The sequence below is a fragment of the Rhyacophila brunnea genome, unplaced genomic scaffold, assembly GCF_057557595.1.
Source record: "Rhyacophila brunnea isolate RB1 unplaced genomic scaffold, BYU_Rbru_1.0 scaffold_24, whole genome shotgun sequence".
Taxonomy (NCBI): Eukaryota; Metazoa; Arthropoda; class Insecta; order Trichoptera; family Rhyacophilidae; genus Rhyacophila; species Rhyacophila brunnea.
Genome location: NW_028232904.1, coordinates 3749011 through 3821099, shown reverse-complemented (window position 1 = coordinate 3821099; position 72089 = coordinate 3749011). Strand labels below are relative to the sequence as shown.

Genomic DNA, 72089 nt, shown 5'->3' with positions numbered 1-72089 from the left:
GCGCGTGTCGCAGAGATTATAAGGGTGCCGAATACTTTCTCACTCGTACTTATGCATCGTTTTTGTTCAGGCCTTGCTATGTACGGTAATCCTATATTGTTTCATACTTGAAATTTGGGCTACAAGTCACCTTTGAAGGATGGAAGACACCCAACCACCAAAGAGGATCCTCTTCAACTGACAAGAAGGGAAAAATAATGTCGGAAAGCCTGGCCTGCGGTGGTAAACTGTGTAGAAGGCAAAACTTGGATGAACTTGGTGAGATGTAATCAATTCATTAATGTTCGGCCCTATTTTTGTCAGCAGCAGTCTTAAATCACTAGCAGTTTCTTTTTAGCTAGCTAACAAGTTTTTTTTTGCTTCCTTCTTCTTCTTCGGCCATATCCGCCCCTTAGTTAGAGCATATAGACATGACGAGGCGCCTTCAAGAATCCATGTCGCTTGCCATTCTTCTTGCATCGTTCCAGGTCAAACCAGCATCCCGAAGCTCCGCCGTATACACATATAGATAGTATTTAGCGGCCTTCCAGGACGCCGGAATCCGGTTGGCTTGAAGCACAGGCAAGCCAGGTTGAAATTCTCTTCTGGTATCCGCAGCACGTGGCCAAGCCAGGTCCAACGTCGCCTCTTCACTCTCAGCGTGATGAGAGGCTGTTTGGTGCGCTCTCTTATCTCCCCGTACCGCACACCCAGTATCCGTCGCAAACATCTGTTTTCTAAGCTCAGTATACGGTTGCTCTGAGCCTTCGTAAGGTGCCATGATTCGCTACGTCAGAATGCAATCGTCGAATAGGCTTCCACCGCCCCCTTATTTTTATTCAACGCCATCATAATTGTCACAATCATAATTGAAAAATCATATATAAAATCATGATTTTTTTACCTTGGTGCTGTCGATGTTCAATTGCAAAGCGAGTTTCTTGATCAGCATGGTTCCGTCTCCTCGCGTACCCAGGTTGGCCACACCCCTGATGTTAATTCCGTTGGCTTCAACCCTGGAAGATAGAAAACAAATATTATTATATGGTTATATTTTATCCACAAGATATGTGTCACTGCACTAGTATTTGTCTGGTGATCTCGCATTTTTAGGAAATAATCAATCAGAATCAAGAAGCTGACGCCTAAAAAAGCCATTAATCTCTCAATCCTGCACATTTGTGTTGCAACGTACGTCCGCAGAAGTTAACTGTTTCGTCAATCTTTCGGATGTTCCCCAAACTTTCGACATCTGTGTATCCCTCTATAATTTTCATAACACTGAGTACCCCTCTGTTTCTTTTTTTTTTGACTTAATGTCTTCAAACGCTGAAAAAGCAAGTTCACATAGATATGAAGTTGGAAAAGGCAAGATGTATTTCAGGACTTTATCTGTTAAACTTTTCAAGAATCTGTCTGAAGCTAATTCCAACAATTGCTCTTCTTCAGCATGCGATAAACCTTCTATCTAGCATGGATGTTGTATTAATGCTTTCTGTACCAGGCGCAGCCAAAACCCGGTGCAGCGCGTACCCCACCAAACTCTTCCCGTACCCCAGGGGGTACGCGTATCACACTTTGGTAGACACTAATGGATGACTGGAACTCTCCAAGGAGTATTCTTTCATCAAGATGTGACCAACCAATCTCCATTTGAGCCTTTTTTCTTTAACTCTACAATCTGATGTGGAACGAGGGACAAAGAGAGGCTGGATCTGACCAACTGGAGAGAGAAAGAGAGCTTGGGATAGAGATCTTGGAAGAGGGTTGTTTAGTTGCAATGGAGCTGAATGGTCTATAGCAGTGCTCCGCAACCTTTTCTCACCCGCGGCACACCAAAGGTATTCCCAGAATTCCGCGGCACACCACAGATAAAACAATTTATACATCAAAATATGGACTCCACATGCTGAAGCGGGCCCCCTACCTATCGCTAAGGTTAAAGACAGTGTGATACTCTAAATTAGGTAGTGTTTTTCAAATGGTGTTCGAAGTAAAATGAATGGTATTCATTGTATGTTTAGCTATTTTTTGTATTTATTAATACAAACACTCCCCAATCGGATATTTAATAATATTAGTATCAGGGTAGTAATATAGCGCCGCAGGCGACTTTTTTTTAACCATTACAGAAAATTTGTAATTTCACTTATCTGGTTGATCTGCTACGCCCCGCCCCCCCTGAGCCTGGCCCCCCAGACTAGAGCTCTGACGAAAGAGAAACCCGAAGTTCTTATCACCCGTCAAGTATAACTGCTTATCATTTTTAATTATAGCTTGAGTTGAAAAAATTTGCTCACATAGGTATATGTCGTATAAAATGGGAGCTGAACTGCGATAGCTTTGTCGGAAATCCGAGGATATTCTTTATTAACCTAAATCTAGAAAATACCCGATGGAAAATTGGCGAATTTCATTTTTAGCGTCACATCGGTGGTGAAGCATATCAAAATATTTTCATTCTGACCTTGCATTTTTTTATTAATTTTAGTTAGGTGCTCAAATATATTACCAGCCATGCACGCAAATTTGGCCATTAAGTAAGTATTGTATAATATACAAAATTATTTGCATTTTTGACACAATGCGCCGCGGCACACCTAGCATCCTCTCGCGGCACACCGGTTGCGGAGCACTGGTCTATAGCACCAGCTTAATTAACTAACTAGCCTAAAAAAGAACTGGAATTATGTATGTGCTATATCTTGAAAATTAGTAATTGTTGTTGTATTCTATATAGCATTTATAATCTCTATATATATAAAAATCTCGTGTCACGGTGTTTGTGGTCGCACTCCTCCGAAATGGCTCAACCGATTTTTATGATTTTTTTTTATGTATATTTGTTAGATATGAGAATAGGTCAACAAGTATATTTCATATCGCTAGGTGATTAGGGTATCTCTATCCAGAAAATTTTTTTTTTTATTTTTTTGACAATTTTTTTTTTTATTATTTGGCATCAAAAAATACCTATAACACCAAATTTTCACCCTCCCACCCCAACCCTCCTATTTTTTAATCGCGATTTTATTATTTTTGTATGAAAAATTTAACCGTCGTTCGTATTTCAAACAGAACGAAATTATTTATGTTGTTGAATGACAGATGGCGCTACGTCCGAGAAGAATTCAAGAGAAGCGTCGCGTCATTTTGACATTTCATTCGGTATATCACAACGCAGTGCGTGCAAAATTTTCGATTTATTTTAATTTATCTATTTTTGTGTGCGTGTATTACAGTGCACAATGCCAGCAAAACGCAAGGGGGGCCATTTGGACCGTCAAACGAATAAAGCAACAAACATGCGAAATAGTAGAGCAGAAAGAACAGACGAAAAAATCCAACAAGATAACAAAAACGTGCGTGTGAGCATGTCGCAATTGCGTGCATCTCAATCACAAGAGGCACGAGCTGAAGGAAATCAACAACAACAATTAGAATGGAGCCAAGCGCGCCGGTTCGTAGTTAACACATGCAGAGCAAATAACTGACAACGCCAACAAGAACATTGAGCATTTACATCTGCTTCGTTTCTTCGTCTCGCATTCGAGTACGAGCCAGATATTGAATATTCCGCTCATCCGAAAGTGCTGATTGGTGCTATGGACAAAGAATGTCCCCATTGTCATGCGCTCAAATTCAAACATGAGTGAGCCGGGATGTGTTGCGCATCAGAAAAAGTGCAACTACCAGAAATTGAGATACCACCAGAACCATTGAACGGCTTGCTCATCGGCACGGTTCCAGATTCAAACCTGTTCCTGAAGTCCATTCGCACATTCAATTCATGCTTCCAAATGACTTCGTTCGGAGCAACAGAAATAGTTCACAATACTGCGGCAAATGGTCAACAATTCCATTCTACGTTCAAAATCAAAGGCCAAGTATACCACAAAGTAGGCTCATTGCTGCCAATGCCAAACGAACCACATAAATTTTTACAAATCTACTTCATGGGCGGTGAGGACATCAATCGTGTGGATGTACGTTGCGGCTACAATAACCTCAATTCGCCTAAGGCGCATCGTCGGCGAACTGGACGCCCTATTGAATGAGCACAATGAATTATTGAAATTCTTTAAAGCACACATGCACGAATTGCAAAGTGACAATCACGCTATTGTCATCAATCCTGATAAAACACCAGCTGGAGAGCATGTGCGTCGATCAACCTACTTATTAGGTCCAATACTCCAAACAGACATTGTAAAATAACATGATATGAATTAATCAGACCATTATAAGGAAAAACAGAATTAATGGGAACTGAAATACCTAATGGGTGTGGAAGAATATGGGATAAACTTAAGCACGTGTCAAGAATACGTATTTCTAAGATTGTCCTTCGTTCTGACCAGTTCTCTCAGTTTATGCAATGACGCTCATTTAATATTTGGTGTATTGAAGGTTGCAACACACACGATTTCACGTATATAATCCGTGCTTAATTTTCGTGGGACACTCACACATTCAAAACCCTGCATCGAAATATGCTGTATTGGGATATAGCCTATCGGAATTCGATTTATTAATCTGTTCTGTAGTATTAACTTAATTTTTAACAGAAATCTATATAATATTATCCCACTTTTATGAAATATTAAAACCTAACTTGAAATTTCTACTATACCAATTTTAGTTTTCATTAGCAAATAGCAAAACTAACACCACACCGCATTTGCTCCCGTAGGGAGTTGTTCCGGGCAGCTAGTAATATATTAATCGAAAGTCTTACTTGGCTTCACCGTGAGGATTGAAGGGAATAATGCTCGCCACCTTTCCTTTGATCTTGTACTGCGCTGTAATTTATAAAGAAAGAGTCAAATCCGAGTCAGTATACTTGGTTAAATCACAGAAGCAGATTAAACGATCTCGCCCATCATTGTGAACAATTGTCAAATCTTAAATATTAAAATTACATACAATTCAGGTACCAATTTGATTGTCTCGACACTAATTGTTTGTCACATACCCACGTAGGTTAGTGGCGAAGGGTAGAGGTAGGCTGTTAAGATCCGCCAAAAATATTGCACTCAGTCATACTTACTATTTGTTTTCATTGAACTAAGACTACAATTATTTAGAGATGGTGTTGGTTAATTTTTAAGATTCAATTAAAACTTGCGTAAACCAAGCCATAGTAGATAATAGAAGTCAAAAAATCCTCGTCTGTCTATCTATAAAATATCTAAAATTATGCAATTAAATCATAGATATTTTTGGATATCTTATAGATAGAATAATATTTTTTATCTATTATAGTTTGGTTTAGGCAGGGCTAAATGAATTTAAGAAATGAACCTATAATATGTGTAATACGTATTCTTAATCCAACGAAAATAAATAAGTATGAATGAAAAAGTGTGCACAATTTTGACGTATCGCCCAAAGTATACCAAAACTATTATGGTACGGTTAGCCAGGGTTTAATAGATTTTTAAAAACTAATCTAAAAAACTAACTATAAAACCATCTGTAAATAGTAGTCTTAGTTCAATAAAAGCAAATACGTATGACTAACAAAGTTTAATGTGCACTATTTATGGCGGATCTTAAAAACCTACCTCCACCCTTCGCTACTGACGTAGGTACATGTACATAATATATTATATGGGTCAACAATGATTTACTGGCTTATTCCTAGCAAATCCAACGGTACATCATCCAACGACCACAATTTGGATCTTCCAACACTGCTCCGCCCAGATGGTTTCATGTCAAAAACAACTGACATTTGTTAAACATAACAATACCTTAGTTCTATAGGAAAACAACTCAAAACATTCTTATTCTTGCGTTTGAAAATTTTCATTTAATATTCAGAAAACTCTCATTTCAATGTAAAGCCTTGATTTTTTAACTAAATGTGTTTTTTTTTATATTTAGTTCAAATTAACTTAACAATGCACAATGAAATTTTACAGTTTAACCAATAATCAACCCAAACATTCTCGTTTATAATTGAATTAATGATTAATCACAGAAAGGGTTATTCAATTTTATAGCCCGTTGAAGAAATTTTTGATTTTTATTTTTAATGAATTTTAATAAAAGACCTCTCTACATCGAATTGCATTATTAATTCAAAACTTTTAAATTTTGAGTTGTTTCCCTATAGAACTGTATCGATGACCAGCACATTTTAATCAGGAAATATTGATGTTTTAGAATATGAAGGGTATTCTAAATTCCTCGTAACATTAGCGGCTGTGACATATGCGCCATCTTCATTCTTGGCTCCAAATATCACTCTCAGAATCTCTCTTTTAAATATCAAAAGACCTTTTTCAAACGTGTCACTGATGATCCAACACCCTGAACCACTGGTTCTTGTATTCGACATATGATTTATGTTTTCATATAATTGTCAGCGGTGGTGATGGAACCCAGATAAGTGAAGTAATCGGTTTTCTCGATTGAGTTATTCTTATGTGTGGAAAAATAATCAATTTCGCACTTTACACAGCGATTTGCAATGGTGACATGTAAATTGTACGTAAAACATTTCACCGTGCCACAGTTCGCCGTGAGCTTTCTATCGGAAAGAGATGACCGTATACTATGCGGTCTACAATTTTATTAGATTCAATATGAACATTAATTCAATCTTCATGGGTGATTTTGGCTAAATTTATGAATTCAAGAATGAAAACCTAACCTAACTTAACAAATAATCCAATATATCGGCTATTTTCAAAATTTGTTTGCTGCTGGCTTCCTGTAAAGTGTAAACCGACAAGAACCGTGTTTTATTTAGACATGATTTTATGTCAGTACTATACGACCCAAATAGGTTGGGCTGTCTTTAATATACGGCCATATATTTCCGATACAACATTTCACGGTGAAGTGTAATATGTTGAACTGCATAAGTTACCGGACATGATTTGCAATGGTGAAAAGCCTAGATACAAAAGTTAACTTACAGTCCATTACCATGCGCGGCAGGGTAAAGTCGAAGTTCATACTGAGGCCGACAATCTTAAAGTTGATATTCTCGATGATGAAACTCTTCAAACCAGCGATCACCGTGTTCTCGAAAGTCATATCGGCCCTGGAAAAGTAATCATGAAAAATTATAAATACTTATATTAAGCTTTCATGTCCAACTCATCGATAGCACAATTTTTTTTTTACCATATCCTAATAAGATCATAAATATGGGCCTTTGGGAGATTTTGTATTAACAGATTTTGTTTTTACAATAAATGGATGTTAGCCTCTTGCTCAATCTATTCTCCATAGTCCATACTCTGACTCGTACATAAATTGAAAATCAATATGTGTACTTGCCAGACCCAGGATCCGAACCTGAGATTTACGACGTTATAGGCTGGCGCTTAACCCGCTCAGCCATCGAGGGCGATTAAGGGCGTTTAAATTCAGTTGAGGTCTCTTTCAAAAAGTCACTCTTCATCACTAGTGTAAACAATAGTAAATAAGCGCATGGCACTGGTCGCATCTACGAATTACTGTGGCTGCGTACAGCTTTAGCCAAAGGTGAGAATGAAGTCAAGATTAGATGTTTTTACAATCTGAGTGAAGTAAAAATGAAAACTTAAGATAATTATGTCATACTTAATGATAAACTTCTGATAGATGGCGAATCCAAGATGCGGCACGGTGAGGGGCTCCAGGACAGGGATGCCCATGGCGGGCATGCCTTCCTCGAAATGCTGACGAGCATTCTCGAGGAGGGCGATGATCTTGTCGTCGATGGCATTGCGGGCGGAGGACCTGGACGAGTCCTGGAAGCTAAGCGCCGCTCCGAAGCTCAGGTGCTTGAAGTTGAACTTTTCCACCAGGGACTCATCTGGAGAGCAACAAACCAAGTGTTTTAGTGATCGAACATTCAAATAAGTATAATATAAGATGACTTTATTTATATTTGTATATTTCTCCAATCTTCTGAGGTTATTTTATAACCCATCACAAAAAAATATTAAAAGTTTACATAGAAATATTGAATACATAACATTGAGAATCGTCTCATTTTTTACAATGTTTTTCTTAGCTCGTATTCTTATTTGTCCGGTGGTTCTTTGTCCGGTACAAATCTTGCAATCGATTTTTAACCAACTTCCTGACTAGCTAGACATTTGAAACTTTTAGAATATATCAGAACACGATGCCGATGCATTTTTTTAATACTTTTAGCCATATTTAAGTAGAATTGAATTCATTTTCAGTTAATTCTGTTTTGTATGAAAAGTTATTTCGACACCATTATTGGTTGCTAGGGGTCTGGGGTCCTAGCAACTAAATTATTAATATATACATGCATTACTATGGAAATCAGTATGACATTTCAGTATTATTTCTATCAAGTACAATTTTTTTTGATCGTTTAAGCTAGTCAAGTCAAGTTTATATGATTCAACAGAAAATTTACAAACATTGTAGATGTATAAAAAGTTCTTTTTATCTTGTAATTATTTATACCTAATATATCGTAATAATATTTAACTATATATATAGCAATTTTGTTTTTAAATTAGATAAATAATTTATAAATTATTGCAATATTCCGGGACTATTTCCTCTTAGCAATACTCCTCCCATTTTTAGTAGGCTTGTCGAAGAATATACAATCTATTTTAGTTAATCTGCATTAAATTGTTCCATACTTATGATTTCAATCTTAACGTTACTAAAGTATTGTATTATATCATTGTTTTATTTTCATAAATGTAGAGAATATTGTTATCTCTATAGTTAGATATTAATTCAACTATACGATAACGTTCTGTAACAACCATCTAGACAAGTGTGGTAATACAAAAAGTATATTATATTAGTACTAATATATCGTCACTGTTCTGGCAGAAGACACTAATTCGAAAAAATGACATATTGAGTTAGTTATACCAAAATGTTCCTTATTTCAAACTTTACCGTTTGGAAACCTTCTTAATAAATAAACAGTCTTTATTTTAAAGTCATCCTTTTTACGATTACTTAATAAACTCACATGATAGACCATTTCAAACATTTTAACAACTTCAAAGTCAAATTACTCAAAACTGGTATTCTCCAGTTAGTGTGTTCTGCCAGAACAGACGATATTAAGTCTTGTTATAATATGTATTATTTACAAATTATATTACAATCTTTAATGTTAAGTTGTATATTATGATTCTGCTTCTCATTTCTCTGCATATTGAAATGCGTTCACTGACTTCCGTCCACTAGTGAGCATTCTGAGAACAAAACGCAGACAGGAAAACTGAATATTTACAATATGGAACAGTGCCAAGTCATCCAATGTTAATTTGATAATTGTATTGTGGCAAAAAAAACCGAAAATAATCTTTAAACTACGTTCATTCACTACAACCAAATCTGAGTTTTGGACGTTTTCAGGAAATGTCTCCATTACCCTCTATCTGCCACAAATTCTCTCTACATCCTTAGCATCAGGGATGCCGTTCTTTACTACACAGCCAAACCACTAGTCTATGTCTCCCGACCCTGGTCTTTTGGTGAATAAAAAATAAATAATTTAATTAAAATGATATTTTTAAATCGAATTGGGCTGGCTCTACGAATAAAAAAAAGAAGGAACGCTAATGTACAAATCACGGCAATCAGAAAGGCCGGCAAATATGGCCGACATTGCGTGATACACAAACATAAAATACACAAAATTACACATACAAAGTTCATATGCACGCGTACAGACCACGTCATATTTGTTTACGGAAAATCGTCTCTTTCCAAGATGGCGAATTTCATTGTCCATTTTTATACTGCAATGAATCAGTATGTTCCTTACTTTTTTCCTTATTTGTTGGGCTGGCTACATCGTTAGAATGTTATGAAGGCTTCCGAAGGATGCCAAAATATTGATGACATACCTACGCAAGTTTAGAGGAAATTCGTGGACAAGAATGACTATGATGAATATCAGAAACGTGGGTAGTCAAGAATTTGGACTCTGGATAAAAGGAGTCTAATAAGCATTCCGTATTAGGATTTTTGAAGGTAGTTTGATTATCTATCGGCAGCCCTAAAGACGAAATGATGGCTGACGTTCCAGTATGAAGTCTGTTGTTTTATTTATAAAACCTACATAAATGCATTTATGTATTTAATGTTACTATTAATCTTAAAAATAATAGTCTTTTTGCCGCTTTATAAAATTGACGAAGAAGTATTATTCCAGATATTTTCAGTTAAATTTTTATATTTGAACGTCTGCTTTGATGAGATAATAATATGTCAGATACGTGAAATGTTAAATTGAATTTTTTTTAAACCATGTCCGATCCTAATAAGATTATAATATGGGCCTCCACAGGATGGAGGTTTGTATTAACAGATTTTTGTTTTTATGTAAATGAATATGTGTATTTGCCAGACACAGAATTCGAACCTGGGACCCATGACACTATAAGCTTGGCTGTGAATTTAATTATACACTATTCTATCATGTATGTAATCAACTTATTGGCTAAATCTGAAAGTATAGTGAAATTTCATGGTAGAAGTGTGAAGTTGACTTCAAATGATCCTGCAATGCAAAGTCAACTGCAGCTAACTTAATCAGTAGACCAGACATTCTTTTTTGCTTCAATTTCATACATTTAGCCTCCATCTCTATATAGAAGAAGTTTTTAACAACTTTGTGGGCAGGTATGACTTATTTAAAGGTAGGTTACCTGTACAAAATAATTGAAGATTTTGACACAATATTATGATTGGGGAACACGATAGGGTTCTGTTATTCTGTTTTCTTTTAAAAATCTACGTTGTCATGGAAACAATTTACTCATTCAACCAAATAAGTGGGTAAGTAGGTACTTAATAATACTATGTTTGGCATTTTGCCAGAAATCTGAAATTGGCAGTTTGCCATATCGGATGTTCCCAACGCACGCGATATCTTCAATCACGCAAAGAAGCGATTAGCACTTTATGAAAGAATGAAGTAGCTAGCTACAATCAGTAATCGAGTAAACAATGCCCAACTGCAAAATTACGACATATGAATTATGATATCGCTAAATCTATCGGTAAGTGAATGTTTCACGATATTATAGAGATAACGTGGCATACCTACACGATTATTTATCTGAAAAACATCTTGTAAACACTGTAAATTGTGATAAAATCGTTGTTTGATTACAATAAAAATAAGCGATCGTTTTTTTAATCTGACAGTTCGAAGTTTGACAGCTCGTTCGAATTTTTTCAAAACCACTTTACGCTTCACTACAAAAGGGCGCGGAGATTTTTCAATTATTTTTTTAATTAAATTTACAGCCGCCGGGTAAAAGGAAATAATTTTGGATTTATCTTACATATTTGGGCCATTTGATGCAAAACAATTCATGTTGTTTTGCTTGACGCCTTTGCCAAATGAACCTTTCTAAATATGACACATGAAAATAAATTGTTCTCTTTGTTGGAAAGGCGACTCTATTTGACTGTGTTTACATACTGAATTATTGATTATGGTAGTTGTGTTACAATTAGATGCAGCCATGCAATTACATTTTTTATCTTTGTTTGTTGCGTGCCCATAGGTAGGTAAGTATTAAAAAAATAATAGGTAGGTAGAACAAATTTTATAGAAAATAAATCAAAATGTATTGTATAACGAATTGTATTGTATATTGAATGAAGATGAGGACCGGTTTCATCCTCTTAGACGAAAACAATACAATACCGTAAAATAATGGTAGGTAACCTTATATTACCAATTATTTATTCGGGTAAGATGACAATAATAATTGATTGTCAAAAGGTTGCAAACCCAGGAAAAGAAGAAGAACATGCATAAAATTTAAAAATAATAATAATATTATGTGTTCGATAGCTATTTAATATTCCTGACTACTATCTGAATGTACCTATTGACATATTTTTTTCTTCTACATTGATTTTCGGCGAGAAATATATTTAAACGTATTAATACAGAGATACCCAAACTTTAAACTCCAATACGGATACTCGAACGAATTCGTGGTACAAGTGGGTTGATTCTAAGAAATTAGAGATTTATTTAAAAAAAATCAGAATAGAATCTAGTCATCAAAAATAACATGTTTTTATTTATGCAATTTACTTACCAATAGGTATATCTGCAACGTAAATTTCCTCAGCCAGGGGCAGGGCAAGGGTTGCTGCCACAAGGGCGAATACGGCAATGAAGAATTTCATGTTTTTCTAAAAATAAAATAAACATATTACTTAATTAAATGTTTTTTAAACTTATTACTACACTAAGTAGGTAGGTAGCTGGTATATTGACTAATTTTATAATAATATACCTACTAGCCGAAGTACCCGGCTTCGCACGAAGCAGTTTCATTTATTGATATACGATATACCTATATATATCTTAGGTAGGTAGGTACATAACAAAATTATAGTAATTACATTCTTCAATATTAAAATATCTGTATCTAGGCAGACAGCATGTAAAAATAAAATTTGACAGCCAAGTGAAACAAAAGAAGTTAAAATCGAATCCAAAATATCGATGTCAAACATTGACACCTCGTATCTGACAATCAATATTTTTGACAGGGGGTAGTTAAAATGTTATACAAAAACTATTAAATGATATTAAATAAAAACAAAAATTATAGTTCTTATGTAAGTATAGCATTTTAACTCTACCCCCTATCAAAAATATTGAATGTCAGATACGAGGTGTCAATGATAGAATATCGATATTCAAACTTTATCAGCCGTGAAAATTCAAATTTGGAATCAGCAGGAAAGATAAACAAACGAACATTTTATTTTCTATAGGTATGTAAAAATGTCGTTTGAGGACAAGTAGGAAAAGCGAAGAAAGACAGTTTTAACTAACAATATTACCTATTAATCAGACAAAAACTCTTATGAAAAGAGAGTGAACATTATAATAAAATAATGTAGGCAGGTCATTGAGATGTTTACAAAGGGGAATTCCAGCAAACTTTCAAAACAATCCAATTTTGATTACGTCTTCAAGTAAGTTCTACATTATTTTGTATGATATTTAACATATTTTTGTTAGGTATCCATTGGAAACAATGCTTTCCGTGACACCTGGTAGGTATTTGGTGTACAAATTATTAAACATATCAGAAATTGCGTCAAAATCACTACGTTCTGTCAAAATATTAATTTTCAATTTTTGAATTAGTTCAATGAATGTTTGTGCACTAAAATTTTAATTAATTAGGTACATATTCTTGAAGAACGATTATGTGGGTCTTGGCAAAGTATTGTACTGTTCACGATCCCAATCCCTGGATTCCGGGATTGGAGACAATGTAATAAACAGGGTCTAGCTAAGCCAAATTGTATGTACCTATGGCATCAAAAATTTTAATTGTATAATATATAGAGGGAACTCAGAAATAATGGGAACTGAAATACATAACGGGTAAGGCGATAGCAGGTAACCGACTCGAGTAAGGAAGAATCTGGGTTAAACTTACACATGTGTCAAGAATACATTTTACGTTGAATACCGAAAACTGCTCTCGGGTTATGCATTTACGCTCATTTAATGTTGGTGTAGGTATTACACACACTATTGCACGTGCATAATGCGTGCTTCATTTTCGTAGGACATTCACACATTCAAAACCCTGCATCAAGATGCGGCGCATTGAATATAGCCTATCGGTATTCTATTTATTATCTGTTCTGTGGACATCACCCTTCTATATCCCCTACCTATGATCCGGGTAACAAGCACCTATATATTATTATTATGTAAATTTGCCTAAACATGTTTGTTTTTGCTTATAATAAGAGACAGTGACGTCTCGTGGGGGTAGTCAGGTAATGCGTCGCATATGGGTGACAAATGAAAGAACGAATATAAAAATTACAATCGTTTGAGAGCAGTGGTCGTTTACCATGACGCAGACGATGCGATCGCTTCGACAACTTGGTTTAAAAAAAAATCTGACAATGTACCTGACTATTATTATTCTTATTCGATCATGTCCGATCCTAATAAGATCATAATATGAGCCTCCACAGAGTAGAGGTTTGTGTTAACAGATTTTGATTTTTACGAGAAATGGATCTCAGCCACTTGCTCAACCTCTTAGGTCCATACCCTGACTCATACACAAATTGAAAAACAATATCTGTCCTTGCCAGACCAAAGATTTTCGTATTATAATATAGGTACCTAGTGATTGTAATATAATATATTCTAATGGCGGTTTATCGCACAGGGATATTTTTCACGAGGATTCCTCCAAACCTGTCAGCGTTACTGACCACGTTACGCAAACTACCACTGTTTGAGAGTAGGTTACGTGGAAATGGTCTAATTATCAGTGGCTGACGTGTACGTAAATTTAAAGATATTTTTGATGTATTTGCGTATGTGAGATAGCCGAAAATAAATTATAAAATAATAGGTTTGAATTGGTTAATATTTGAAACTAAAAATGAAAGGGGAAGAGGGGTTGCACTTTGTCTAGGGACTTCACTGGTAAGAGGTTGTCCAATAAATGACGTAATTGTTTATTTATTCATGGGTGTAAAATATTTTGTGAAGAAATGCGACAATGGACGGGGAGATTAATAATACGCCAAATCATGTGACGTCATGATAATATATGGGTGACTCCTTGATACGAATGTTAAATTTTATTGATGAAAATAATCTGTAATATTGAACATTCATAAGACTTCTGAGAATATATATATTATTATAACCAATGGAAAATTCTTTTTTGAAAAAAGTAAGACAATAGTTAATTAAAAAATATTAGCAAGTTCAAGTAGGTTTCAACAAAAAATCTTGGAGTGATCCGTGTCGTCAATTAGTAATAATTAAAGTAATACCTACTTTGATTTAAAATACAAAATCCGATCGCCAATAGTAGTAGCTCAATTTGGAAAGCGCTTCAGAGAGTATTAAAAGCCATTAGTTAAAATTTGTCGCAAATAAGTATGGTGGTGATAGTGGTCTATGTGCGCAGGGGCGATACCCGAGAGATGCAGGTTCGATTCCTGTGGGGTGTCTTACTTTTTTCAAAAAGATATTTTCTATTGGTTATAATAACATATTTTCTCAGAAGTGTTTTCAAAATTATGTATGTTCCTTTTATAATGTTTTGGTGGATAATTTTAATTACCCACCCAAGTATTTTAGATACCAGTGGCGAGGGGTGGAGGTAGGCTGTTAAGATCTGACATAAATAGTGCACACTAAACTATGCCAGTCATTCGTATTTCTTTTCATTGAAATATGACTACAATTTACAGATGGTGTTGGTAAGTTTTTAAAATTCAAACCCAGCGAAAACCAGGCCATAATAGATAATATCTTATCAAAAAATACTCTATAAATTAAATAATTTATAAATTAATATATAGAATTATGCAATTAAATCATACATAGCTTTGGATTTTTTATAGATAGAATAATATTTCTTATCTATTATAGTTTGGTTATGCAGGACTTAATGAATTAAAAAAATATGAATCACAATATGTGTAATATGTATTCTTAATCCAACAAAAACAAATAAGTTTGAATGAAAAAATGTGCACAATTTTGTTGGATCACCCATTAAATACCAAAACTTTATCGTTTGGTTTAGGTATTGTTTAATTGATCTTTAAAAACTAACTAACATCTGTAAATTGTACGTATTCTTGATTCAATAAAAACAAATACGTATGACTAACATAGTTTTATGTGCACTATTTATGTCGGATCTTAACAGCCTACCTCCACACTTCGCTACTGGTAGATACTTAGGTGGGCACTATTTTTAAAGACAGTTAATTTAAAGCAATCATCATCTCTATTATGAAAGGGCCAAAGTTATTTATACTTACTTATTTTTCCATAAATAACAAGAGAACAAATGCAGGTAGAAGGAAGTCTACTTTATTGGATAGATAGTTAAAAATAATTACAAGATAAAAAGAACTTTTTAAATACCTCGTTTTTAAATTTTCTGTTGAATCATATAAACTTGACAATTCTTATAGTATTAATAAAAACTTTTGGCACAGTTCGGTTATGAGGAATACAGCGGGAAAAAACATTTTGAAAATACCCGATATACTGGATTATTTATTAGTTTGGGTTAGTTTAGGTTAGGTTAGGATGGGTTAGGTTTGGTTAAGTTAACCTAACAAATAATCCAGTATATCGGGTATTTTCAAAATGTGTTTACCGCTGTAGGTATTCCTCATAACCGAACTGTACCAAACTTTTTATTGTACTTGAATAAATATAGAATACTGAAATGTCATTTTGACATTTCATATTGATTTCCATAGTAACGCACGTATATATTAATAATTTAGTTGCTAGGACCCCCATAGCAACCAACAATAATAACTTTCCATACAAAACAGAATTGACTGAAAATGAATTCAATTCTGCTCAAAGATGGCTAAAAGTATTAAAATAATGCATTGTCGTCGTGTTCTGATATATTCAAAAAGTTTCAGATGTCTAGCTAGTCGGGAAGTTATTGCAAGGTTTGTACTGGATAAACAACCACCGGACAAGAATACGACCTAATAAAAACGTTGTAAAAATAGATTTTTTCAGATGAACGTTATACGAAAAGGATACAAGCGTTTCCATGCTAGAATTTATTTTGAGATTAATAACAATTATTATTATTGGTGAAACGAGATTCGAAAAGGATTGAAAATCCTTGTACACAATATCATAAACAATGAATAATATTATGCTGTACCATAGATTGTATCGGTTACTTACCTATTATTTATTATATTGCAGTGAAATTCGATTTATCTTATATGTATTTAGAAATTTTATTTAATTCACTAACTTGTTATTTAGCAGCACAAACAGTGTATTGTTAAAATTTTGCGAAAAATCTCTTTTTTATAGTGCTGGAGATAAAAAAGATTGCACCATCAGATGGATTTAATCGGCAGCAAATAACATTGATTAGACGTCATATTATGGAATTTAAAAAAGATATTTTTGAATTAAAAGACTACATTTTATTGCTCGGTGGATTAAGTGCTTAATTTTATAATCGATCTGCGTAGTTACCTAGTGTTGTTTATTAGACAATGATTTCCATTGTGTTTTTGTAGAATTTTAAGGTTGTTGACAGAATAAAGCTAGGTCATGAACGTTACTGAAGTCTTGGTAGAAATCAATGATTTGAGTTGCTCCATCTCCACCTGCCATGCATATGCAGCCGCGGTTTGTGCCGTATCCGGAAATTTGTACGTAATCAGTTCACCGTAGGACACTTATTCGTGCGCCGCAGTAGGTACGTGAAACATGAGTTCGTGTAACATTTAATCAAATGACGAGTTTTTCGTTGAACATTTCACCGTGGAGTATATTTGTACGTATGCTACAACATGTGGAGATGTCTTTACTAGCTTAGGTTAGGTTAGGTTAGGGTTAATCTAATTGGAACAGTACTATTTGCAAACTTTTCCGCATTTTGTAAGATACGTACAAATGTATTCCACGGTGAAATGTTCAACGAAAAACTCGTAATTTGATAAATTGTTATTATGTTTCACGTACGTGGCGCACGAATAAGTGTCCCACGATGAACTGCATACTTACAACATACATGGAACCGGTTTATGCACGGCCGCCTTCCATGACGCTATAAACGTGTCAGAATGAAAAGATTTTAGTGTCAGATTTCCTTGTCCCGAAACGTTGCTGCACGGGACTGATGTAGCAACCGTGCACCTTAATGCTTAAAGATCCAGTCCCTCCTTAGATTCATCACTTTCAACTCCTGACTCCTCTCTTTCGGCAGAGTTTAAATACGCAGGTACAAAGGACACTTCATATTGTCATTAAAGATAAATGACGGCAGAGCAAGTCAAGATTCTTTTTATTTTATAAAACTCTTGGTGGAAGTCAGCAGAGGTTTCTTTAAATAAATCATCTCATAATAATGGTGGTGATTTCGGTAGATACGTACTACAGACCCTCCAAACAAACCCACCTTGCACCACACTCGTTCTTAATCGAGTATATCACAAGGCTCTACGTTTGGTGTGAAGCATCAGCATTATTTTACGCATGGGAATGTTTTAGGAACAGATACCTAAGACTGAGATCCATGATCCATGCACTCAAGTGTACTTTGACTGATTTTACAGAAACTTTCTAATAAAAGTGCCCATGGGAGAGAGGAGCACGGTGAACTTTACTAACAAAAATACTGATTAATGAATATTCGGTAGCTATACAAAAACAAACCTAAAACAATACGGACATACAAAAACTGAGTGGAAAGATCTTCACGTCCGCAATAAAACGCAACAAAATTGGCTTTTGTGGCGACCAGGTCGGACGGTCTGATTGGTCCAACAGCTGGTTTAACCGACGAACAGTTCTTACACGTTTTAGGACATTTCCAGAGGATGTGGTGTGTATCGTTACTCTGGAGTAACGGGGAGATCAGAGAACGCACCAAGGAGCCTCTCATCACGCTGATAGTGCAGAGGCGACGTTGGACCTGGCTCGGCCACGTGCTGCGGTTGCCAGAAGAGAACTCCAACCTGGCCTGCCTGTTATTTAAGCCGACCGGATTCTGGCGTACGGGAAGGCCGCTCTCTACTATCTATAGAGTGTATACAGCGGAGCTACCGGATGCTGGTTTGACATGGAACGAAGCAAGAAGACTGGCGAGCGACAGGGATTCTTGGAGGCGTGGCCGCGTGGTGTCCATATGCTCCAACTAAGGAGCGGATATGGCTGAAGAAGAAGTGGTTTGCAAACTGTATTTTCTCTGCTCGTAGAATCTCTGTACCGCAGTTGAACAATCGCAAAGCTCGATCGATCTATTGATGAAGTAACTCTGTATTGACACGAAATTTTCCAAGGACGTAATTATTTATTGTTGGAATTTTCAGCAATGGCAATCATTTTCCTTATGGCGTTCTCTGTTGATTTACCTCTAAATTCTAACTAAATCGATTATTACTAATCTAATTAAGAATACCTACTGAAATGAAAGCTGGGTTCATAATCAGAAAAGTAAAATTTACTAGCCTGGTCGCCAGCCCATACGAACGTAGCATGGTATTAATTGTAGTAGGACATATGTTTTTTGAAAAGGAAGAAGTCGGGTTAAACTTAAACACGTGTCAAGAATACGTCATACGTCGAATACCGACAACTGCTCTCGGTTTATGCATTGACGCTCATTTAATATTTGTGTATTACACACACTATTGCATATGCATAATGCGTGTTTCATTTTCGTAGGACACTCACTCATTCAAAACCCTGCATCAAAATGTAGCGTATTGAATACAGCCTATCGGAATTCTATTTATTAATCTGTTCTGTGTTTGGTTCAGAATTTGACTGATTTTTTCGCCACTGATAACGAATCTGCTGGGTGCCACTTTGGAATCGTTGAGGAAACGGACGCCATCTTGGTAAAATGGCGATCAAAAATATTTTTGGGTAATATTTATATAAATGTTATTCTTACAAAAAAATTACTCTGAAATTGAATAAAAATCATTAAATTCTACACAAAAGGGTATCTGACATATTTTTGGTATGCTAAACTTCCTCTTAATTACGTGATAATCACGATTTCAGAGATGGTGAATGAATGGAAGAGTTGATACGAAAGTTTTTACCATCCAGCATTTTTCAGCAGCACGAGACGTGGTGGACAAGGGGCTTTGTTTTGAGATGACTCAGATCTTTACAGGTCACGGAGTCATGCAAGCGAGCTTACTTGCACCGGTTTTAAATAACCGTGTCCGGAAACTTGTACGTATGCAGTTCGCCGTATCTTTCACCGTAAAATGTTGTATCGGAGATCGTTGTATCGTTGTATATGGCCGTATATGAAACACTGCCCAACCTCGTATATAGTACTGACATAAAATTCATGTCTAAATAAAACACGGCTCTTGTCGGTTTACACTTTACAGGAAACCAGCAGCAAATACATTTTAAAAATAGCCGATATACTGGATTATTTGTTAGGTTAGGTTTTCATTCTTGAATTCATGAATTTTGCCAAAATCAGCTATGAAAATTGAACTAATGTTCATATTGAATCTAATAAAATTGGAGACCGTTTAGTATAGGTACGGTCATTTCTTTCCGATAAGAAAGCTCACGTCGAACTGTGCCACGGTGAAATGTTTTACGTAAAATGTACATGTAACCTTAAATAACAACATCTGACGGTAAGTGAAGAAAGCGACCAGCGGGTCTATTCTATACACAATGCGACTATCGACCGTTAAAGTGATAGTATTTATTACATACTTTTAATATGATATTTGTATTGAGGTATTATAATTGTTACAATAAGTTAGCCGTCTAAACAGTCAAAACTGTCTATCTCGCTCTAAAATTTATCACAGCCAAGAGAGGTGCTGCTAAAATATAGCACTTATTGCAACAGTTAATTAAGATAGCTATAGAATAGACCCACAGAACGTCCTACATCTACTCCTTTATTGTCCAATTTTCAGAAAGGAGCGGCACAACCTGAACTTTTTATTGTAACAGATGGCAGACACGGACATCCGAGACCTTCCGGGGACCATGGCAAACGAGGCCGGAAGAAATACGCTTTTTAATTTCTGTATTGATGTAATAAAAAGAATTAAAATAATAAACGCTGACACATTATAATGATTCATGTCTTTCAGATCCAGTGATTGCAGTCATATAAGTTAAGATAAGTATATTAAAAAAAACCTGCAATACCTATATGCTCAGAAGTTCAGTCATATGCGACATTTCTTTTTGGACGGGAAAACTATAAAAAATGCAGTTATAAATCGCAGTTCATTCATGCATTCATCAGAATCATCACAGCTACAAATTATTATCCAGGGTTTTTGCAAGATGGTTTCATAGGCCCTGACCAAATTCAAATTAGCAATACATACACGATGCGAGTAGACGAATTGTTTTCAATAAGACATTTTTCTCAGCAGGCACAACTTTTGTTTGACTTAGCATCAAGTAGAATAGTTTGCGTGACAAGTCCTTAAAGAAGCCTCGAAACGTTTTTACCACAATTTTTCGACTTGTCTTGCTATAATACATGTTCAATTATGTGTATCATCATCAGTCTGTTTTAATACATTGTAAGACAAAGATCTTCTTAAGCTCAATCCACTATTATCGGTTCCATATTCTTCAATGCCACATTCTCCTAAGGTGCAGAACCAACCTGCCACTGGTAATGCCAATTGGGAGGTCGATAAGTATGTTCAATCAAATTGCTTCGGGCGTTGATATATTCCACCGATTTTCATAAATTTTAAAAATAGGATCTCCTTAGCAAACTCGGTGTACTTCTTTGAACTTCTGTGTATTGTATGTGTATTATTATATTATGTTCTCTTTTCATTTTTATTTTATCGTTTTTATTACTTTTTTCTTTATATTAGATAATATTTCATGTCATGTTGTGAACGTCTTAAACTTATAATTTGTAATATCCACAATATGTTAAAAAATATTTTGAAATTGAATTTAATGATTTCAATCCAACATATCTTTGGGTGACCTTTCAGACATATACCTACCTAGATTTATAGCGGGGCGCTGAGTAATTTTTTTTTTTGAAAAGAGGTAAGTTCACTAAATAAGTTTAAGAATACCTGCCATAAACGGCCAAGGTAAGACGAGTACGTATGCAGTTCGCCGTATCACACTTCACCGTAAAATGTTGTATCGGAAATATATGGCCGTATATTAAAGACCGTCCAACCTCTTTGGGTTGTATAGTACCTACCTACTGACATAAAATTCATGTCTAAATAAATCACGGTTCTTGTCGGTTTACAGGAAGCCAGCGGAAAACAAATTTAAATAAAAATAAAATACCGATATACGGGATTATTTGTTAGGTTAGGTTAGGTTTTGATTCTTGAATTCATTAATTTTCGCAAAATCGGCCATGAAAATTGGCGCGGTTCCCGCCTGAGTTCCTGTAAACCGACTTCTACGTAAAACACTTACAAAATACGTAATAAAAACTACCGAAATACAAGGGAAAGATAGTAGAGAATAGGTAAGTATGTAATTATATTAGAAATACAGAATAACGCGTATTTTTTCATCTCGGTGCTATAGAGATGATAGTATAGTAAACGGTCATCTCTTTCCGATAAGAAAGCTCACGGCGAACTGTGCTACGGTGAAATGTAATACTTACAATTTACATGTAACCAAAGGTAATACCCCGTTTACACGTGCATGGATTTACTGTTGACAGTAAGTATTATAGCGGCCATAACAAGAAAATGTATGGGTAAACATGTATTATCCTGCAGTTGCAGGCTTGCATGCATGAATCAAAAAAGTTTGGAAGCTTCTGAATTTTCATGCGACAGTAGGGATTTTTTCGATCTGCGCCTGCGCAGTAGAACTATAGTGGCGAACCTGTCGGCAAAAAACGAACTCTACTCATTTTGAGGTTAACCGATTTTCACTACCTATCAAATAGTACCATAAAATGACAACATCGCGTCTCGCTTAGACGACTCTTACATCAAAACTCGTCTCGTGTGCCACATAGCCATAAAATAAACCTTCCGAGAACTGAGATCCTGTGTTGCTTGTGAAGACCGCGCACATCTACTTAGCGACAGTCGCGTGTAGCCTTCGAAACGTATAGATAGATATTTGAATGCGGTGATCGGCGAGACGGTATAGGAATGACCAATTCGGAGCCCGAGAAGGATGCAACTTGTCGATTGCAACAGCAGCTGATGTTTTTTTCAAACGAAACAGTCGCATTCGACCAATCTGCGGAGCTCCATTTGGCAACGTGTGTTTTAGGAATAACGAGACGTCACATCGACGCATTCGACAGAGAGAGAGAGAGAGAGAGTCTGCTTACTCTTGAAGAATGAGATTGGAGAGACAGTCAGCACTTTTACGTGTAAACGGTTATTGTCACGATAGTTTAAAATACGCACTATTGCTGCCAGTAAATCCATGCAGTGTACAGGCGCTATAAGGCTGGCTCTACTCAAATCTTACCTACCCAGTAACGCCACTGAATTGATTTCTATTAATTTCTTCGTCCTTGAGAATGTCACAGAGCATAACAAATTAAATTATTTTGTCATTTTTTACGCAGTTGCATGATATTATCGCTAACTTCAAGACAGATTAGATCCGCTAATAAAAATAATGAATGATTTATTATTCATTGCGTTACATATTTATCGAAAATCATTAAATAAATAACTACAATGCGGTATTTTGAAAGTGAATTATCTGATTACACCAGTGGTCGGCAAACTCATTAGTCAATAGAGCCAAATATCAACAGTACGACGATTGAGATTTCTTTTGAGAGCCAAATTAATAAACTTAAATTACTTAAAATACACTGTTTATTTACTTAATAAACTTTAGTTAAAGTTTTAAGCCCTAATTAAGCTATAGGTACACGGTACACTGAATAAAACTCTAGTATTATACGTAATAATGACCTTATTTATTGATAAAAATTAAAAAGTTAGGTATCCATGAAATTGAATCATGACAATGACTGACAAACACTCAATGTGAATAATGGCCTTGCATCTCCTCGGAAAGTTTGGGTAAGTCAGGTTCGTATGTTGTTGTTTTTAATTTTAAGCACACTTCCAGATTCTCACCAATAAATCGATTTCCTCTCTTAGAAATCTCTTTACTAACCACAAAACAATATTAACATTGTTGAAAGATTGTATTCAGTACCTAATTAAATACAGAACTTGATTTTTCTTGACTCTTCCCGTAACTGCTTGCTTTCTTGCATCACCGACAGGATATTTAGTGTGAAATGACGCGTGTTTAGTTGTAAAGTGTCTCTCTAAATTTGAATGCGCCAATTTTTTCCGACACATAATACAGGTCGGTAAGCCATTTAAGTTTTGAATAAACGCGAAAGTCTCGGTCCATTCAACTTTACATTTACGGTTTTCGTCTTCCATTTTCTTTGCGTCTTCTTTGTACCCATGTCAAATATGGCATTTGTGGCAGAGCCGCACTCAAGGAGCCATAGAGCCACGTGTCGCTCGCGAGCCACAGTTTGCCGACCACTGGATACACAAACACATTATTTGCAGCTGCGTAGCTAGGTATCTCATCGCAAGAATATGAAAAGCAATGGGACCCGGCCGGACAAGGGGTGAGGGGCCTAAATCCCTGTTTATGAATTTTCTATTTTACAATATTATACTGTTCACAGATAATGTTAATTGAATTAATAATAATACATAAATTAGAGTAAAAAAGGGAAAGCTAAAAACCCTTTCAACTTTTCGCTTTTGGATAGAAACAGTGAATTTGGAAGTGGAGTATATGAATCATGACCCCCACATCTTGAAGCGGGCCCCCAGCCCAGGATCTATGGCAGGCCCCCCTACCTATCACTAAAGTTAAGGGGAGTGTGATTTTCTACAGTAGTGTTCCCCAAGTGGTTTCCACGGAACCCCAGGGTTAAGGGTATTATGTGTATTTTTAGCGATTTAAAAATAAATCCAATTGATTTATTGAGTTGTCGGCACACAGCATAATATTATGAAGTACTGATCGCGACCTCCGTTTGTGGTAACTAAGTAACACGGAACCCTTCGCCATATTGGATAAAAAGCCGTTTTGTAAGTAAAGGTACAAGGAAACACACTATGCAGGCGACTTTTTTTTTTACTATTAGAGCAAATTTTTGGTGTGTGTTTTTCTCATTTAATTGGTCGACTTGCCACACCGGTCCCTCCAAGCCCTGGCCCTCAGGCTAGAGCCCTGTTAGCCCCCCGGGGGCATGATATGAATGGACGCTTAGAGCGTCGCTTGTCCCACCGGGTGTAAAAATATGAGATATTTTCAAATTATGGAAGTAAGTATGTTTAATATATTATATTATATTGTTACATTTTCAAATCTTGTGAAATTGGTATTCGTTTGATAAAAAAAATCGGTGTGTGTACTTATGTACGCACGTTAGAAGTTATACTTCTTTGGCGTAACAAAACTTGTGATAAATTAGATTATTTGACTAGCTCTTAATTACGAGTATCTTGTTAAATTACACACTCAAGAAAAAGGACCGCTTATTGGAACACCGTTGGTTTATTTCTATACAATTTAACTTATATTACTTTTTTTTCTTCTTTCCACCATGTCCGATTCTAATAGGATCATATGGGCCTCCACAGAGTGGAAGTTTGTATTAACAAATTTTTATTTTTACGAGAAATGGATGTCAGCCACTTGCTCAACCTATTAGGTCCATACTCTGACTCATTCACAAATTTAAAAACAATATGTGTACTTGCCAGACCCAGGATTCGAACCTGGGACCCTCGACACGAGAGACCAGCGCTTAATCCACGCGGCCATCGTGGGTGTAAACAATATGTGTACTTGCCAGACCTAGGATTCGAACCTGGGACCCTCGACACGAGAGACCAGCGCTTAAGCCACGCGTCCATCGTGGGTGTAAACAATATGTGTACTTGCCAGACCCAGGATTCGAACCTGGGACCCTCGACACGAGAGACCAGCGCTTAAGCCACGCGGCCATCGTGGGTGTAAACAATATGTGTACTTGCCAGACCTAGGATTCGAACCTGGGACCCTCGACACGAGAGACCAGCGCTTAAGCCACGCGGCCATCGTGGGTGTAATATTACTAGTAACTGTAAATAATATTACTAACTGACGTTTAATCGTTTGCTTACGTAAGGAATTGCAATTGGCCGACAATAAAAAAATCGCTGCCTAGGCAACGGAACAATTCTAAGCTATAATATTATACTGTATAATCGTCACGATTGCAGTGTGATACTGTGACGTAAAGGTAGTGCGTTCGGCTGATAACCGAACAATCGGTGGTTCGAATCCAATCGAGTGCGTTTTTTTCGTGTGAAAAAATTAATTATGTGTTACATGCCACACGCCAAAAATACACTCTGATCTGATTGAACTCGCCAAAAGAAGTATAACTTCAAAAAATAGTTGATTGTATCAACGTCACAATATGACACCTGCATTGTTATCTAGAGCTAGATAGTTAGGCTAAAAAATTACGGAATTTAATAATTGAAAAGCATTTGCGCAATAATAGCTGATAACATTACTGTGGTTTTATTACAAATTCACTTAATATACGAGTACCTATCTCGTGACGTAGATGACGTAGACGCGATGATTACACCAACAATTTCTTATCAGCGACTGGGGTTTGTTGTTTTACACCGATTTAAATCGAGATAAATCAAACATTTTGATCTAATCGCTATGTAGAAGTGGCGGGTTAAGTGTAAACTGTACGTAAAACATTTCACCGTGGCACATTTCGCAGTGAGCTTTCTTATCGGAAAGAGATGACCGTGTACCAATGATCTACAAACTCAAAAATGATGTGAGCTACTTTCAGAAATTGAAATTGTCTGGTGAGCTACTTATTCATTTTTTTTTTTTAACATATTGTGGACATTACAAATTGTAAGTTTAAGACGTTCACAACATGACATTTAGAAACAAAGATATATAAATATAACAGTATTACATAAAAAAGAGATAGATCAGTAGATAAATTAGATAGGTACAAGGAAGTAGGTACACCGGATGAGTTAAGCAGACCCTATTTTAAGAATTTATAAGACACGTCCACCTAAACTCATTCTCACGTAGGTGGAATATATCAACACCCGAAGCAATTTCGTTGAACATAGTTATCGCCCTCCCAATTGGCATTACAGTGGCAGGTTGGTTCTGCACCTTGGGAGAATAAACAACTGATGGTCTCTATTTCTAAGATAGTTATCAGGGACACACAGGTCAACACTGCCCAGAATGGCAGAGTTCTCATTTATACCTCGTATAAGTCGAAAAAAATACGTAGCTAAATAAAGATTTCTTCTAAATTGCAGACTGCAGTATGTAAGCATGCCTAAGAGAAAGTCAGTTGGATAATGTTCTATCAGTGACGTCCCGTGGCGGGGAATGGGACGACTGGCCTCCGGACAATTGGACGCCGGACTGTCGTAGACACGTGTAGACGAGGTATTTTAATCATTTTCTATCTACTACCTAGTAGTTTGAATTCATTTTACTCTTAACATAATGTATTCTTCATCGCGGATTGAGAATTACCATGCCTAAGGCTTTATATAAAATAAGAAACTCTTTTTTCGTTGGAACTTAAACATATGCACGATTGAATCATTGTTTACGTCTGCTTATTTACATTCTCACCAACTATTAAATCATAATATAATCATTGAAATATAAATAATAATATTGAATATTTTTAGTAGTACCTATAAGTACCTAACGCCTATTTTTATTTTCGAATTCCGTGGCGTCCAGTTGTCCAGTGCCAAATCGTCCTAGACCCCCGTGGCGGTAAGCAGATTGAGCGTCGCTTGGGGGTGGCAGTTACTCATAGGGCGGCAAATCGAGGAGAATCATTTGGAATATATAGAAATAGCTACCAAAACTAATAACGAAAATATCTTTCCATTAAAAAATGCAGCTCACTGGTTTTGTCGGGTGCGCGATAGTAGTTTACTTCCGTTGCACTTCGACGTCGTTGGTGACCAGAAACGACACGTGCAGACTTGCGAATAATTACAGTCTGATAATTAGTAATGTATCCATACAACACATTTTTTAGATATTGGACTCATGAAAGGATGATAAAAATAGTGCATATGTTACACCGAATGTGCGAAATTGACTATTACATGAAATGAGCAGAAATATGCCTAATTCATGTAATAGTCAAGCCCGTTGCCTTATTCATGAATTAGGTAAATTATCTGCCGAGTGCGTGAATTCGCCAGGGTATGGAATTCTTAAACTGTCAACATGACAGTAGAAAAGGTAAATTTAATACGGATCGTTTTATTAGTTATAATTGGGCATAATATAATATTATTATTAGGTTAGGTTAGGTTTTGTAATTCTGAATTCAACTGAATGTCCATTTTGAGGCTAGCTAACAAGTGTCAACAAACTATCAAATCATACTATCACAAACAAACAATCGACCATTGCATGATTGATAGATTCCTACCCAAGCACGAATCAAATCACGAAAATACCTTTTAATAAAATTCTTCCGTTCATAAATTATAGTTCTAGATTTTTTTTGGGCATAGTAAATGGATATGAACATCATTGTAGTTATTGATTGGTATATTTTTATAAATAATCAATGACATTTGACACATTTGGTTAGTTTGATTAGTTGCAAAATACACCACCGGAGCGCGACGATTTTGACCAATGCATGAGCATTTGACACATTTGGTTTAGTTGCAAAAAACACTACCATAGCGCTACTATCTAATTTGTCCAATTCATGAATTATGCAGAAAAAATACTGCCGAATTCACGCACTTGGCAGATATTTTGCCTAATTCATGAATAAGGCAACGGGCTTGCATTTTTCATGATTTAGGTAAAATTTTGCCCATTTCATGTAATAGTCAATTTCGTACATTCGGCGTAACATATATAAACATGGTGCGGCATTTTGGCGCTGCATTTTATCTAGGGACGTCACTGTGTTCTATTGAGTTGATAAAAACGGAATTGCTTGTTCAATTCAACATCATGACCCATGTGATGAATGTTACCAATGTATTAAACAGCAGAAAGAAACTCTTCAGGAAGTACAATTGTCAGCCAAGTACAAAATAGACGTTTAATATTATTATTTTGATAGTTAACGAGTTTTTTTAGTTTGTGTTGTGTCATTTATGATCGATATTATAAAAATAAACCATACAAATACTGAACTATACGTTTTTCTAGTTGTCCTGCTTTTTGCTCCTAAATTCCGTTTTTTTAAACTAATTATATGGCAACACTGATGTTTACGTACATCAGCGGTAGTCAAACTTTTTATGCCTACCGCCCATTTTTGTATCCCTGTTAGTAGTAAAATTTTCTAACCGCCCACCGGTTCCACAGTAATGGTGATTTATAAAGTGGGGAAGAAACTTTACTTTATAAAATTTATAAAGCAGAGTTATAGCAAGTTAAAGCATATAATAATAATTACTTACCAACTACTTTATGTCAGACTTTCGCTAAGTTTGGCAGAATAAATCTTTATAAGACAACTTACTGTAGTTAAATCTATATTTGTATTTATACTTTGCATACATAGAAGCATGGCCTCCAAATCCTGAAGCGGGCTCCCAGGCCAGGATCTTTGGCGGGCCCCCCTACCTATCACGAAGGTTAAAGGTAGTCTGACTCTCCACAGTGGCGTTTTCTAAATGGTGTTAGAGGTCAATAAAAATTCAATGTATTTTTAGCGATTTTTAACACATCTAATTATGGACTTTTTTACTATTAGGGCATATTTAAGATGTGTGTTTATCTCAATTATGTGGTCCACCCGCCACGCCGGGCCCCCCTAAGCCCGGGTCCCTAGGCTAGAGTCCTGTCAGCCCCCCCCCTTATGGGGGCCATGCATAAAAGCATGATATCGGATGAAATTACATTTAATTAATTAAATTCTTTCTTTCGACCATGTCCGACCCTAATAGGATCATATTATGGACCTAAACAGAGTGGAGGTTTGAATTGACATATTTTGTTTATACGAGAAATGGATGTCAGCCACTAAACCTATTAGGTCCATACTCTGACTCGTACACAAATTGAAAAACAATATGTGTACTTGCCAGACCCAGGATTCGAACCTGTGACCCACGACGCGAAAGCAGTGACGTCCCTAGTCAAAATGCCGCAGGGGGGCAGCGCCAAAATGCCGCTCCATTTATTATTCAGTATTTTTTATCATCCGTGCGCGTGTCGTTTCTGGTCATCAAGGACGTCGAAGGGCAACGGAGGTAAACTAGACATCGCAAACCCAACAAAAATAGAGTGCTATTAAACCTGTTATGTTAATTAATACATTTTGTTTCCAACCAGTGATCTGATTAAATTTATTTAATGGAAAGATATTTTCGTTATGACTAAATTTAGGTAGCTATTTCTATTATTACCAAATGATTCTCCTCGATTTGCCGCCCTTCGAGTAACTGCCGCCCCAAGCGACGCTCAATCTGCCTACCCCCACGGGACGTCACTGCGCGAAAGGCCAACGCTTAAGCCGCGCGGCCATCGTGGGCCGTTAAATTAATGTTTTTAAAACCCCTACCGCCCACCATGAAAGCTGGAACGCCCACTAGTGGGGGCGTAATGGACCTGGTGACTACACCAGTGGGTCTATTCTATACTTATCGAACACTAAATTGATAAATAGTATCAAACTTAGGGTAGGTTTGTATCAAAATATTAGCACTTATTGTAACAATTACACGAAGCCGGTTTTTATTGTTGCAATAAGTGCGATATTTTAACAGCAGCAAGATAGGTGCTGTTAAAATATAGCACTTATTGCAACAATAAAAACCGGCTTCGTGTAATTGTTACAATAAGTGCTAATATTTTGATACAAACCTACCCTAAGTTTGATAATATTTTTCACTTTATCACTTTAGCGGTCGATAAGCATAGAATAGACCCACTGATGTACATAATATTATAATATTATTATAATATTCATAGATTCTTGACAAATTGACATGTACTAAACTTGTACTTACCCAGATAATTATGTAAATTTTATATGTCATTACAATTTTTATCTACCTACTATCAGAGTGCTTTGTTAAAAAGATCTTAAGAGTGGTTATTGTCACTGCATTCATCTAATCATGAATCAATCAAATCAATTGCTACTGAATTGTACCTACTTATATTACACGGATCTTAAATTTAAAATGATAATACAGTCGTTTTGTATAAGGCAGGCAGTATCTATTCACTTCTGTAATCATTAATTATTGATGTTGGAGATTGTCCTCTCTTTGGATCCAGAATGATCAAACGTCATCAATTCTTTATGACGTGCACGATCCCCGTGTCCGGTAATTTCTACATATATGCCAGTAGCGAAGACCCAATCATCATCATCATCAGCCTGAATCTATCCACTGCTGGATGAAGGCCTCTTCAAGCTGCTTCCGCTTCTCTCGGTCCTGTGCATTGCGTTGCCACGTACTTCCGCAAAACGAATAAGTATGAATTAAAAAGTGTGCACTATTTTGTGGAATCGCCCATAACAAGCCAAAACTATTATGGTTTGGTTAGACAGGGTTTATTTGATTTTTTTTAAATTAATCAACTCCATCTGTAAATTGCACTCTTAGTTCAATAAAATCAAATGCGTATGACTGACGAAGTCTAATGTGCACTATTTACTTCGGATCTTAACAGCCTACCTCAACCCTTTGCCACTGCTATCTACAATGGTCCATGAACTACGCGTCATTTTTTTGATTTCAATGCTGTACGGCCACCGTAATCGGGTACTATATGAGGCGTCTAATTTAAAAAAGCGATAAGTCCACATTTGGTCAAAATCGAGAAAAAAATACGCACGTATTCTTTGTATAATTTTACACAATATGTATTGATCTATAAATTCCAAAACACGACATATTCCTAAGAAAAAAAATATTTTAAGTCTCGATTTATTACAAAAAGCGCCAAGTCCGTGTTTCATATTATTTAAAGCTTGGTTGATTTCGCGCGTGTTTAAGTCAACCAATAAGGGAACGTTAAATATTAAAAAGGGCATCTCCCATGCTGTAGCATCTGGTAAACTTATGACAGTGCCACGGAAATATGTGCCTTATGCGGGATAAATTAAAAAGTGAAGTACAAGTAGCGCTAATTCCAATTTTATTTTGCCTATATTTATTACATTTAAGAGTTTGTCGGCTGAAACAAATTGCCATTTGATTCTAATTTCGACAAAGAATACAACGGGAAAAAAATCTCATGTTAAAACAAATAATTGAAGCTAGAAACATAAAATCGTTGTTTCCCGATAATATTGAATTGTGGACTTGTCGCTTTTTGTAATTAGACGCCTCATGTTCCTTTCTGAGCTGATGTCCTTTCGTTGTAAACATAATATTGGTGACAGAAAAGTACCTATTACGAGTCACATTAAAACAACATGATTACATACAGTTTGACGCAATTCTTTTGTTTTTTATCAAAAAAGTTTTTTTTATCATAATTGGGCAAGGTTAACAGCTGATAAAAAAATCTGTCAATCATCAGGTGTTAAACAATTGACTTTAAATTGTTTGGACATGGATGCAAGATAAATTGATACTTACACATGATTATCGCAACAGGTAAATCACTCACATAATCCATTGGGGTTCTGTAATTCAGATTGCTAACGTAGCTTAAGATATGGAACAAACGGTATTTTCCAAAAATACCCACCGTCATAATATTATCAACTAATTTCTAAAGTCTAAACGGACATGAAGATTTCAAAATAAATATACGTACCGATACAGAATACTATTGGATTTGTTGGGTCACTAGTGTGGTGTTCGATGTGTAGGTAGAGGATGATGTTAACGAAGTCTACGATGTAGATTGTAGCTGGATGAGGTTTATTAGCAGCGTATCGGTACAATAGTATATTATACATGATAGTTACGAGCTAAGTACTTGGTTTCGAGTGACATTGAGATAAATTATTCTTCGTTATTTATACAATAAAAGTAACACATTAACATAAAATTCTGTTACATAATCATATTGAACTAAATATAGAGTCAGCGTTTTAAATCGAGTAGTTTATATGAAATTTTATTTGTTATTACAGTCGTAAGAAAATATAATACTATAAAAATGATTATTCAGCTAATACCTACACCGTAATGATTTATAATGTGCTGTGATATGTAATAATATACCGTATTTAATGTCGCCAAACAACTTGCTGATTTAGCTAAGATTGTTTGCTGGAAATGGATTCGCTGGGAATATATTACTGCAGAGCAATTTGATATAATAAATATTTGATCGCTTATTATTCTGCAGCTACAGATTCAAGCTCTGTACTATTATATTTAAGTCGTTTTTTGCGAGAGCATCGTGTACACTCGCCAAAGTTAAACACACACTGACAACGAACAGTCTTAACTCTACATATAGTAAATTAATACAATAAAGTAGGTAAAAACTCCATTACCTACATATCTAGTCAGAGGTCACAAAAATACAATAAACAAATTATGAATAGTTGAGTATCAGTAAAAAACCTAATTAGTAAAAAAAAAACCTATCTTATTAATAGCAATACACTCGATAGCATATTAATGGAATAGTACAGAGCTTGAATCCAATAGAATTTAAATTCAAATTCCATCAAGTACCTTCGGTCGATAGTATTAATAATACAGAATACATTCAAACATTCATTCTGCAGATTCCTACCTATGAGGAAGGGATAGTTGGAAAAATCACCGCCGTTCGTGTCCGGAAACCTGTACGTATGCAGTTCGCCGTATCACACTTCACCGTGAAATGTTGTACTGGAAATATAATATGGCCGTATATTAAAGACCTTCCAACCTCTTTGGCCATGACACTTCAACTTATAATTTTCGCACTCTAGGTACCATCACCTATTGGCGTCATAACTCACATTATTCATTGAAAAATGTAAATTATGACACCAATAGTCAACTGTGTCAACGATTTTCACCGTATCCGGAAATTTGTATGTAAACAGTTCACCGCAGGACACTTATTCGTGCGCCGTAGTATGTGAAACATGAGTTCGTGTAACATTTAATCAAATGATGAGTTCTTCGTTAAACATTTCACCGTGGAATACATTTGTACGTATGCTACAACATGTGGCGATTTTTGTGAGATGTCTTTACTATGTTAGGTTAGGTTAGGTTAGGTTATCGTTAGGTTAGGGTTAATCTAATTGGAACAGTACTATTTGCAAACTATTTGTAAGATACGTACAAATGTATTCCACGGTGAAATGTTCAACGAATAACTCGTCATTTGATAAAATGTTATACGAACTCATGTTTCACGTACTGCGGCGCACGAATAAGTGTCCCACGATGAACTGCATACGTACAACTTACATATAACCGATTTTCACATGGTTTTAAGTGAAATTTGATAGCCACCAAGCTATCTATTTTATTTAGAATCATTTGGTATATTTAACTCAAAAATTACAAAATTGCAAAATGTGAGTTATGACCATAGATGTATTAAAAGTAGTTATGACTCTAGGCAAATATAAAAATAGCTGAGTAGGTAGGTACCTAACACATTTGAATACAGTGTGAGACTATAATGTAAGGGGATGACGTTCTAAGTCTGTCTAAAGACGGCACTTTGACTAGGGACGTCACTGAATATCAATAATTTACTGTAAACTCGAATAAACGCCCACGATGTCCGAGCGGCTTACGCATTGGCTTATAATGTCGTGGATCCCTGGTTTGAATCCTGTGTCTGGCAAATTTACATATTATTTTTCAATTTGCTTAGCGGACAGAGGGCTGCTCTGATTGGCCTTACTAAGGCCTATAGGACCACATCTTCGGATGCCCTGGCGGTCCTTGCGGGGGTCTTTCCCCTCGACTTGCACGTTCAAATTAGAGGATCGATCACTCTCCTTATGAGGAGGATCAATACAACTCTCGCCGGTGTCCCTCTGACACCGCCATCGAGAGTGGAGAGCGTGAGCTACAGAAAGACTGTATCTGAGCTGGTCTACAAGACCGCATATGCGGCATGGCAGGCGAGATGGGTGGCCTCCTCTAAGGGCCGCCAGACTTTTCTATACTTTCCAGATGTCTCAGTGAGACACATGACGAGGAGACTGGTGCCGACCCACTGGACTAGTCAATTTATGACTGGCCATGTAAACTTTGCGGCCAAACTGCAGGGGTTTGGTTTGGCAGGACATGGGTCGGGTTGCTCATGTGGACACGACCAGCAGAACGCAGAGCACGTCCTGTGGGACTGTCCACTTATGGGCCCCGAGCGAGCGGAGCTGTTTGCCCGGGTCCGACCCCATTCGGGCCCAATAGGACACGCGGATATGGTGGCAACCGAGGCCAATTTTGCGGCCTTTACTAAATTCGCCAGAGCGTACGGGGGGCGGGACACTCTCAACTCCCCTTGCGACTCTTCAAATTGAAGTCACTCTGATAGTTGCCATATAAATTAACATCATGCATTCGCACTTCGGTGCAAGGTTGCATCACCAGTCCCGTGCGGCTCTGCTCGGGACAAAATGAGGGCTTAAATTCTTTGATCTGGCACACGTAAGGGTTGTGTTAGCCGGCCGCGTATGACGTGGCTGCATATACATAACGGGAGCGGAGGTGGAAATTTTACACACCATGTTCTATTAGTAACAATAATAATATATTCATTAAAATGTTTTCTTTTAAAGTAAATGGGTAAAGTTTTTAGTCATCTTTACACGATGTAAGAATTAATACCCCCGTCGCCATCACGAAACAAATTGTCGTATTCACACCTCGACGTTCGGTCTCCGAGTGCCAGCGAGTCCAAAATTTCGTCGCGCCTGTAGTTGAAAATTATTTGCCGTTTCACTGAAGTATCGCCTTAATACAAACCTCCACCTGTGGATTCCCATATGATCTTATTAGGCTCGGACATGTTCAAAGAAGAAATAAACTATATAAGTATTTTAAAAAATCTATCGGTATCTCTCCATTCCTTTATTTGATATATATAAATAAAATTGTTTTGCAATGAAAGGGTGGTTATTAATTTTATTCAGTGTGTAGGTTTCGCTAAATTAAAGTATGTGAATATATTATCTGTGCAGTTAATTTTACAATAAGTCAGGATGTGACAATTAATATTCTCCATAGCGTTTAATCGGTCTTGAAAAATCATGTTTCATGTTACTGATACTGGCTGCGATTCCCGCTGCTCCTCCGATCGAAGAGTTGATGTCGTCGATGGCGTCCTGCAGCGCCTTTCTCATGTTCTTCTCGATGATCTTGTAGATGACGTTCTTGAAGAGGGTGGTGATTACTTTCACCATCGCGTTTGACAGAAAGTCGGCCAGAGGGTGACCCGTCAATTTCACTGAGATTTTTCTGGAAAGAGGATTAAATTTGCAATAAAATATTAAAATGAAAATTCTTCTCGGGTGTTTATGATAGAAAAGTGTTGCAGAATAAAAATGCAACTAGAACCAGTGTCTGCTAAACTTTTTTACCTAACGGCAAGCTAAGAAAGGGGAATTAAAGAGCCATTGGTATCTTGCAGTGGCGCACCCAGGATTTAATATTGGAGAAGAATGTAAATTAGTCCTATAGGCTCTTTTTCTTCTTCACAGCCTAATTTCTCGTTTATCGGTCTTTTGTCTATTGCACTCGGTGTACCTACACCATGGTCATCACATCCTGAAGCGGGCCCTCAGGCTAGGATATTTGGGGGGGGGGCTACCTACCGCTAAGATTAAATGCAGTGTGAAACACTACATTAACGTTTTCAAATTGTGTTTTAGTTCAAATTAAGGGTACTTATACTGTGAATTATTGGCGATTTTTAATTCATCTACTTTAATAATGGAGCTGTCGAGTATTGACACATAATAATCAAAAAATATATTGCAATTATATAAGTAATTTAAAATGTTCATGGCCATGAAGTATAATAGACTTTTTTTTTACTATTAAAGCTAATTTATGATCTGTGTTTATCTCACTTATCTGGTCAACCCGACACGCCGGGCCCCCCACAGCCCGGGCCCCCAGACTAGAGCCCTGTCAGCCCTCCCCAGCCATGACCCATGTGGATACACCACTCCGGAATTCGGGTGGACACCGAGAATTTTTTGACAGTTCCATTAGGGATTGGGTTTCTAAAAAAACCTGATATTAGTGTTTCGAAATTTTTCTAAAAAGGGTGCAGGAGAATTATTACAAATCATTTTTTTGCCGTGTTTTTATTTGTCTAAGCCCAAATGTATGGTTTATTGGCTTTCAATTTCAATGTTTAAAATCATTCTGATAATTTTCATTTTTGGGGGCTGCCAGGGCCCCTTAGCCTCTCCCCCCTGGGTGCGCCACTGGCATCTTGTGTTGTATAATATATATATATTTCCGACCACGTCCGATCCTAATAAGATCATATGGGCGTCCACATAGTGGAGGTTTGTATTAACAGATTTTATTTTTACGCAAAAAGGATCAGCCACTTGCCCAACCTATCAGGTCCATATCCTGATTCATACACAAAATGAAAAACAATATGTGTACTTGCACAACCTGGGACCCACGACGCTATAGGCCGACGCTTAAGCCGCACGGCCATCGTGGGCCGATAATATATACATTTGAAGATATATTATGTCTTCAGTTACGTTCTGTCAGACACTCTGCATCTTTAGATTTACCCGTTTATGATCGTAAGGACCAGATATTAGGAGCACACCCAGAAAAATGGTTTGGTGGGGAGTGCATTTTGAAATATTATCCATGATTTTTTTTTTATTGATTTTTAAAGCAGCGGTTGGAGGCGGGGTTAACAAGACCTAGCAAGTGCCACTGACTTCCACATGTAGGTGCCCTACCAGCGGAATATCGCACTTTTCAGGTACATTCCCCATAACATTGGTCTGCAAGTATATCTAAGGGAGTTATTGCGAGCTGCCGTAAGCACAGGTGGTTATCGAATGCGCCTGTCTATATATATATATATATATATATAGTCATAATTAGTGTCATAATCGTTGGTGTCCATTTGTATCATCCGCGCTGTCTTATCTGTTAGATGTGTCGCATCAGAATATTAGAGCAAACAATTTATAAGTGCCACGGGTCTTCAAGTTGTCACAGGCCTTGGGTGTCGTAGAATGTCGAGTTCGATTAACCAGTTGAGAAGGTCAACCAGTCAAATCATAATATACTAGGCGGCTCTCGTGGTGCAGTGGGTAAGGCACTGGCCTTCCACCTGAGAGTTCTGGGTTTGATTCCCGGTCATGACAAAAACATTTATGTGTTTTTTTCAAAGCCCCAAAAATTACTAACAACCACCTTGTACGAAAAAGCAAGGACATGGTTATTAATAATTCTAAAAAAAAAATCATAATATACTTTGTGAAAATATATTTCCATGAACAGAATTGATATGATCGGTGAAAACCTTGTAGGGTTAAACAAATAATAATATGCCTACGAGTAGGGATTGCAATACCGAATGAATATATCGATACCGGTTTTTCGGTATTTCTTATTGAATATCGGTATTAATACCGGCATTGGTCAAAACATATTATAGAAAAAAATAAGTAGGTACCTATCAATAAATATGAATATTAAAATCTATTTAAAATACTATTTTATAGCAACCTAAAGTACGTTTCTAAATATGCATAGATCATAACGTCTCTGTTCTGGCAGAACACACTAACTGGAGAATACTAGTTTTGAGTAATTTGACTTTTAAGTTGTTAAAATGTTTGAAATGGTCTATCATGTGAGTTTATTAAGTAATCATAAAAAGATGACTTTAAAATAAAAACTGTTTATTTATTTATAAGGTTTCCAAACGGTAAAGTTTGAAATTAGAAACATTTTGGTATAACTAACTCAATATGTCATTTTTTCGAATTAGTGTCTTCTGCCAGAACAGTGACGATAATATTTTACAACTTTACTGCTAATTTGTACAAGTACAATAAGTCCGGGTACAGAAAAATGTCTCTGAAATTCAACGTTTGCTGAATACACTATCAACGTTGGATCAATAGTTATAAAATAATTGGAAATAGTAGCCACGAATATTATCTTTTTCGAAATATGTTAATTCATCGCGACAATTATTAGTCTATGGGTTTAATTGAGGGATTTTGTTTCAATATTATTTAACCTTTGTTAGTTTCAGTCAATATATTTGCATTTTGACAGCATAAAACTTATACATTAAATTTAATATACAATATAGTAGTGAGTAACGTCAAAATAACATTAATTTCAATTTCTAAAAACATAAATGTGTATGCTTTCTTAATACCGAAAATACCGGTATATTGGATTTTTGAAACCGGTATTTCGGTATCGATAAATAATTTAATACCGGTATTGCAATCCCTACTTACGAGATATTCTGATATTCTTACCCCATGTCGTGCATGTAGAAGTCTTGCAAGTGAATCTCGTTGTTGTTGAAGTCCATGAGGAAGTCAGCCATGAAGCTGGCCTTAGAGACTTTTCCCACCACGCCACCTGTTGGCCCTATGTTCATGATCTTCGATAGGTACTCGTAGTTGAACTGCAATCAAGAACAAGCCGTTGTTTTTTAATTATTTATTATTTATTTATTTTAGAAAACAGAACATTGTGGACATAATAAATCAAGATTCAGGACGTTCACAACATGAGATTTACATTATAACAAATATTACTCTCACAAATAGAAGAAAAAAAATAATGATAATAAAACATAAACAATTTTATACAATACAATAAAGTTTCATAAACAAAATGCAAAGTGCATCATTGAAAATGTCTATGTCTTTAGGGAGCGCATTTACCAGTCTTGCACCCTTCACTAATTGTGCCTGATAAGCTTGACTCGAAGAAACAGTTCTGACCCAGAATAAGTCATGGCTGCGACCACGTAGGTAATAATATGACAGGCGACTGACACGCGATTTTTCATTGTGTTTTTAAATTTGTCTATGTTGAACACGGTTTCTATTATTATTGGGTTACTTTTTTGTAGTTGTTTATGTATCGAAATATTATTCTGTAAAGCGCTGGTGGTGGCGCATATGAAAACCACTGCTAGACCTACCTTTAATATGAAAACTTCGCAACTGCTTTATAGTAAGTAATACGACGTACTGATGATGTGATCAACACAACTGATAACATCGAGGAATTGGCGACACAAAGGAAGGTATCGGCACGGAGTGGATGAAAAACAAACAGAAATCATAGGAATTGCAAATGGCCGACAATAATAAATTCGCTGCCTAGGCAACGGGACAATTCTAAACTATAATTTAATACTGTATAATCGTCACGATTGCAGTACCATACCGTGACGTAAGGTTAGTGCGTTCGGCTAATAACCGAACAATCGGTGGTTCGAATCCAATCGACTGCGTTTTTTTCGTGTGAAAAAATAAAGGGTTTGGGTCGAAATCCCGAAGGCCGGAATCCCGAAGGCCGAAATCCGGAATGCTGAAATCCCGAATGGCCGAAATTCCTATTGGCCGAAATAACGAAATCCTAAATCCCGAAAGCCGAACTCCCGAAAAATAAAAAAAATACAAACAGCAATAATTGCGCAATCTTAACACTCATCTTGAATTGCGCAATTTTTACAAGAGACAAAAAAACATTATTTTTTGTAGAACAAATGGGTTTTTGTCTCTCTTGTAAAAATTGCACAATAATCCAAGATAAGTGTTAAGATTGCGCAATTTTTTTTCGGATAGACAAAACCCCATTTGTTCTACAAAAAATTGTTTTTGTCTCTTGCAAAAATTGCGCAATCCAAGATAAGTGTTGCGATTGCGCAATTATTGCTGTTTGTATTTTTTTATTTTTCGGGATTTCGGCCAGTCGGGATTTCAGCGTTCGGGATTTCGGTATTCGGGATTTAGGCTTTCGGAATTTCGGCCATTTGGGATTTCGGCCATTCGGGATTTCAGCATTCGGGATTTCGTCCGGCACACGGACACCACTAAATTATGTGTTACATGTCACACGCCAAAAATACACTCTGATCTGATTTCCCAAACGCGCTAAAAGAAGTATAACTTCAAAAGAGTATGCAGGTACAACACTCACTCCAAGATCCTTAACTCCGAAGTCACCTCTAATCTTGGCGATTTTGTTGCCGTATGAAACGATGGTGTCTCCAACTCTCTCGAGAGACCTCAGATTGTGCAGGATTCCTTCAGTCAGCTCCAGCTCTCCGTGATATGTGATTAACAGTGGTTTCTGAACAGAAAATAAATCATTAATACATCGAATCTGCTATTTGTATTCTTAATTCAATGAAAAGAAATAATAATTATGACTGAAAAAGAGTTTATTATTTTTGTCGAATCCCCACAGAATACCTTGACTATTATTTTGGTTAGGCAGGGTTTAATTGAATTTTAAAAACTGACCAATACAATCTGCAATTTGTATTCTTGATTAGGTATTTTTTTTCGACCATGTCTGATCCTAATAGGATCATATGGGCCTCCACAGAGTGGAGGTTTGTATAAACAGAATTTGTTTTTACGAGAAATGGATGTCAGTCACTTGCTCAACCTATTAGGTCCATATTACTCTGACTCATACACAAATAATTGAAAAACAATATGTATACTTACCAGATCCAGGATTTGAACCTGGGACCCACGACTCTATCTATAGGTTCAACGCTTAAGCCGCGCGGCCATCATGGGTGATAAGTGAGTAGTTAGGTATTTAATGAAAACAAATAAGTATGACTGACAAAGTGTAGTGTGCTCTATTTATGTCGAATCTCAACAGCCTATCTTCACCCTTTGCCACACAAGATCCACATCAATAAATTTAACCGAAATGTGAGTGTAGAATCTCCAATGCAAAACTGCAATCTTCGCAAGTAAATTGTTTTTTATGTTGTCCACCGGAGAGCTTCCGAAATGATTCTTTTCTAGTAAGAGCATTCAGAATAAATAACATCTACGTATATATTCTATACACAAGGCTGCTATTGGCGGCTATCGAGAGTAGTTTATCATATTTACGTAATGAGGTATTATAATTGTTGAAATTAGTTAACCATCTAAACTCTCAAAACTGTCTATCTGGCTCTAAAAGTTAACACAGCCAAGAGGGTGATCTTATTGTAACAATTATTTCTTTTCTTTCTTCTTTCGACATGTCCAATCCTAATAGGATCATATGAGCCTCCACAGAGTAGAGGTTTGTATTAACAGATTTTTGTTTTTTACGAGAAATGGATGTCAGCCACTTGCTCAACCTATTAGGTCCATACCCTGACAGACACAAATTGAAAAACAATGTGTACTTGCCAGACCCAGGATTCGAACCTGGGACCCACGGCGTTATAGTACAACGCTTAAGCCGCGCGGCCACCGTGGGTGTCAACAATTATTACAATTACAACTAACTTATTGTAACAATTATAATACCGCAATACATAAATATGATAAACTCTACCCTCGATAGTCGCCGATAACGGCCAATAGCAACCTTGTGTATAGAATAGATGCGCTGATCTTCATTGATAGTGACCATAATTTATTTAATGTCCAAATCGGATTTCAATAAAAATGATAACAACTGATTAAATGTGTTGGAAGTCACATGAGCCTATGGTGGGATTGACCTTTTCGCAATAAACGCGTTGGGCATACCTGCTTTAGTGCATGCTAACAAAGGCTTAAGTCCCAAAATAATACATACAAAATAATTGATGTACCTATTATCGATATAGTTTTAAAGTGAATCAAGAACCAAACCAGCTAAATACACCCGATTCTCTTTTTGCGCGGGGATACGTAGGATTAAGCCCGTTTCAGACGAGACACCGGTATCACGTTCGATATAATATAAGAGACCTTTGTATTCAAATAAAGAGGCCTTTGCATTATGTTTATGATCGCCCCAGAGCTAATGAGTCAACGCATAATTTCGCGTTATAAATTAACATAAAACTGTCTGCGGTAATAAAAACAAGTGTATCGGCGACGGAAAAGTGTAGCGGACACGCGTTGACTCATTAGCTCTGGGGTGTTCATAAACATGATACAAAGGCCCCTTTATTCGAATACAACGGTCTCCTATATTATATCGAGCGCGACACCGGTGTCCCGTCTGAAACGGGCCTTAGTATAACTCAATTATATTAATTAATAGTTATAATATGTCTATTCTGATCCTGGTAGACATAATAATCTGTTGAAAATTATGACTGGTCACAGAATCTTTAATATTAGGTGTGTATTTACCACACTGAATCCTTGTAGCATGTCAGGTAGTTCCATGGGATCCATGTCATTGTTCACCATGAAATTGACGATGGAAGGAAGAATATCATCCACATATTCGTTGAGGATTGCTGTCACGAAAACCTTCGATCTGAAACAATAATAAAATAGTTTTTCAAATTTTCCTAACTTGCTTTTCCCTCCACCACCCGCCACGTCTCCACACCCGTTATGCAGGCGTATACCGTGGCGTAACGAACGATAGGCGCTGTTCAAATTTGTGCCGAAAGTGTCCCAGGAGCAACTTCCCAAGACCTTGTAATATCAATTTACAATTGTTATATTGTTTAAATTATTATTACTTATTGTAATATAGTATTTTTTAAAATAGTTATATAACATAACCCAAGAGCCAACGTGCAAAGGCACACACAGAAAATAGTTTGGGGGAGGGTCCATTTTGAAAAAAATATCCATAATAATTTGTTATTTTTAAGGTGAAGGGTTAACAAAATCTAGTAGGTGCCACTGACTTGCTTTTCCCTCCACCACCCGCCACGTCTCCACACCCGTTATGCACACGTATACCGTGGCGTAACGAACGATAGGCGCTGTTCAAATTTGTGCCGAAAGTGTCCCAGGAGCAACTTCCCAAGACCTTGTAATATCAATTTACAATTGTTATATTGTTTAAATTATTATTACTTATTATAATATAGTATTTTTTAAAATAGTTATATAACATAACCCAAGAGCCAACGTGCAAAGGCACACACAGAAAATAGTTTGGGGGAGGGTCCATTTTGAAAAAAATATCCATAATAATTTGTTATTTTTAAGGTGAAGGGTTAACAAAATCTAGTAGGTGCCACTGACTTGCTTTTCCCTCCACCACCCGCCACGTCTCCACACCCGTTATGCACACGTATACCGTGGCGTAACGAACGATAGGCGCTGTTCAAATTTGTGCCGAAAGTGTCCCAGGAGCAACTTCCCAAGACCTTGGTTGGCGTGCACTAGAGTGTGCGTGATCCCTACTTCCATATAATGTATTACGGTCAATTCTCGATGAGAAAAGACCTTCTCGCTCGCCGTATAATGCCGCAAACTTTTTAAAAGCTGAGAAATTTTCCCTCGTCGGTACCAAGTCGCAATTGCCGACCGGTCCAACTGAGGGTCGGACCGACTTGAGAAGCTCTTTTCCTAACTGCCGCCCTTTTTTTAGAGAAAATTATTATAATCAATAGCAGTGACGTCACTAGACATAATGCCGCCCCTAGGCAGCGCCAAAATGCCATATGATAAAGTACTCACCGAGAATTGAAAAAAAAATGTGGAAGAAAGTGAATGCTATTTTTTTCACTAATTATTTTTACTTTTATCACACTTATTTCAAGATATTCTTCAATTATTATTTTGTTTATAAATAAATAATTAAAGTACGCATTTTATGTTTTATTGGAAGTCTGATGTCCTAATTTATGAAACGGCAAATAATTTTCAACCATAGGCGCGACGAAATTTTGCACTCGCTCCCAGTGTTGCCATGTCTACTGAAATTTCAGTAGATCAACTGATATTTTTTGCCAATATACTGAATTTTTGATTTTTTTTCGAAATTCAAGAAATCTACTAATATTTGTGTTTCTCCATAATTGTAAATTAACTGATGATTCTTTTAATAATAAACTTGAAATGATTTACGCATGACCTTTTTTGATGTTATGCACTTCTAAATTGACATAAAAAGCATTGTAACTCTACCCAAGAGCGCCATTTTACCCATTAATATCATCATTGTTTACAATAAATTAATATTATTAGTTATTGTTATTCTTATTAGTTTTAAATCATATCTAATAAACCACATTTTTCAAAATCTACTGATATTTTATGAAATCTACTGAATTTTTTGTCAAAATCTACTGAAATTTTAAATTTTGACTTGGCAACACTGCTCGCTCCCATTCGGAGAGAGAATGTAGAGCTGGAAACACGTCATTTTGCTTCGTGATGGCGACGGCCGTAATAATTCTTAAATCGTGTAAGTATGACTTAAAACGTTACCCATTTACTTTAAAAAGAAAACATGTCAATGAATATATTATTATTGTTACTGATAAAACAATAAACAGAACATTAAATGGACACATGCTGGATTTATAAGACAAATTATATTTGGTTTGACATGCCTTATTTGCACCCGAGACCCGCAATCCGCGCATCACCTAGCGACGATCTTTTTAGACCGTGTCTCAACTAAAAGGGCGGACGTGCTCAGCGTGGGTCAAAATGGAGCTATTATTCTATTTTCAAAGCATGATCCTGGACATTCCTTAAACGTTGTAGATACTATATTCATCTAATTTTGAAGCCTTATTATCCTTTATATTTATTTTAAACATTTGATGACTGCATAAAGTATTTTTATTACATAAAATAGTATTCTTTTAAACCTCTCGCACTAATGTTTTAGAATATAGTCATATTTTAGTACATAACTTTGCAGTGGTGTTAAGATTCGACCGACTAAAAAAAACTAAGACCGTTTAAAAAAAAAGATTTTTTTTCCGGTTAGGTACTTACATGTTTAAACACGCGCGTTAACATGTTCTTACTCCCTACTTCAGTTTTAGTTTGTCAATTTATGGCTACGGCCGTATGTTGTAGCTTAACCACTGGGGAATGCCAAAAGCAATGGCGTATTTCAAAAAAACACTACCTTATTTTTAGGTCAATAATTATTATAAAGCAATCATTATTCGTAGAATGTTTATCACACTTGGTCAAAAACATAGCTTATAATTAGTATCTTTAGAATTATCTTCAAATGTGTTAATCTTGCCCATTTTTTGAATAATAAAATGCCTAATTCTTGTCAAATTTGGGATCACAGAGATTATCAATATAATTTTTTATCGTAAATATTTCACTATAATAATGTCGACATAAATTATACTGGTGGTTTTATAAATGCGTTTAAAAATTAATAAATGTAAAAAATCTTAACACCACTGCACATTTATGTACTGAAATATGGACTATATTCTAAAACATTAGAGCGAGAGGTTTAAAAGAATACTATTTTATGTAATAAATATACTTTATGCAGTCATCAAATGTTTAAAATAAATATAAAAGATAATAAGGCTACAAAATTATATAAATAGATTATCTACAACGTTTAAGGTATAACCAGGATCATGATTTGAAAATAGAATAAAAGCTCCATTTTGACCTACGCTAAGCATGTCCCCCCTTATGTAATATAATAATAAACACTATTACATCGAAAACCCTTGTCTGCTTCCTTATCCACTCATTCCTCTTTTTGTCCTTTCGCGTTATGCCCAGCATGCACCTCTCCATACCACGTTGTGCTACTCTAACTTACTGGATCTCTCTTTTACTTAGGCTCCATGTTTCAAAGCCTTAAATGGAGATGGGCTGGACACATAGCTCGATGAAGAGACAATCGTTGGACAAATCAAGTCATCCAGTGGTATCCAAGAAGTACAAAACGTCCGCAAGGTAGACCTAGACGCTGCTGGATCGATGAAATGATAAAGTTCTGCGGAAGTACGTGGCAACGCAATGCACAGGACCGACATAAGTGGAAGCAGCTTGAAGAGGCCTTCATCCAGCAGTGGATAGATTCAGGCTGATGATGATAATGATGATAATGAATATAATAATATTATGTATGGTGCGATAAAGGACGATGATAAAAATGTATAAAAAGAAATATGTATAAGTAGTTCACAGACAATTACAATTTCTGAAAGTAGCTCACATTCTTATTGAGTTTGGAGACCACTGCATTACAACTTAGCAATATGTTACGTAAGTGTACTGACAATTATGGATAGGCTTATAATTACCAGAAAAATGAACACCTGAAAGGTAAGGTTGGTATGTAAGTATTGAAATCTAATGTAATACTCGTAGTATTTTCTTACTCTTTGGTGTCAGTGACGTCCCCAAAAACTCCAGCAAAGAGGAACAAGCACAAAAACACGCCTTTTATCATTTTCGGAATATTAATTATTGACAAAGTTCAAAAGCGTGTTGATTTAAAGAAATTGAAACAAATACTATTTATTGTACGTGCCAAATTAATAAATAACCAAATCCTCTTTTTCTGATGGATGATATTTTCGTTTATCTGGCAGACGAGGGATTATATTTTGAAGATAAATTTAATTAATTACTATGATTATGTGGAAAAATATAATAAATAATAAATAGCCTTTTTATTTCTTACAAACAAAAGTAAATGACAGTTAATTGACTATATCTAATAAATACATATATAACCTATGAATATATCTATTATGTATAGTATATATATCTGTCTATGATTGTATTATCTAATTATTTTCTAGCTTAAATAATATTTATTATTATTATTTTTTATATTTTTGTGTTATACAAGATTTTTTATTTTGTATATTATAATGCTATTGGATAATGTTTATAAATTAAACAGTGATATGTAATTAGTTTGTTTGGTTTGTAAGAACCCCTCTTCGGGTGAAGGCCTCCTCCAAAGAGTCCCACTGGACTCTTTTTTGTTTTTGGCTATTTGTAGCCAATTTGGACCCGCTGTCTTTATGATGTCGTCTTGCCATCTCGCATGGGGTCTTCCTCTATAGCGTTTCCCTTTTGGGCCGTTGCATTGAGTAATTATTTTTGTCCATCTCTCATCTTGTAGTCGCGCTACATGACCTATATTATAACCAATAGAAAAAATCTTTTTTTTTTTAAAAAAGTAAGCCTCTTCGGGTAAACGCCCCAAACGTCGCATTTATCCAATATGCTACGGCGTGACATACTAATTGCGACAAATTTTAACTATTGGTCATTTTTAATACCTACTCATCAGCGCTCTTCGAAATCAAGCTATTTTGGCAATCGATTTTTGTTGACACCTGAATGACACTTTCTCAGGATAGGTGGAGATAGGGAAAATTCTTGAAAAAGGCTAAGACCCACTGATGATGATGATAGTAGTCAAATACACCGAACCGTCATTATTTTTAATATTTATTGCAAACAGGACATAGTACCTCGATGGCACCTATAAACAAAAATTTATAACCACCATCTTTCAATGAGCCAACACCGCAAACGAACAGAATATAAAATTGTCTATGGCTACCAATTGACTGAAGTCAGTCACAATAAAAACGTTTCAGAATAGATACCAATCGCTCTTATATAAAAAAGACTTGATTGTTTGATATCATATTGGTTCTTTGAGTTGTCATCGTGTGTTATTTGCATGACCGCCACAAGGGGAGGGGTGATAGGGCTCTAGCCTGGGGGCCCGGGCTCAGGAAGGGCCCAGCGAGGCGAGACGAGACGACCAGATAAATGAGATAAACACACATCAAAAATTTGCTTGAATAGTAAAAAAATGTCGCCTGGGGCGCTATTTTCCTTCAGTAATATTATTATTCAAAGTTATGTGGTTGTACGATACAATTATTAACTCGACATCTCCATAATTCAAATGGGTGTATTAAAACATACAATAAAACACTAAACATAAACATTAATTTTACCGCGTACACCATTTGGAAAATGCTACTGTAGAGCGTCACATTGCCTTTATCCTTAGCGATAGCCCGGGGGGGGGGGGGGGGGGGGCAAAGATCCTAGCCTGGGGGCCCGCTTCACGATGTGGGGCCCATGGTCATTTGTGTTTCTTTCCTCGATGTTTCGGACTCATTTCAGAGACCATTCTCAAGAGATGAGTAGTATAAAAGCAAAAACACCACTGTCCACAAAAATTCGTACATGAATGAATGAATGAACAAATTCATATGAATGTACAAATGTTCTTGTGTGTGTATAACTTAACAGATGAAATGCAATAGCCCCAGAAAACCATGAAAAATGGCTTTATAAATTGGGTACACTTCGATACAATATCAAGTGTACAAGTGTTAGAACAGTGGTTCTTAACCTTGTTGGAGGGACTGACTCCCACCAGTTTCATGTGCGCATTCACCGAACCCTTCTTAATTGGAAAAATAAAATATGATTTTTTTTTCTCGCATATCTTGTCGAAGAGGCGATATTGTCATATCGCCTCTTCTCTTCTAGAAGGGGATCCGTCGATCAGGTCCTCACTCCTATTCTGTTAAAAAAAACTTTACAATTTTGCCTAGCTCTTCCGTCTTACCCACCGCCAGGACACCCTTCAATTCATTGACATTCTCATAAATATCCGCAATTCGCAGCTGTACTCTGTGAAGTTCATACTTAGGGCCAAAACATAGTTATATATTCTACTGGTGCACAAAATGAACCGTGCATCAACATCACTGTGTTCAAGGAACAAAACCATTAAAATATGATTTTCACACAAAAACAAAAACATAATAATGAATATTTGCTGCAAATCAGTGTGACTTCTGCTGTTGCCTTTCAGGAACCAGTTCAGAAATGCGCGGCTTCACCTTGGCAAGTGCCACTCTCATGTCATTTTCGCAACAAAGTTTGATCCTTTTCTTCGTTTTTATGTCCAGCATCCTCGAAAAGGATTGCTCGCAAAGATATGTTGTAACAAACGGTATGAAAATATCCAAAACTTTCTTAGCAATAACAGGGTACGTTATCATTTTTTGTTGACACCAAAACGTTGAGAGCGTTGTTGTTCTGAAGAGTTGCTGTTGAACCTGTGTCTGCTGTATTTGCATATTAAATCATTTAAATCATTGGATTTCATCGAGGTATTTATCATTGTCTCAACACTAAACGTGAGCGAATCACATAAGTCGGGTGTGTGTCTTGACCTCCGCCGAATCCCTGAGACTGACTCACCGAACCCCTGGGGTTCGATCGAACCCAGGTTAAGAACCACTGTGTAAGAAGTATGAATGAAAATACGACATACCTGCTACTTAATCTATCAATAATCTACAATGTTTTTGCCCTGAGTTTTGATTGTTTTTCTTTGGATCAAAAGATTTTGATTGATCTATATTCTATATTGGAAAGAAACATTAATTCATTACCAATCTAATATAATCATAATTATGCTGTTTACGTTTCAAAACTATCTAAGTACCTACCTATATAAACAAAAGGTCTAAGTGCAATTTAGTTTTATTATCTATAAATTCACTTAAGTACTTATTGTTCATACTATATTATCGTATACCTGTCTATGTAGTAGGTACCTATGTCTTGGATCATAGTCCTTATTCCAAATTACTTTGCCCTACGTTCAAAAGCATTATTTCATTTGAGATATTATAATTTGTATTGTAGATATGTATGACACTTAAGACCGGTGGCCACTGGAAAACCTGTGATACTCATAAAATAGTGCAGCTATCTAGGACAAGGGTACCCTCCTTTTTTGAGGTTGTGAGTTACGTTTTATCTTCATTTTTAAGGCGATCGACTTCTAATAAGAATGGCGGCACTTTTCAGTGTGCTGAATATAACGGAATGATTCAGATGCTGGGGGGGGTGTTATATCAAAGATGCCAGGCAATGACCTTTAATGATGATGAGGCTGGATCCGTGGTCTGGTTGTCACTCACTCGCACTACTTTATTGAGTCACCCTGTGCGTGGCTACTGACGGTCAAAACCAGTGCACGTGAGTGACTTCTTAATGTTTTACAATTTATAGGTGTTTACAATCACACTGTTGCAGAATGACTGCATGTTAATATAGTAGGCCTGCCAAGTATAATTATATCAGGTGTGTAAGACATGTATATTGTATTAGGGCCGTGATAATTGGTCCAACCAAATAATGTTGTAAGAATTTTTGTTGTTGCTTTTTTTAGTTCATCAAAGTGAAAAATATTCATTTTAATTTTAATATTTTCGTATTTTTACAACCTTTTTCTTAGCTCGTATTCTTATTTGTCCAGTACAAATCTTGCAATCGATTTTTAACTAACTTCCCGACTAGCTCGACATTTGAAACTTTTAGAATATATCAGAACACGATGCCAATGCATTTTGTTAATACTTTTAGCCATTTTTAAGTAGAATTAAATTCATTTTCAGTTAATTCTGTTTTGTGTGATAAGTTATTTCGGAAGAAATCCGTAATCCAATCCACTATTATTGGTTGCTAGGGTCCTAACAACTAAATTATTACTATATATGTCCGTTACTATGGAAATCAATATGAGTGTCAAAATGACATTTCAGTGTTATTTCTATCAAATATTTTTTTTAGCTAAGTCTGGTAATGGCTTCTGGCACTATCAGCAAAATCTAATATTCGAGCTGGTATCCCTGGTCGTAACACTCGTAACGATTGACAGATTACTCTGAGCAACGTTTGCTCTTAGCTAATCGGATTCCTTTTGACATTCTTAGAGCAACGTTTACATTCACATACCTACACTACATTTTCATCATAAAACATATCATCTCTTGATAATGGCCTCTGCAACGAGCCCGAAACGTCGAGTGAAGAAGGAGACACGGTGGAAACCCAAGAATATACCACGACAAGCCAATTCATTCAAGAATCTAAATGTCGTAAAACATATACTCTGTGTCGTCAGTACGGAGTATTCTTGAATATGGGCCCATTATCTGGATTCCTTATGAAGTTTCCTATAAGCTTGTTTTAGAGCGTGTTCAGAAGAAATTTCTTCGACATCATTATTTTAATGTATATAGATATTTTCCTTTCAACAGTTTCTCAAACGAGTATTTTCCGACTAACTTTCTTCAAGGCATGCTTGTCTTTCATTCTCTTGAAGCTCGTAGGTCACTTCTGCTCTCGCATGGTATGGTTTCCAATCCTGATCTATTCTGGAAATATTGAATTTCTATGCATACGTGCGTGATCGCAGCCATTACCTATTTTAGGTGAAAGCTGTTTCCTCATGTCAGGCTCACCAGGCACCAATAGCGAGAGCTGTGCGGCTGATCACTGCACTCCCTAGAGATGTAGACATATTTAGCGATGCATTATGTTGTTTGTTTATAAAATTCTATTTTATTGTGTACTTAATTTGTATTTTTTTTAAATTGTTGTTTTTTTTTTTAATTTCATTTCTTTTGCTATAAATTTATTTTTTGTTTTGTTTTTTTCTTCCTTTGGTCTTGATTTCTTTTATTTTGTTAACTGTCAATTCATGGTGGAACTGCATTGTATTGTTGTTTTTATTTAATAAAACGAAAATTTTTTATAGTACTTATTCCACTTTAATTAATATATTAGGACCGGTTTCGTCCGCCTCAGTGGGACATTTTCAACTGAATACATTTTTTTTAAAACAATATTTATCAAACAAAATTCAAATCGATTGAAATAATATAACAATAGGTACATAATAATTATCCGTCCAATAATACCTTCCCAATAACAGACTAATTTAAAACTAATGAGGTTAATATATTAATTAAAGTGGAATAAGTACTATAGAAAAATTGCGTTTTATTAAATAAAAACAGTGAACGTCTTGAATAAATAATTTGTTATGTACTCAATGTGACTAGGCAGGGTTTAAATGAATTTTAAAATCAAACAATCGCTATCTACACATTGTAGATTTAGTTCAATCAAAACAAATAAGTATTACTGACAAAGTTTAGTGTGTATTAATTATTACAGATCTTAACAGCAAGCCTCCACCCTTCGCCACTGTACATCTGTCTACAATATGTCGCATACAGGAAGAAGACTGTCTTTTACTGTCTTAAAACACCGAAATAATTATAGTCGATCTTACATCTCTCATGTTTATTTATATTATTGTACATTTTATTTGATTTTGTAAGATTAGAACATCTTCATGTTGAGGCCTTCCAAGAATCCAGTCGCTCCCCCAACTGAAGAGTTGATTTGGTCGATTTTGATTTGCATCTCTTTCTCGAGATTCTTCTCAATGACGTTGAAGATCACGTTCTTGAAGATGGTGGTTATGAGTCTGACGACGGCGTTTGAAAGGAAGTCAGTCAATGGGTGGCCGGTCAGTTTTACGGTGATTTTTCTGCAAAAACACAGAATAATTATTACAAACAAATCAGTGTATGTACTTATGTACGCGCGTTAGAAGTTGGCGTAACAAAACAAAAACAAAAATTGTGATAACCTAGATTCTTCGACTAGCTCTTAATTGTCTTGTTAAATTACACACTCAAGAAAAAGGGCCAAATATTGCGTGGTGTAAATGAGAACTCTGCCACTCTTGGTAGTATTGACTTGTATGTCCCTGATAACTATCTTAGAAATCGAGAACATCGGTTGTTTGTTCTCCCAAGGAGCAGAACTAACCTGCCATTGGTGATGCCAATTGGGAGGGCAATAACTCTGTTCAACCAAATCGCTTCGGATGTTGATATATTCCACCTACGTGAGGATGAGTATAGGTAGACGTTGTTATATAAATTCTTAGAATAGGGTCTGCTTAGCTCATTCGGTGTATTTTCCTGTACCTATCTAATTTATATACCTATATATTTTTTTTTTGTATTTACACTTTTCAACTGTTAACTTAATACTGATCTATTTTTTTATATAATGCTGTTTTATTAATATTTCTTTGTTTCTAAATGTCATGTTGTGAACGTCTTAAATTAATAATTTGTAATGTTCAATATAAGTATGTAAAAAATTAATAAAATTTGAATTTGACAATAATATTATCTGACTTCCGCTATACAGCCAAAAATTCCAGACAAGTAGTCGACTATCTCCCGGTTCATCCTCTTGTCTGTTACTGACACTCTCAACATTCATCTCCAGCTGGCCACATTTTGTACAATACGAAAATTAGGGATTGCAATACCGAATGAATATATCAATACCGGTATTTCGGTATTTATTATTGAATACCGGTAAGGTATCAATAAAAATATAACTATTAAAATCTATTTAAAACACTATTTTCTTATAGAAACTTGAAGTACCTACTGTCATCTGACGACGCTGTCACTTTTATTCTTTTATGGTTTTTCGTCTGGGCTCGGAACTTGGATGTTGACAAATAACACACCGGAATCGTGGTCAGAAACGACGAGTTTTATTTACGTTAATATCTACTAAAGGTTACATTTTTATATTTTCATTTATGCGTAGCGCGAGTTAATAATAGGTTCGTATCATTCTACCTCAATTGAACAAATCAAATGGCACCTTTGGATTTGTTGGATTTGGGACTGTTTGGTAGAATGTCCACGGAAACGCTTTTCTGACGTTTGACAGATCATCATTAGTCTATGAACCGTCCGAATCGGTTTGACGTTTCATGTCAAACCATTTCTGATGGTCCGAGAACGGTTTGATTTTCAATGATACACTAAACCAAACGTCAAATCTCAAACCATTTCCGGAGTATTTTCTACTCATACAATTTGTACGTATATTGTCTATGGTTAAGTTTGATTTGTTTGATTCAGGTTGAATGATATGAACCTAATGTTTACTCTTTGACTGTCTGCACGCTGCAGCGTTCTGTCCGCCATTTTACATCCCGCTCTCAGCGAGAAGCGCCGTTTTTCGATAGCGCTTTCAGCGACCTCTTCCAAATGTTGCAAAATTGCAAAATGTTGCAAATATATTTGAAACGGCTGCGATTTACAGCATTGCCGGCTTAATTATTATTTATTTTCGTGATCAACCCTTACTATTTGTCAGGCTGGTACCGATTTGGGTTTCTCCAGATTCACAGAGACATCCCCAAATGGGGTCATTTGGGAGTGTAACAATACCTACATTTATTGTGTTAAACTTTGTAAATAGTATGTATAAAACATAATATTTTAGAACTGATAATTTTTACAAAAGCCCGTGTACAGAGAAATATCTTTGAAATTCAATGTATGTTGGATGTACTATCAACGTTGGATTAATAGCTATAGAATAATTGGAAATATTTTTGTCATGAGTATTTTCTTATTTGAAATTATGTTAATTTATAGCGACAATTATATAAGTATATTTAACGGATTTTGTTTTAATGTTATTTAATATTTGTTGATTTCAGTCAATACATATATCTCACCATCGCAATTAAACTGCCACAATCCAAAAAACGTCAAACAGAGAAAATCAGCTTTGAAGTTTTTACCTTTCGCATTTTTGTAGTGTGTTTTTGAAATATGTTTAGATATTGAATGAAGTTTTGACTTGAATTTGATGACTTAGAGATATGATACATGAGGCGTCTAACAGGAGGCGTCTGAAGAAACAACGTTTTTATGTTTCAAGCTTCAATTATTTGTTTTAACGTGAGATTATTTTTTCCGTTATATTCTACGTCGAAATTAGAACCAAATGGCAATTTATTTCAGCCGATAAACTCTTAAATGTAATAAATATAGGCAAAATAAAATTGGACGTAGCGCTACTTGAACCTCACTTTTTAATTTATTCCGCATAAGGCACATATTTCCGTGGCACTGTCATGAGTTTACCGGATGCTACAGCATGGGAGACGCCATTTCCAACATTGAACGTTCCCTTATTGGCTGGCTTAAGCACGCGCGAAATCAACCAAGCTTTAAATAATATGAAACACGGACTTGGCGCTTTTTGTAATAAATCGAGACTTAAAATATTTTTTTCGTAGGGTTTTGTCGCGTTTTGGAATTTATAGATTAATACGAGTACATACTGTGTAAAATTATACAAAGAATACGTGCGTATTTTTTTCTCGATTTTGACCAAATGTGGACTTATCGCTTTTTGGAATTAGACGCCTCACATATACTATTGACGATAGCAATGAAACGTAGTAATTAGCTCAAAACACGTAAATTTGGACTTGTTTTTAGATGCGAGGGTGCGACATTTGTGTTTTGGCAGCATAAAACATATACTTACACAAAATTGAATATACAATTTTAATCTATTTTTGAAAATCATACATTATGTGTATGCTCTCTTTATACCAAAAATATCGGTATTTTGGATTTTTGAAACCGGTATTTCGGTATCGATAAATAATTGAATACCGGTTTTGAAATACCGGTATTGCAACCCCTAACGAAAATAATAAATCTGAATTTACCCCGAATCGTGCATGTAGAACTCCTGGAGATGGAGCTCGTTATTGTTGAAATCGATCATGAAGTCAGCCATTATACTTATTTTGGAGACGTATCCCTTAACTCCACCAGTTGGGCCAATTCCCATGATCTTCGCCAAGTAATTGAAGTTGAACTGGAACGAATGAAATCAGGTTATTATATTGGTACATATTCAATATGAAAGTAATGTAATTCAGTCATGTGGAAAAAGGTTGTCAGTTACTAAACAAATAAAACTGAATGGTATATTATTTTTTTTACTACACTCTAAGTCAACCCATTCACAATAATTAGGGTCTTAAAAAGTTCTTTCTGGGGTGCTTTGAAGTGTGTCCAGAGACTTGTACGTATGCAGTTCGCCGTATCACACTTCACCGTGAATGTATGGCCGTATATTCAAGACGGTCCAACTTGTTTGGGTCCTATAGTACCAGTGCCTACTCAAAGGTTATCTGACATATTTTTAGCTCTGGATTGCGCGATAATCACGATTTCAGAGATGGTGAATGAGTGGAAGAGTGGAACTCGCGGTACTTAAAGTCTCCGACAGGAGAGCTGATACGAAAGTTCTACCATTCATTTCAGCACCACGAAACTTGGTGCACAAGGTACTTTGCTTTGAGTTGACTCAGATCTTTTACAGGTCACGGAGTCAAGCAAACGAGCTTACTTGCACCAGTTTTAAATAACCGTGTCCGGAAACTTGTGCGTATGCAGTTCGCCGTATCACACTCTACCGTAAAATTTTGTATCGGAAATATATGGCCGTATATTAAAGACCGTCCTACCTCTTTGGGTCGTAGAGTACTGACATAAAAATGATGTCTAAATAAAACACAGTTCTTGTCGGTTTACACTTTACAGGAAGCCAGCGGCAAACAAATTTTGAAAATAGCCGAGATATTTGATTATTTGTTAGGTTAGGTTAGGTTTTCATTCAGGCAAAAATCGGCCATGAAAATTGGCACGGTTCCCGCCTGGCTTCCTGTAAACCAGCTTGTATCTAAAACACTTACAAAATACGTACTAAAACTACCGGAATACAAAGGAAAGACAGTAAAAAATAGGTATTTAATTAAATTAAACACTTTACAGGAAGCCAGCAGCAAACAAATTTTGTATATACCTGATAGGTATATACTGGATTATTTGTTAGGTTAGGTTTCCATTCTTGAATTCATGAATTTTGCCAAAATCAGCTATGAAAATTGAATTAATGTTCACATTGAATCTAATAAACTTGGAGACATTATAGTATACAGTCATCTCTTTTCGATAAGAAAGCTCACGGCGAACTGTCCCACGGTGAAATGTTCTACGTACAATAATTTACATGTAACCGTTTGAAGAGTTTGAAGTTTTGAGTTTGCCATTGCTAAATAAAATAGATTTAGTAAGAACAGGGCACACAATGGGCAAAAGATTTGATGTCCTCATGGGAAGAAGCGAATCGCGACTCTGCGATGAATGTCATGTATTAGAGGACATTGTAAATATAGCAATACAATGCTCTAAATATGAACTTCACAGAGTACAGCTGCGAATTGCGGATATCTATGAGAATATAATGTTTGAGGCTTTCACACTTGTTTTTTTATCGTAGTAGATTTTTGGGTTTCCACTGTGTGTCCTTTCTTCCTTCTTTACTCGACGTTTCGAGCTCGTTGCAGAGGCCATTATCAAGAGATGATATGTTTTATGGTGAAAATGAAGTGTAGATATGTAATGTGAACGTTGCTCTAAGAATGTCAAAAGGAATCCGATTAGCTAAGAGCAAACGTTGCCCAGAGTAATCTGTCAATCGTTACGACCAGGGATACCGGCTCGAATATTGGATTTTGCTGATAGTGCCGGAAGCCATGACGTTTTTAACCGTAATCCATCATCCCTATTAATATTTACTGGGTTTCTATGAATTTCAATGGCCTCCTTTACCAGTCGTGCGAAATATCCTTTATTCCGACCCAATATCTTGGTTTCAAAGTCAAATTTGTGTCCTGTATCCATCGAGTGCTCGGCGATTGCCGACATCGTGTAATGTTTAAGTCGGTATTCCCTCTCGTGTTCCCTCACACGCTTCTTTACTGTTCTAGAAGTTTGGCCTATATACTTTTTTGTATTTTCTATAACATATCAACATATCATCTCTTGATAATGGCCTCTGCAACGAGCCCGAAACGTCGAGTAAAGAAGGAAGAAGGACACACGGTGGAAACCCAAAAATCTAATACGATCTATGAGAATGTCGACGAATTGAAGGGTGTCCTGGCGGTGGGTAAGACGGAAGAGCTAGGCAAAATTGTAAAGTTATTTAACAGAATAGGAGTGAGGACCTGATCGACGGATCCCCTTCTAGAAGAGAAGAGGCGATATGACAGCGAGTCGCAGTCAAAGCCTCGGTAAAATCACAAAAAAAATAAAAATAGATTGACTAAAGTAATAGATACTCACATCCAGATCCGTAACTCCGAAATCACCCCTCAATTTGAAGATTTTGTTACCATATGAGACGACGGTGTCTCCAACCCTCCTCAATGACTTTAGATTCTGAATTCCTCCCTTCGTTAGCTCCAGTTCTCCATGATACTCAATCCACAGTGGTTTCTATCAACAAAATGGACAAATGTTTTTAATTAGGTAGGTACTGATACTTGTATCAAAATTAACAATACATTTTAATATAACGGTGCGCAGTGGTTCTTGATTACTGTCAAGACCCCGCATCAGTTGAAGTACGGCCTTATAGTGGAAACGATTCAAAAGAACATTCTGAGACTCTTTTATTTGAAGCTATACTATTCGTCGCTCTCTATGGGCGGCAGGTTATATGAAAGTATGGTGAAGCAGGCAAGTATGGTGAAAAAGTATGGTGAGGCAGGCTGGTAATCAATTTGTGGCAAAATTTCCACGTTAACATTATATTATATGGGTACGTTTTTAATGACCAAAGTAAATCCTCCGTGATGCCCTGATTTTTTTTATCGCGTCGCTATTTCTCTAAGTTGTCAGCTATTGTTGGCCTGCTTCATTCAGTTGTATGAGAAAGCCGATTTCTTGCCCCTCTTTTTATGTAATACCTCTATGGTGGCTCTATACGACTGACTTTCTCTTAGATATGCTTATATTCTATGAATTTCAAAGTTTAGAAATAACTATATATTTGATGTAAGCCCTGGCATTTTTGGTAGTATTGACTTGTGTGTCCCTGATTTATCTTTAAAATAGGGAGCATTTGACATTTGTTCCCCTAAAGTGCAGAACTAACCTGTCATTGGTAATGCCAATTGGGAGGGCAATAACTAATATGTTCAATCAAATCGTTTCGCATGTTGATATATTCCACTTACGTGAGAGTAAGTTTAGGTACCCTGTATTTTTAGCAATAGAAATAGTTAGCACTCGATTTTTTAACTAATAAAGTTATCTTAAGTTATCAAAAGAGAGATCCAGAAACGTAGAGTAGCACACCGTGGTATAGAAAGGTGCATGCTCGGCATAACGTGAAACGTTAAAAAGAGGAATGTGTGGATAATGAAACATTTTGCGATGTAATAGAGTTCGCTAAAGGCCTCAAATGGAAATGGACTGGACACATAGCTCGAAGAAGGGATAATCGATAGACAAATCTAGTCACCCAGTGGTACCCAAGAGGTACAAAACGTCCGCAAGGTAGGATCGATGAAATGTTAAAGTTCTGCGGAAGTACGTGGCAACGCAACGCACAGGACCGATATAAGTGGAATCAGCTTGGAGATGCCTTCATCCAGCCGTGGATAAATACAGGTGATGATGATGATGAAATAAGTCATACAACTGAAAATTAATGCATGTTCAAAATCTGGTTGTCACTTAAAAATAATTTATTTTATTGTTTGATTTTCAAGTACTTATACCTAAATCTGTTGCTAAATAATTGACAACGCTGGTCGTGAAGATCAGTGACGTCCCGTAGGGGTAGGCAGATTGAGCGTCGCTTGGAGGCGGCAGTTACTCGAAGGGCGGCAAATCGAGGAGAATTATTTTGGTGTAAATAGAAATTGCTAAAATTATTTTTTTACGCGTTGTAGGTACATAATAGCATTGTAAAAATGCTGTGAAAATAATAAATCTGTGTATTGCTGAATGGTACAAACCAAATGTGTCAGAAATATCAACCAAATAAGACCTCAGCTCTGGTGATTTGGGTAAATGTCCAACTTATGTTATATTTTTTGGTTAAATTTAATTTTGTATGTTTTAGTGGTACCTACTTATATTTTTTGCTAGTAATGTATCCATACAACATATTTCTTAGATATTGGAGTCATAAAAAGATGACAAAAAATACTGTATAAAAAATGGAGTGGCATTTTAGCGCTGCCTGGGGGCGGCATTTTGTCTAGGGACGTCACTGACGAAGAACACTTAAATTTGTAATTCTTCATGTTCATGATATGTAAAATAAATATTTTTAAATATTAGGTATGTAATAGAAGAAACACTCATATTTTTTTCTATTGGGTTTTTAAGGTGTTTCCAAATAATTATGTGTGTTCGATAAATAAATGATAACTTACGACACTGAACCCTTCGAGCACGTCCGGTAGAGGCATGGGGTCCAGGCCATGTTCTTCCATGTAGCTGGTGATTGAAGGGAGGGCGGCGTCCACATAATCGTTCATATTAGCAGTCACGAATATTCTGGACCTAGAACAATATCATCGAAAACACTATCAATAAATTACGTAACAAGGGGGCGTGTGGGACAGCCGCTCCGGATGGGGGCGTAAAAGTGAAGTTTAGTTGAAAGTACAAAAAAAAGAAACTATCAATTATATATTGTAATATATTGCAGTGGCGAAGGGTGGAGGTAGACTGTTAAGATCCACCATAAATGATACTCACTAAACTTTGTCAGTCATACGTATTTGTTTTCATTAAAATAAGACTATAATTATTATTTATTAATTATTATAACAGTTATTATTTACAGATGGTGTTGGTTAGCTTTATAAATTCACTTAAACCATACGAAAACCATGCCAAAAGAGATAATGGTAAAAAATGTAAAAAATACTCGTCTATCTATAGAATATCTAAAATTATGCAGTTAAATCATACATAACTTTGAATATTTTATAGATAGAATAATATTTTTATCTTTCATAGTTTGGTTAGGCAGGGGTTAATGAATTTAAAAAAAAAATGAACCAACAATATGTGTAATATGTATTCTTAATCTAACAAAAACAAATAAGTATGAATGAAAAAGTGTGTAAAATTTTGTCGTATCGCCCAAAATATACCAAAACAATTATGGTTTGGCTTTGTCAGGGTTTAATTGATTTTTAAAAACTAACCAATACCATCTTAAATTGTAATAAAAACAAATACGTATGAATAACAAAGTTTAATGTGCATTTTTTATGATGGGTGGCCGCGCGGCTTAAGTGTCGCCCTATAGCGTCATGGGTCCCAGGTTCGAATCCTAAGTCTGGCAAGTACATAATATATATTGTTTTTCAATAAAATTTGTGTATCAGTCTGAGGATGGACCTATTAGGTTGAGCAAGTGTAAGAAGATATGATCTTATTAGGATCGGACATGGTCGAAATAGAAAAAATAGAATTTTATGGCAGATCTTAACAGCCTTTCTCCACCCCTCGCCACCATAGGGTGCATACTAGATAATAGACCCAAATAGGTACACATTAAAAAACATAACGAGATTGGTTTGTATGACAAATAGTGCTAGTTAAATGCTACTGTAATAGGATGATTGGTTATTGGTAGGGATTCCAATTGGGATCCCGAGCTATTTTCGATACCTATGAATTCCGGGATTGATAAACATAATCCCGAAACATTCGGGATTGAGTTTTTGATGATTGATTTTGATCAATTTTTATGGAAAATAAAATAAAAACGAAAATATAACAGACAAAAACTTTTAATAAAAAATAACTACATTAGAAATAAACTGAGTTTGAATGAAGTTTGATTTATACCCATGTGTAAGTTTGCAATTGCATGTGCAATGCAATTTTATGTGATACGATGATCACGTACAGAATTATAATTATTTTACCACAAAGGAAGGGCGCGATCACTACTTCATATGCTGACGAATGCCAGTGGCGAAGGGTGGAGGTAGGCTTTTAAGATCCGACATAAATAGTGCTCCCTAAACTATGTCAGTCAAACGTATTTGTTTTCATTGAACCAAGACTACAATGTATAATATATAGATAGTGTTTGTTATATTATTTAAATCAATTAAACCCTGCCTAATCCAAGATAGTAGATAATAATAAAGAAATATTCGTTTATCTATAAAATATGTGAAATTATGCCATTAATATTTTTTGATATTTTACAGATAGAAGAATTTTTTATTGATTATAGTTTTGTGTAGGCAGGACTTAATGAATTAAAAAAAAACTAACCAACACCATCTGAAATAACATGTATTCTTACTCCACAAAAACAAATAATTAGTATGAATGAAAATGTGTGCACTTATTTTTCCGATCGCCCATAGCATACCAAAACTATTATGTTTTGGTTTAGGCTAGGTTTAATTGATTTTTAAAAACTAAACAGCACCATAATATGCAAATTGTATTATTAGTTCAATGAAAACAAATAAGTACAACTGACAAAGTGTTGTGTACACTGTGTATGTCGAATCATAACAGCCTACCTCCACCCTTCACCACTGACGAGTGCAGATAATTCAATAATTCAGGTGAACTTCACACAAAAAATCGCTAAAAATACATGTATTAATTTTACCTCGCGGAAACCTATGGTAAAGCTGAATACAATACACTGCCCTTAACCTTAGCGATAGGTTGGGGGGTCTGCCAAATATCCTGCTCTACGGGCCCAGATATAGGGGTCATGCACAGCCTACTCTATTTTGAAAAACTGGAGTATTTTAGACATGTAATAAAATGTAAATTAATTTTAAAATAAATATTTTATAATACACAATGGCATTGTTTCATATTATATTCTTTCCTTTTCATGGTTTATTTATAGAAGAAAAGTGGTAAGTAAGCATAATAAGAGAATGTGTTGATTAATGTTTCATTCATTACAAGCCATTCTATTTTCAGAAAACATATATATTCCTACACTATTCATATATGGACAAACTGTAAAATGCTATTACAAATCGATATTTCCAGCTGTCTTGACATAGGGAATGGTTTGATTTGGATAGATGGGTTACATGATAAGGGGGGACATGCTCGTCGTAGGTCAAAATTGAGTTTTTATTGTATTTTCAAACCATGATCCTGGGTTGAAGTGAAACACGCGCGTCAATATCATTTTACTCTCTACTTCAATTAAAGTTTGTCAATTTAGGGCTACTGCCGTATGTTGTAGCTTAACCACTGAGGAATGACAAAAGAAATGGCGTATTTCAAAAAAACACTACCTTATTCTTAGGTCAATAATTATTATAAAACAATCATTATTCATAAGATGTTTATCACACTTGAATGGTCAAAGACATAGCTTATAATAAATATCTTTAGAATCATCTTCAAATGTGTTAATCTTGCCGATTTTTTGAATAATAAAATGCCTAATTCTTGTCAAATTTGGGATCACAGAGATTATCAATATAATTTTTAATCGTAATTATTTTACTAAAATTATCTCGTCATAAATTATACTTATGGTTTTATAAATGCGATTAAAAATTAATAAATGTAAAAAATCTTAACACCACTGCACATTCATGTACCGAAATATGACTATATTCTAAAACATTAGAGCGAGAGGTTTAAAAGAATACTATTTTACGTAACAAAAATTCTTTATGCAGTCATCAAATGTTTAAAATAAATATTAAGGATAATAAGGCTTCAAAATTATATAAATAGATTATCTACAACGTTTAAGGAGTGCCCAGGATCATGGTTTGAAAATACAATAAAAACTCAATTTTGACCTACGACGAGCATGTGGGACGTTATCAATGCTTCATATTTTTTGGAAATCGATATTACCACCGGGTTTTGTGTGAAGGACTATTCTGACTTTGACAGCTGATGAATAACAGGAATGTATATTATTTATAAATAACACTGATAGTTAATATATTTGATTTGAGAATTATTTATAATTCATTTTGAAACGAGAAAGGGCGAATCCAAAGCCTGAACAAAAACGATGCATAAGTGCGAGTGAGAAAGTATTCGGCACCCTTATAATCTCTGCGACACGCGCTAGAGTAAGATAAAAGGTTTACAGATGTGGGAGATGGTTTGCTACGGTGTCGCCGCCAAATCTTAGCTTATTGCTTAACTAAGCGTCGATAACCGTGTTGCTAAAATTACTATTTTTTGTGTTAAACATAAAGTCAGTGGTAAATATTTTTAGTTAATTAAGTAGAAAAGATGGTTCTGTGTGTTGTATTAAAATGTGGTAACCGTACTGATAAGCAAGAAGATGGTGTATATGAGAACTCTGCCATTCTTGGTAGTATTGACTTGTGTGTCCCTGATAACTATCTTAGAAATCGGGAGCATCAGTTGTTTGTTCTCCCGAGGAGCAGAACTAATCTGCCATTGGTGATGCCAATTTGGAGGGCAATAACTCTGTTCAACCAAATCGCTTCGGATGTTGATATATTCCATCTACGTGAGGATGAGTATAGGTGGACGTGATTTTATAAATTCTTAAAATAGGGTCTGCTTAACTCATCCGGTGTACTTCCTTGTACCTATATAATTTTTTGTATTTACACATTATTTATACTGTAGAATAACTTAATACTGATATCTTTTGTTATGTACCTAATATTGTTTTAATAATATTTCGCTGTTTCTAAATGTCATGTTGTGAACGCTTTAAACTTATAATTTGTAATGTCCACAATATGTAAAATAAATGAATTGAATTGAATAGGTAAGTTGATACATGTTCGTGATAATTTATTTGTATATTATTATGTATTTTAATATCAAGTGACCTAGTGTTTCTTTAAAATAACTTAAATTATGGATGTATCTATAGTCTAAGGGCGAATCAATATGTCAAGCAATCTAGGATCTGATTTTGACAGCTGAAAAGTGGACCACTCGTTGCTTGTGCAAAAAGATATGCCCAGGCTTTATTAATCTAAAGAAGGGTCATGAGACATATTATTACTTATAATATATTTTAAATCTGCAGTTACTTACTGTCTAGAATCGATGCCATCTCCGCAAACTCCGGCGAGGAGAACGAGGCACACCACCAAAAAATACTTAAACATTTTTAGTACAGTATTGTCAGTCGATCGAATTTGTTAATAAAGTGTATTCTGGAGTGAATACGGCCATCTTATATAAAATTCATTTGATGGCCAATCTTGATTAAAATTTAATAAATTGTTATCAATGGATATTGAATTTGGTTTAGATAATGACCCAGATTTGATTTAGTTAATAATAAATTGTTCAGTTCAGAAGGAAACCACTGCAATTTGAAAATAAATATTATTTAATAACTGCACTCAGCGACGCGTTTAGTGACGTAGTGACCCGACGCACTGGTTGATTTTGAGGGGCCCCTATGATAAAAAAAAGATTAGAATCCATACATTGCAACATATTTTTATTTTGTATAAAATATGGATACATGTAAATTGTAAGTATTACATTTCACCGTAGCACAGTTCGCCGTGAGCTTTCTTATCGGAAAGAGATTATCGTATACTAAACGGTCATCTCTATAGCACCGAGATGAAGAAAATACGCGTTGTTCGTGGAGCATTTTCATAGTCGATTTTAGCGAAATTCATGAATTATTCAAGAATGAAAATCTTACCTAACCTAACAAATAATCCAGTATATCGGCTATTTTTTTAAATTTGTTTGCCGCTGGCTTCCTGTAAACCGACAAGAACCGTATTTATTTAGACATGAATTTTATCTCAGTACTATACGACCCAAAGAGGTTGGACGGTCTTTAATATCAGCGCTCGAAATGGGATATTTTACGAAAATATTAACATACTTAGTTATCTAATTGCATGTGTATTTCATAAAAATAAGTGTGTTAGATTTTTACATTATATGTAAAGCCTAGCTTAGACGGTCAAATTAATAGGTCTACGAGACAGAGTGATAATTTTGAGGATTTTACGAACCGGAACGGCGCTCCGGTGTGATCCGGTCCATTTCAAGCCCTGATATACGACCATATTATATTTCCGATAAAACGTTTCAAGACGAACTGCATACGTACAAATTTCCGGACACGGTAAATTATATTATGTTCAAACACGATTGAATCGCATGTAATTAAATTTATTCGCGTAAAGAGAATCAAAAATAACTGAAACAAGAAGACCAGCACAGTATCGATCAAGACCAGGGCTCGAAATTGACCGGAGCGCCGTTCCGGTTCATGATATCCCCAAAATTATTGCTCCGTCTCGTGGCAAAAATAGTTTGACCATCTTTGTATCTCTCCTATAAGGCTGTTATCGGCGGCTATCGAGGGTAGATTCTTGGAGGCGCCATGTGTTGCCCATGGTTAATTTAGGGGACAGACATGCCTAAGAAGAAGAAAAAGAATCCTTTCTGTAGTGACAACGAAGAATTAGTGAACATAGTGTATGAGTAAGAGTATGGACCTAATAGGTTGAGCAAGTGGCTGACATCCATTTCTCGAAAAAACAAAATCTGTTAATACAAACCTCCACTCTGTGGAGGCCCATATGATCTGATTAGGATCGGACATGGTCGAAAGAAAAAAGAAGAGTGGAATGATCTAGGAGAGGTATATCTATCACGGTTGATGATGATAGTGCTAATAAACTCTAATGGATTTAAGTTTTGTACTATTCCATTTGAGTCGTTTTTTTGCGATCCGGGTTTCGCCTTTAGGCATCTTCAGGCATTATGTGCACTCACCAAAAGGTAAGTACACACTGACAACGCGACAACGAATGCAATTAATTCTCACTTATAAAATAAATGAATACAATTAATTAATGGTATGGATATAAAACATTTATATGTATAGTATGTATGAGGACGTGCATTATGTTGTGTATAATAGGTATTATACACAACATAATACACGTGAAAACATGAAGATGCCGAAAGGCGAAACCCGGGTCGCAAAAAACGACTCAAATGGAATAGTACAGAACTAAAACCATTAGAATTTAAATTTAAATTCCATCAAGTATCTTCGGTCGATAGTATTAATATTTAATATTATAATGATACTAGAAATATACGATGTTATTGTTTGAATTTTATACAATATAACAATCACGTAAAATCAATATGGTATCTCTCTTGTCTTGTAATCAATGTTACAAAATAATAAGAAAATATTAATTTACTAAATAATTATCAATAACAACGAAGGTTTGTGATGTTATCTAAATTAGGTAATACAATTAAATTATTGAATATATTACTAGATACGCAAATAACTGAGTTGGTTATCAGTGACATCTGTTTTCGAGTCCGATCAATCTACTACTACGTCATATATTATATATATATACGTAGAAAATATTTGGGAAATCCTAGAGATATTATATACCAGTGGCGAAGGGTGGAGGAAGGCTGTTCTGCCTTTCTAAGGAAGAAGGCAGTAACTGACTCTCGCACACTTTCGAGATAAATGACATAATGTAGTTTTTTAACAACTTTAGTACTGTGAATTAATAAAAAACGCTGATAATTTTTATAAGTAGGATGTTAAAATACAAATAAAATAATAATAAACAAGCAGTGACTGTAATAAATAGGTGCAATTACTGGCTTTTGGCTAAGAAATTTGTATTATTTTAGCAGATGTCCATTTTTTCACTAAGGATTTTAACTGTATTTTAGTGATAATTCTGATTTTAAAGTGAACAGAATATATAGCTTTCAAAATTACCCATCGGATGGAATTCATAACTTGTTACTGCCTTCTGCCTTGGAAGGGCAGTGTTGAGGTCTGACATAAACTGTGCACAATAAACTTTGTCAGTCATATTTGTTTTCATTGAACTAAGTCTACAATTGAGTGTTTCACAAGCATAGTGAACCAAGTCCATTCTGGTTATTTTTGGGTAAGCTAGGTTCAAACATCGTCACTGTTCTGGCAGAAGACACTAATTCGAAAAAATGACATATTGAGTTAGTACCAAAATGTTCCTTATTTCACTTTATTTTAAAGTCATCCCTTTTACGATTACTTAATAAACTCACATGATAGACCATTTCAAACATGTTAACAACTTCAAAGTCAAATTACTCAAAACTAGTATTCTCCAGTTAGTGTGTTCTGCCAGTACAGAGACGACATAGTATTTGAGTATTTCTCAATCTGTAAGGGTGTGATTGCAATTCTGAAGTGTTATTTAGACTACATTTAAATTATTATGTAAGGGAAATCATACCCTTACATAATAAGAAATACTCAAAAATTATGTTTGAACCTAGCTTACTCAAAAATAACCAGAATGGACTTAGTTCACTATGCTTATGAAACACTCAATTTACAGATAGTGTTGGTTAGTTTTTTAAACTCAATTAAACGCTGCGAAAACCATGCCATAATTATAATAGTCGAAAAATAATCGTATATCTATAAAATATCGAAAATTATGCCATTAAACTATATATACTTTTGGTTATTTTATAGATAGAAAAATATTTTTTATCGACTATGGTTTGGTAAATCAGGGTTTAATGAATTTAAAAAAAAAACTATCCAACATGTTCTGTAATATGTATTCTTATTTCAACGAAAACAAATAAGTATGAATGAAAAAGTGTTTTGATAATCGCCAAAAGCATACCATAACTATTGTGGTTTGGTTTAGGCAGGGCTAAATTGATTTTTAAAAAGTAACCAATTCCTACCATCTGTAAATTATTGCAGTCTTAGTTCAATGAAAACAAATACGAATGACTAACAAAGTGTAATGTGCACTACGTATGGGGGATCTTAACAGTCTACCTCCACCCTTCGCTACTACGATGTACAATACAACAGCAAAATAAACCACACATAATATAATATAAGGTGCATACACTTTATCGTTAAACTTTAAATTTAAAAAAAATGATAAAGTACAATAACGTAAAAGCAGCACATAAAATTATGAAACCTAGTTTAGTAGGTGGAAACCAGAATAAAAATTCATTAATGCAGTGCTTCACTGCCTTAACGGAGGTATTGAGCATATCAATGGAAGAACTATTCGAAAGAGAATGAATCCTCGGTATTGAATAATAAACAGAGATTGGCTTTTAAAAAAATTCGTGACAGGGTTCCAATTTTTTGAAACTCGATCATCCTCCACAGTTCGGACCAATGATTTAAGTTATCTCATCTCCACCCGTCCGTTTGGGGACGGCCGTTTTCCATGACGCTATAAACTTGTCGGAATGAAAAGATTGCATTGCCACACTTCTTTGACTCGAGACTGGTGTAACAACCAAGCACCTTGGTGCTTAAGAGCATACATAAGTGAAACGTCAAATAATTTTCAACAGTAGGTGGGACGAAATTTTGCACTCTTCGGCAATCAGAGACCGACAGTCGAGGTGTGAGCACGTCAGTTTGTTTTGTGATGGCGTCGGAGGAATATATTCTTAAATCGTGTAAAGATGACTAAAAAACGTTACCCATATACTTGAAAAAGAAAACATGTCAATGAATATACTATTATTATTACTAATATAACAATAAACATAATATCAAATGGACGCATGTTGAATTTTTATGACAAATTATATTTCGTTCGGCTCGCGTCATTTGTACAATCCGCGCATCGCCTAGTCACGATCTTTTTAGACCATGCCTCAGCTGAAGTATAGCCTTAAAGAAAGAGTTTTAAAAAAATCTTGATTTGCTCTGCCGTCACTTATCTTTAGTGACCGTGCAGTGTCCTCTGTGTACTGAAACTCTGCCGAAGCAGACGCGGCAAACTTTTCTAAAACCTCAAATTTCTAAGGCCTTGGTTGATATCAAGTTGGTGCGGCCAATTGGGTTCGTGTGTGGATGGACCCTGGCTAACAGCTTCGCTCTGTCGAATCCCATGAGCGGGCAGTCCAAAAGGACGTTTTCAGCTTCTTGATGGTCGTGCCCGCGAGGGCATTCCGCATCATGTCCTATCAAACGAAAACCGTGCAGCGTGGCTTTGAATTCATCATAAATAATTGTAAAAGCATACTGGCGCGAATCCAGCAAATACAGGTTCAAGTCCCGTCGGGTGTCGTATTTTACAACGTTTTTATTAGCTCGTATTCTTGTTTGTCCGGTGGTTGTTTGTCCAGTACAAATCTTGCAATCGATTTTTAACTAACTTCCCGACTAGCTAGACATTTGAAACTTTTAGAATATATCAGAACACGATGCCAATGCATTCTTTTAATACTTTTAGCCATCTTTAAGCAGAATTGAATTCATTTTCAGTTAATTCTGTTTTGTATGGAAAGTTATTTCAGAAAAATCCGTAAAAAGTAAAAAAAAACTATTATTGGTTGCTAAGGGGGTGGTCCTAGCAACTAAATTATTAATATATACGTGCGTTACTATGGAAATCAAAATGAAATGTCAAAATAACATTTCAGTATTCTATTTTTGTTTGTTTGTTTGTTTTTATTTACTTTATATCAAGATTATCAAGTACAAGTTTGAGCATATTGAGCATAATGATTCAACAGAAAATTTAAAAACGTTGTACATAAAAAGTTCTTTTTATCTTGTTTATTTTATTATTATGTATATTCATTATAATAGTCTTTTACACGTATTTAAGTTTATCCCATATTTCTTTACACTTGAGATTTAAACCTTGTTACAACGTCACACAAGCAACACAATCCTCATTATTTTTAAGAGTTCATTCGATTTTAATCTATTAATTATGTACCTATCATTAAAACTTAACAATTTAACATTTTCTTAAACCACACGACACATAACTTGAATACTTGAGTGAATATATAAAACTAAATCTATGCTAAATCATAAAATAAATGAAAAAAAAACTTTGTACCTTGGTCATTTTACATATTTTTTTTTATTAACTAGCTAAACGCGGTTTAACATTGAATATAATAGATAACATTGTAGGACATACATACAATAGGTGAACAGAGAATGAGTACCTATCAATAATAATTGATTGCGTGTTAATAAAGAGCTGGAAATGGAACCAGAACCGAACTTCAGAACCCTGATAAATTTTGTATTATATTACTGTTGGCAGTGATATCCCGGGTGGTCGCATGTAAATTGTGTGTATTGCATTTCACCGTAGCATAGTTCTCCGTGAGCTTTCTTGTCGGAAAGAGATAAGCGTATACTATACGGTCTCCAATTTTATTAGATTCAATATGAACATTAATTCAATTTTCATAACCGATTTTGGCAAAATTCATGAATTTAAGAATGAAAACCTAACCTAACTTAAAAAACTAAATTTTAATAATAAATATGACCATTAAATAATATGTAATAATAAGATGGAATCCTTTAACAAATTAACATTTTTTTTAAATAATTGTAAGTTTATCTTTGACTTAAAATATATATATTTTTTTAAATATTTGAAGATACATATTTATTAATTAATACAACGATTTGAGTTGCCCTATCTCCACCCGCCATGCATATGCAGCCGCGGCTTGTGCACGGCCGCCTTCCATGACGCTATAAACGTGTCATAATGAAAAGTTTTAGTGCCACACTTCCTTGTCCCGAAGCGATACTGCACGGGACTGATGTAGCAACCATTCATATTAGTGCTTAAAGAAAGAGTTTTAGAAAATAAAAAGAATCTTGACTTGCTCTGCCGTCATTTATCTTTAATGACATGAAGTATCCTCTGTACCCGTGTACTGAAACTCTGCCGAAACAGAGGAGTCAGGAGTTGAAAGTGATGAATCTAAGGAGGATCGGAATTATTCCGTCCTCCATATGACGCACCAAATTTTTCGAATGCCTCAAAGTTGGCCTTGGTTGATATCACGTCAGCGTGGCTAATCGGGCCCGTGTGTGGACGGACCCTGGCAAACAGCTCCGCTCGGTCGGATCCCATCAACGCAGTGACGTCCCGTGGGGGTAGGCAGATTGAGCGTCGCTTGGGGATGGCACTTACTCGAAGGGCGGCAAATCGAGGAGAATCATTTGGTATATATAGAATTATGTACCTAAACTTAGTAATAACGGAAATATCTTTCCACCAGCTCACTGGTTGGAAACAAAATGTATTAATTAACATAAAAGGTTTAACAGGACTGTAATTTTAATGTCGGTTTCGCGATGTCTAGTATA

The 72089-nt window shown here is 35.7% G+C and overlaps 3 protein-coding genes across 3 annotated transcripts in view; all 3 read right to left on the bottom strand.

Moving 5' to 3' along the window:
- Positions 1-11403, bottom strand: part of LOC147068899 (uncharacterized) — a 13471-nt gene extending 2068 nt beyond the window's left edge. Inside the window, exons 1-5 of the mRNA XM_085951561.1 lie at positions 11286-11403; positions 7561-7795; positions 6909-7036; positions 4718-4781; positions 884-995 (exon numbers count right to left, since the gene is read on the bottom strand). Of these exons, the coding sequence (XP_085807687.1) occupies positions 884-995; positions 4718-4781; positions 6909-7036; positions 7561-7795; positions 11286-11298 (552 nt within the window). The 5' untranslated portion in view covers positions 11299-11403. The remainder of the gene's footprint in view (positions 1-883; positions 996-4717; positions 4782-6908; positions 7037-7560; positions 7796-11285) is intronic.
- Positions 11404-35606: 24203 nt separating this feature from the next.
- Positions 35607-49324, bottom strand: LOC147068898 (mite allergen Der p 7-like). The gene is made up of 5 exons (XM_085951560.1): positions 49206-49324; positions 42807-42936; positions 40642-40794; positions 38961-39112; positions 35607-35931 (listed from the first exon to the last, which is right to left on the bottom strand). Exons 1-5 carry the CDS (start codon positions 49322-49324, stop codon positions 35685-35687), a joined length of 801 nt encoding a protein of 266 aa, XP_085807686.1. The 3' UTR covers positions 35607-35684.
- Positions 49325-52457: 3133 nt separating this feature from the next.
- On the bottom strand, positions 52458-65085 carry LOC147068897 (uncharacterized). The gene is made up of 5 exons (XM_085951542.1): positions 64988-65085; positions 60364-60493; positions 58259-58411; positions 55789-55940; positions 52458-52767 (listed from the first exon to the last, which is right to left on the bottom strand). The coding sequence occupies exons 1-5, from the start codon at positions 65059-65061 to the stop codon at positions 52557-52559; spliced, it is 720 nt and encodes a 239-aa protein (XP_085807668.1). The 5' UTR covers positions 65062-65085; the 3' UTR covers positions 52458-52556.
- Between the last annotated feature and the right edge of the window lie 7004 nt (positions 65086-72089).

Excerpts from the sequence above, each read along its gene's own strand:
- LOC147068897 (XM_085951542.1), bottom strand. The coding sequence starts at position 65,061 with ATGTTTAAGTATTTTTTGGTGGTGTGCCTCGTTCTCCTCGCCGGAGTT. Across the intron at positions 58,412-60,363 it reads TGCTCGAAGGGTTCAGTGTC|AAACCACTGTGGATTGAGTA; the intron begins GTAAGTTATCAT and ends TTTTGTTGATAG. Across the intron at positions 52,768-55,788 it reads TTCTACATGCACGATTCGGG|AAAAATCACCGTAAAACTGA; the intron begins GTAAATTCAGAT and ends GTGTTTTTGCAG.
- LOC147068898 (XM_085951560.1), bottom strand. The coding sequence starts at position 49,324 with ATGCTGGACATAAAAACGAAGAAAAGGATCAAACTTTGTTGCGAAAAT. Across the intron at positions 40,795-42,806 it reads TGCTACAAGGATTCAGTGTG|AAACCACTGTTAATCACATA; the intron begins GTAAATACACAC and ends TTTTCTGTTCAG. Across the intron at positions 39,113-40,641 it reads TCGGAGTTAAGGATCTTGGA|TTCAACTACGAGTACCTATC; the intron begins GTGAGTGTTGTA and ends TCTTGATTGCAG.